The following is a 57,692-nucleotide window of genomic DNA, read 5'->3' on the forward strand; positions in this document are numbered from 1 at the left end:
CCATGCACAAGGCACAGCTTCTGAAATTGATCACGGATGATAACTGAAGCTTTCCTGCCACTCCGGTGACAACAGAGGATAGGAGTGTGGACATCTCGTGCCACATGTGCTTTCCATTACTGAGAAAACAACTGCTTAAGAAACACCACACAGTTATTCAAAAGGAGCTATGCGTGCTCCTTAAGCCATTTTAACCAAACCCCAGTCTTTCTGTCCCCCGTTTATTTGTTTTTGTTACGCCTGGAAACAACCTAAAGCTCAGGCATGACCTTCGATATGCTGTGGTAAATGAAGGCATCCTCCCCATACAGTAATCTGAGACCGGATTTGAGCATCAGGATGGCTTATTACATAATGATCCAGGGGAAGGAGAGAAGGAACAGCCCCACATCCCAGCCTCTTTCAACTTCCCAATGGAATAGTGACCAGCTCAACATTCCTCATACAAGAACATTAGACTTCAGTTTCGACGTGGAAGTTATTTTAATGAGGTTTTATTTAAGTAAACTCCTTCTGTTCTGGCAATAGTTGGATGGAAAGCTGCTGTACAAATGCCAAAGCCTCCCAGCCCAGCAGTGGAATAAAACATTAGTTGCGGAGCGTACATGACTGATTGTTTCCCGAGAACCTGGAGAACACTTCTACACCAGCTGGAATAAAACCATGCCAGCAGAGAAGCCAGGCACCTTGAAGCAGATGGATAGATAAGGATGAACAGAAACACCTGCTGCTGGAGCAAGCTTCCCTGGGCTTACCCTGCCACCCCAGACAGAGTACAGAGGGTCGACAGTCTGGGAAGGGATAAGATACACCTGAAGTGTTTATGGTGGACAGCCAATTAAAGAGATTCCTCTTCAATCAAAATTTAAGTCTAATAGAAGTTCAAGTAGAACATATTTGAGCAGGGGGTGGCAATCATTTGTTCTATTATTCCCTTTCTCTCAAAATGTTAAATGTGGAAGCAACTTTAAAGTGACTTTTAAGCAAGCATATGGAATTCTTTTAAGGACCCACTCACTCCTTTGAAGCCACAGCTGACAGCTCTACCCATACTTCTTTCTCTCAGCCATGCAAGGCTGCAAAAGAGCAGAGTTTGCTTCTTAGAACAATCTTAGAAGATGACTGCTAGTGCATTTCTTTCCCATATTAGTTAGAACCTCTCTAGATAAATCTATTCTTCCAAACATGTTCAGACTCTCAGCCCAGCTTACTGTATTAGTACAGAGAGGAGAAGGAGCCACGGAATGGGAGCTGTGCTTTTAAAACTAGAAACTGGATTCTCTTCAACCAGTTTAACTTCTGACCTTCTCAGCTGTTGGATCAAGTTATTGCAGCAGGCAGCAAGCCAGACAAGTAAAACATAAGGGCACACAAGTTGCTCTGCACTAACTCTCTGACTGTCGAGCTGCTTGCAGCAGCAAGGTGCAACACATCAGAATGGCAGCAGATTTTACTCTTTGAATAAAAGTTACTTCAGTCAGAGTAAGTAAAATTGAAAAGTCAAATGGATTTTTATTCCCACATCAGAGAGAACTAACTGGGGCAGAAAATTAGTAGCATCAACTTATAGAGAACAAGGCACCGAGCAAGGAAGACCGCACTGGACTCCCACACTTACATCACTGCTTTCTAGGTTTCTTCTGAGCCAAGGCTCAAACAGTTGTGGTGAATGACTGCATGGTGAGCTGCTAATCTCATTTTTACATATATTCTAGAAATCTGGGTAGAGCTGAAATTAAAGTTGTACAGATAAAATATTAAAATGTTTTGAAAAGTTTGATGTTACAGATAGAAACTGAAAGAATGGTGTATTTACTGGACCAGAGGACTTAGAAAATTGTGCTTTATCCCTTTAAACCCCAAACAGGCTGAGTGACCAGTGTCAACCCAGTTACTCTTTCTGTGCCAGTAACCTTTAATGCAAAAGTGAAATTACCTAGCTTCTGCAGCAAAAAGCATTGTACAAGAAGAGAGTAATCTAATAATCATTTGTTTCTGAAGTAAACTACATAGTCACCCAGCATTAATGTTTTCAGTATGAAACCCCAGCCCCAATGAAGCGAGAGCAAAAGTTTCCCCACTTTCTGCAGTGGATCACACATTTCACCCTATGTGTCTGCACATCTTTGAGTCTCAGGCAGGATTCATACTAATGAAGATATAAAATGAAAGAGCAAGTTTAGGAAAGGCACAGCAAACGAAAATTTTTTCGTTTGTCTGAAAACACAACTCTGCCTCCCCTGACTAAAGCATTGATGTCTATACATTTAGGACCAAGTGTATTAATCATGTAGATTTTATTACAAAGTTTTAACAAAACAAACAGAACACAAAACAGTACACAGGAATTTAACAGCTCTTTAGAAAAAGTATTTTAAAAAACTGTGAGAATCATGCTTGTCCCTGAACATAAAGTTCATAGTTTGCCTTTAACACAAATCTGAAGTAAGCATTACATTTCAAGTTGCCAAGTTCATTTGCTTGCAGAATGTCATTCACCTCCGGTAAATACTCACTTAGCTGAACTCCTACAACACAAAACCTTCTATTACAACACTGATAAAGGTACCCTGCATTAGCAGTTAAGATCATTTTTAAGTAAACACCTGTGCCTGCCTCAGGGTTAAATTACTCTTTTGGAACTGAGAAGATCTAATTCTGTTATACGTGTCAAGAAATAAAATAAGGCTTAAGTAACCTGTAAAACTGCGTTAAGAGCTTCTCAGTGAATTTATGATTCAGCCTAAAATCCTGAAACATAAAATCCAAGTCTTTACATAACACTTCACCAAAATAAAAAAATAAAGCAAAAAGAAACATCAGTCGTATAATAAATACATTTCAGCCTGGGGTGTGAAAATCTCACAAAGGAAAAGACACTGGCAGGATTGAGGGCACAAAATCAGAGCTGTTCTGGAACCTTCTCTCTTCTGGAAAAGGTTCATATGCAGTAGTATTTAAAACAGACTTTGACTCTAAATGGCTTCCCTCCTCTCCAGCTCTAACTTCCATGGCCATAACTCCCCATGGTCAGCTTTAACTGGGGGGAGTGGATCATTGTTTTTTTGCTTTTGGAGAGAGAAACCAAAAGCAAAAGCACATTTAAGCTAAAATAGATCAAGCTTTTTTGAGTGGCAGTCAATTAGTTACTAATCCTGCACCTTACAGAAGACACGCATTTAACTCCAGAAGGCATCCTTTACTGTAGTAAGAAATTGCTAAAAATCTGATGGCTGCCCTAGTATGCAAATAATTTGAGGGTAGTAAGATTGTAACCAAGAAATTTGCTCATCTCTTATCCCCTCAACATGTCACAGAGATCCAGTTAGCTCCATGGGAATGTAATTGTCTAGTGGAATGCATATAGAGGTCTGTATTACTCAGAACTTCTTAAGGCTACTTCTTACATATCAGTGTTCATCTTAAGCAGCTTTTGAAAGGAATAAACAATTTCAAGAAGTTCAATTTTATTTAAGTACACTTTACCTTCTTTCAATAGTTTTTGGAGTATTTTCACAAATATACTATCTTTAGACGCTTCAATTGGATCATCTTTACCATCTGAGCTGGACCATCTGCAAGTGAAAGAATAATTTGTGGAAAGAATTGCACAGATGAAACCAAATGAAAACAAGTAAGAACAAAATGCAGGAGAACTTCATAAAGTATCAAAGGTGATTAATCCATGTTCACACAGAAGTGTTGTGTGCTTGGCTATAGCTCGAGGTTTTTTCCATCTTGTGTTAATTATTATTTATTCCAAGAGCAAAACTGCAATAAAATTGCACTACTATAATGTAGTCTAGTTAGGAAGACAACAGAAACGCTTCCTGTCTTGTAAACTGTAAAAGAAAACATTATTTCTTTGATAAAATAAAATAACCCATAAAGGTAAGAATTGCCTGTTCTTAGTAATCATAAGAATTACCTGTTCTTAGTAATCGTATTTTACGATTGAGATGATGAAGGTATAGATTGTAGAATAAAGCAAGAGCATCAGTTTGCTAACACGTTTCACATGTGTTACCCTACACCAATGAAAAACACCGTACACCAATAAAAAAAGCAAACTGAGGAAAGAAAGGAAGAAAAAAACCCCTGTAAAATCTAACTTGCAGGTCTGTAACAGCATCACAGACACAAACCAAACACAGTTTGTCTCATTTGTGATTAAATATGAAGGTGGAGACTCATGAATGCAAGTCTTATCTCTGCTAAAATAGGTTTTTCTAAGAGAAAGATTATTTTAAATGACAATTTTTCACCCTTGCAGAACTTCATATGCAGCAGTTTTAAGTCAACATCAATCTATCTTGTTTTGCTGTGGTTCTGACCTTTCAGTTGCTTAAATTTCCTCTTCTATATGTGAAACTGCCAGATAAAACCAATTTTTGTATCACTCCCTAAACCAACACCAACCTCCTTGGGCCCACAGGACACTCTTCCAACAGATCCCAACCTGGCACCCAGAAGCTGTTACTGACAAAGCCTCTGCGCTTCACTGAAACCACAGGTTGACCCTGGATGTCACTTAAACTCACAAACATCTAGGATTTCATCTTCAATTCTACTGGGAAAAATGTGAGGGAAGGAGGGAGGAAAAGGGTCCGGGGGATTTCCTCCTCCTAGGCACAGAGGACAGCGAGGACCCTACCAGAACACCAGAAGCACATTCAGCAAGGCTCCCCATTCTACACAAGAACCTTACCACCATTTGTAGCTGTTAAGCTAGAAAACAGATGCCATCCTTAAAAGTACGTACTGTAACATCAAACTTTTGCACACAGCTGAAAGCTAACACTACTTCTTTTGAAATAGCCATCAACCTCTTTGTAAGCCTCTGAAAGCCTTGCTGGACTGGAAATGCAACTGGCACACACATTAAGTTTTCTAAACGCTATTCAAGTGATCTTGAAGTGATCTAAATGCAAAGTGATCTCAAATTGCATCTGGTTAGCTAGCAGAGTGGGAAAAGTCCTGTCAGCACTCTGTATGATGAGTGCTTTAAATATTATGTTCAGATCTCTGTTCTCAGCCCAGGCTGGACAGGTCATAAACCAGTTACTGGACTGGTGCCATGTAGGAGGTTCTGGATTCTTCTGTCTTGAAAATCACAGAAAGGGAAAAAAACACTTGGAATAGTATGAACCTGCTTCTGCATATTATTTGTGTCATATGGGACAATGACTTATTTCCTTCAGACTTTGGAATCTATCCTATGTATAAGTGTGAATCCAAATGCTGCTTATTTCCATTTTAGTCACAAATGGCACGGTACAGTTGGAACATGTTCTCTCCTCATCTTTTCCTCCTTAGGTCCTCCTGGAACATGGATGAGAGTTAGAAAAGCTGGATGACTTCCAAAAATTAGAAAAGAAAGGGAGGAAATGCCATTTGAGTTATTTAACTTGGGAACAAACAGCAGCACTGCTTGATGAGGCAGTTCTTCTGACCAGTTGGATTCAGCCTGTATTTGGTGGTGAAAACCCCTAAGAATGGCTCTTTTAAGTAATATTTACAGCTTCAATCTCTTACAGTCAAGAATGCAGCTTTAACTCAAAACGGTTATGAGCTTATCAATGTGGTACAATGGCCAAAAATAAGTGAAATAAAAGTTTGCAGGAGTGACCTCCGCTTGTGTTGCTCTTAACCAGCTTCTGTTTGAGATGCTTCAAAGGAAAAAAAAGTTTCAGCATCGGTCATTTTCTTTTACCTCAGCAAAGGGTTCAGGAATGAAAGGTGCACAGGTACATTTCTGTCTCAGGTGCTAAGAATGCACAGTAGGTTGCCAGGGAGCTAAGTGAACAAAGTAGTACAGGTTTTTTTTGCTGGGGTTTCACTTTACAAATAAAAAGCCACATTCTGATCAAATACTTCATACTTTACTAACCTTATACCATGAAATTCAATCTTTTCAGTGAGCTAGAGAATAGTATACCAAAATGCAATTCTGGAACAGCTATGTCACAAATACTCCCAGTAAATTATATTCATATTGGACTTACCCATCTCTTTGGAGAGCCTTACAGAGAATTTTAAGTTTTAGATCATTTACATCCACTTCCTCTCCCTTCAATTCACATAAGGAGAAAAGACAAGTTGAAAATTTTCATTATTTTCTTAAAAAAATAATTGTTCCATCACACAGATTATACCAATGCATTAGATTCTTCAATTGCTGAGCACTGTTTTTAACACATGCTATTTTAACTGATGACCTGATTGGACTGTTAAAACACCAAGGACTGCTTATTTCCATTTGAAAACATGGCTCAGACTTTCATCACCACAGGCCTGCTAAAGACCAACTACCTCAGTTCGGAAAAGGGCCTATTTTAAAGCACATGAACAAATACCAATTTGTAAAACGTGGTATTCTAGGCAAGTTTTATTTTAACGTGTGCTAAATGGTGACTGAAGTCAAGGCTCTTTTTTCAGCATGGCCAAGCTATCTAGCATGCATTAGTGTCCACATTAGGATGTGTGTTTTACAAACCTATTAGTAAATCTCTTCCAAGATACACAGCTGTCTTGGAAAGGACAGTCCCTTTGTTGCACAGAAACTTTCAGATAATTGGTGTCAAAGCCCCTTTAAAAATACAATGTCAGAAAAAAGACCATGCATTTTTTTCCACCCCTCAATGTCCAAAGCATCGCATCTACTTTAAATTCCTCTCAGAAGATGTAACAGAAACCACGAACATTTGAATTTAGAAGACTGAAAGCAAGAGGATGGGTCTTGACATTATGCTACACTTACTGCAAAAGAAAAGCAGGGAAAACTAGGGAACAGATAGCTTTTAGACTCTAAACCACCATCTCTAATTTGCGCCGACTGGTTCTCCACTAAGTTGTTAGAGACTCAAATATCTGAGCAAAAAATAATTTTGAAATCTCATGCTTTTGAAGTGACATTTATCTGGATAAAAACACCAACATTGTCTCAGTGTTTGTGAATTGTGTTGACAAGATTTCAGAGGAAAACTAATTTTAAAGAGAACCAAATGAGTTCACTCAAATTTATTTTACTGCAAAGTGTTATTATTTGGACTATTTATGTTGTAAAAATGAGGGAAATATTTATTACAAAAAAAAAGGTTACTGAATTTTCTTTTTAAACTAAAGAAAACTAATTCAGAGTATGTATTATGTACTACTCTAAGCAGTAATACTCTGTTCTCCATACATGAAATATAACATAATACTAAAGACAGGACAAGTAAACATACTCATACATAAAGCAAAAAAATCCCGAGTAGTCAGTAACAATAAAGAATTGTTATTCAAAAGAAAAAAAAATAAAATACAATTCAAAACTTAAAAATTTTAAAACAATTATAGATATTTATAATTATCAACCCAAAAGTTATTGCAGACCAACAAAATGGCACAATGGTGTTTACAAAGCACTACTACAGAGAGGATTTTAACTTGGAGCCCTACCCAGACTAGCGGGAACTGGGAAAATCAGAGAAGAGCTCTCATTTTCAGTTGGTAAGGAACACTTTCACCAAAATAACACAACTGTAGCTTTTTAGCAAAGGCTGTTGTTAATTCAGGTTTGATGTTCCTCAGAAGTTGATTTATTTATGCTTACTGGAAAATTGTTCCTGACAAGATACTACATCATACAAGGAGCTAGTGAGAAAGCAGATAGCAAATCTGTGGTTCAATGCTATAACATGTTAAAAAGCTGGTTACTATCCCACATTATCTCATGACAATTAGAGGAACTGCAATAGGGAAGATACAAGAACTAAACTCCTGCAAACAGATGATCTTAATCCTGTTTGGAGAAAATCCTTAGGGAAGCAAGGCTCTAAAGAAGAAACTCTAGACTATAAATGGGAAGTGAAGATGAGGAGTGTCATTTTTCTTAAATGATCTAAACCACATTTGGCATTAATTCTCCAGCGACTTAAAAACAAACTGAAAACACACATCAGGAGTTAATTTCAATTACTGTACACTAAGCTAATTTGTTAACTTGCTACAGATGCACTATCCTAGCTTAAATACCAATAAGAGAGACATGAGTCTCTGGGTGAGAAAACCTTCAAAAACTTTTCCTACCTCATCAATATATTCCAGCAGATCAAGTGCTTTCTTGAAGTCATATTCATTGGCCCTTCTGTTCTCATCACATATGTACATCTATGATGAGAGATTAATGCAGAGAATTATTTTTAGCCTACAAACTAATGTAACTGATATCATGGACAACTCGTTGTGGGAAGACCACCATGTATTTTTCACTTACATGACTTCCTCACAAAAATATGTTTTGATTCAATGACAAGTATTTTTGTAGTAAGGAATATACTTAATGTTTTAGAGCAGCATTCCACCTACATGACAATGGTCCGTAGACAAATGATATTGGATATTAAGGCTGCTAGGTTTCAAATTTAAATGCCATTTAAGGCTGTAACATTCCTGGATTATTGTAGCCAGAGCTCAGCTTCACAAATAAGCTCTCAGAATCATTTTGGTAACGAAGCTCAAAGCAGTACTTAAGCACATGGACTGCCTTTCACCTTTTAAAATTGAAAAGTTTGGTATCAATATTTGACACACAACACCCCCCACCCCCCAACTCTAAATTAGTGCTTCAAAGGAAAATGAACATTAACACTCTCTTTATTTACACTTTCTGAGTTTCATTCTCACATTGCAAGTAGCAAGTTTGAACACTAGTTTGACAATAACAGAGAATTCAGAGGGAAAACTGTCTTGGTGCCAGCACTTGCCAAGTCACTCGTGGCACTTCCTACTCTTCCCTAATCCCACAGGTACGCTCACTTAACAGGCAAGTAATGACTTCAGAATCTGCTACTAGCTCTGCTAAGAAAACTGAGAGAATGTAAACAAGCACGCTAGCAGCTTTTCGTTTTCCACAGGACTATGGGAAAGTGAGGAGCTGCAAAACTGACAACCAGCCAGAACCTGATTTGTTTTACAATGTATCATTGTTACTCACTGAATGTTTTTTGTGTGCATCACTGGATGGTAAAAACATTCTGTCAACAAGGCAGAAGCAGTAAGGCTTACTGGTGCCTGGCTACCACCAGAAAGGGGTGTGGAAAAGGAGTCAGAGCTATTACTGATCCCAGTACTGGAGCAGTTCATGTATTTGTTTCAGTGTGGGTTGGGTTTTTGCTTTTTTTTTTACAAAAAGAAAAAGAAAATATAAATACTTTGGGTGCCTCCTTGCAACAGGTGACCAAAAACCTCTTCCTGCTTCTAGCCCTTTCCTTTTCTAGATTGCAGCATCCCTGCCCACTCAAGTGGAATCCTTTGTTCCTTCTGCCTTCCAAGTTCTGCCCTACTGAGAATGAAACAGAAGGTAAAAATTGTCTCACACCCAGAAACTGGCTTAGACCAGTAAATCAGCTTCTGATCCTGACTTGAGTTGCTTTTTCTCCTAGCAGCACTCTAACGCACACATTCATCAAGAAGAAATCTGAACTAAACCCAGCATTCTGAAGTTTGCTGCTGGCAGAAACTAAGCAAAGATAAACCTATTAATACATCAGATCTTTAGGTACTTAGCAAGTCATATAAGGAGTAAAGACAGCTGTGATCTTCTCATTTGTTTTGTCACACAGAGGCAGAAAACATACTGGAACTTTACCTGTGTAATGAAGAAGATGAGATACTTACATCAATGAGCTGAGATGCAGACAACACTGGCATATTATTGAGGTTCAACTGCTTCTCTGCCAGTAATTGTTCAGGAAGTGTCTCCTGATGTAACAGAAAGCGTTCCTGTTCTGATATTTCTTGTAGTTGTTTAAAGAAATGAATGTTTCATGTTATTAAAATGTAATAACAAATTCTATGGCACAGTAATAACTGTCAAGTCATGATATTATTCAGGTCTGCAAGTGTTTGCTATGAAGCATTCTGTTTGGACATGGAAATACTTCCACTTCAATAAGGCCATCCTGGTGAATTAGTTCTTACTTTACACTCAGGTTCCCAGTAATACAGACTAGTAACTCTTCTTTTTTCCCAAAACCACAAAATGAATACATAGAATTGGAAGGAAGCTATTGCTCTATGCAGGAAAGTAAGTTGGTTGCACTTTTTAGGAGCTACCTTTTGGCTGAAGACCCATGCCATGGACCTGCTCCATTCTCATAGATCAGTCCATTTTTGAACGTTTTATTTTCCAACACGATCTGCTTGAGGGTTTGAGACTTATTAGGCTGAAGCAATCAAAAAAGAATAATTTCAGCTACACTGTGTGAACCCTGCCCTGCCCACCCCCTCCACTGCATGGTAGAAATGGGACAATAATTCTAAGGAGCATTTTATCTGTTTACATAGATAAACATGGCAGAAATAATTCTCTCTATCAACAGGAAACTGACATACAAAGAGTGTAAGATTTAAAAGCCATGTCATGTGTCACATGACAAACATGTAGTGGAGTACAGACCAGACCAAATTTTGAGGGTCCACTGGTCTATTCAAATAAAGCATTGACTTCCTCATTTTTCTACAGTTTTCCTATTTGAGGATTAGATTCTTCACATCAGCATAGGTGTGTGTTGGTTTGGGTTTTTTTTTCCCCCACAGTGGTGAGAAAGCCAATTTAAGCTTTAAGATTTCAAGCAATGTTTTATAATTTAAAAGGCAGATAATATGTTGTTATTATTACAAGCTACAAATAATTTGTTAAACCTATTTAGTTATCATCATTTTCCCTGGGCTTTTTCAACAGGATTTAAGAATTGTACATAACATACACGGATAAATATGAAGATAAGCAAAGAAAACTTGAGCAGTAACCTTGAGAAGTATTTCAAAGCTTCCCCCTGGTGGCCAGAACCAGCTTAACTGTTAGCACAGAATTTTCCAACCCCCAAACTCACAGCACCATGTGCTGCACACACAGTGTCAGGAAAAGGGTATTTTCCAATGTGACAGGAATGGCGAAGCCAGTGGAACCGTTACATTTGGTCATGAAGCAGAATAGGTATTCCTATTTTTCCCATTAACATCCTGTCAGTTAGAGCATCATGCAACACTGACACTGTAACTTTTCTAAATACAGAGAGTAAGACGCTGAGAAAGCACTTTATCACAAATGTATGTATTTGCAGGTACATTATCACAATACAATATCATTACTGATTTTCTTGTACAACCTGAGTCTCAGGGCTTGAGAAGAATTTAGAATTGAGAGCTATTCAATCAACAGGCTTTAAGAAATTAAAGCATTTTTACTTTGCATCTGAAAAACAAAATGCAGCTTCACGAAAACACGCTGTATGAAGGGTTCATCAGTTTAAGCCACTTCAGAACTGTATAATGTCTTCTCAAAATACTGAGCAGCTTCTTATCTATGCCAATATCTTGCGTATTATTAGAAAAAGTGGAAAGATACAAACTTCCCATGCTCACAGTCCTAACTCAGAGGTGAAAGTGAATACTTCAGGTTACTTCCTCACATTGTATTCTTTATCCTTCCTGCTATGAGCAAAATGATCAGCTATGACCACATTATTAGAGCCCTCAACCTAACAAATTAATAATCTGCAAAATTAATGTGATTCTAACTCAGTAACTCCATTAGTCAATTCTTCACTTTGCTCTGTTTTTATTTCTTACCATCTATCTTCTCTTGCAGTATGTCTTCTGAGAAGTCAGATGCCAGTGCAGCTAATTTGCTCAAGCCAAGAAGTGTTTTCTTCTTTGCAAAATACCGTGTCTCCGTATTTGCTAAAGTCTGCAATGTACTGTGAGCCTGAAATGAATAAAGAGGTTAGAAATCAGCTAATCAGTTTCATAAGTTAACATCAGAATGGTAACTGGTAAGCATTTAATCTGAACTGCAGTCTCACAGCTATTTATAATTTGTAATATATATATATATTATATATATATATTATATATTATATTTAATTATTTATTATATATATATAATATATAATATTTATATAATATTATAAATATTATATAATAAATATATATTAATAATTTATAATTTATATATAATAAATATATAAATAAATATAATTATTTAATTATATATTATATATATTATATATATATATTAATATATATATATATAATATATAATATTGTAATATATAACCCTTACTTTTAAAAGTCACACAACTTGCACATTAAAACTCTGCATTACTCTCTTCAGGAAGAGACACAGATCTCTATTCCAATTACAGCCAAACGGTCTTTCCAGTATTAATCAAGAAAAACTATCTTATGATCGAAGGATAAACTGCAACTTCACATATTATGCCTCTGGGATCTTATTCAAGGCTTAGCCAGAAAAGCCAGGCAAATATGCTTTGAGAGAACAATTTCACATGCAGACTGATTTCCTTGTTAATTCAGGAACCTGACAAAACAGAATTATACGTGTAACTGCTGCAGTAGACAAATTCTTGCCTGCGTATTTGGTTACCAGACAAAGGAAGAGAAACTTTCTGAGCATTTACCCAGAAAAACTATCCAAACCTAATTACTTGTGTATTTTAAAACCCTTGCCCATCTTCACAGTGCTTTGGTGTAACAGAGATAACCTCAGTCAACACAAATGGAATATTACAATATTCTCAGAGTGGTTTTGTTTGTGGGCTGGTTTGTTTTGGTATTTTTTTTTACCTCCCCCTTTGCTATTGTTTTAATAGCAAATACCAAATGCTGTTTACTATTAACTCCCCTCCCCCCCCCCCCGATTTGTAAACAATGCACGTAAGACATTAAAGTAATCAATACCTTTTTAACTTTTGTGATACCTCCAGGTTACTTTAAATAGTCTTGAAATACAAGTTTCAGGTTTTCCGTCACTGGATAACCTGGTAACGCTACTGATACTCACTGTAAACCCCCAATTCCATCCAAGTAGTGATCACACAGCCAAACAAAACTTCCCTTGCTAGAAGAATATGAGTTACCAACAAGGGATGAAAAGCAGCCCTTATCTCCATTACATGGTACAGTGGCTTATATGATATACTAGATGGTGCCAGGAGGGAGGCTTTGGTACTCCATTAATAATCTGTATCAGCTCTCCCCTAACTCATCTAGATAAGCTGTTTTTTGTTGATGAAGTCATTAACTACATAATTTTTCTACTTTAGTATGTACTTGACCTGTTTAATATGCAATATTGCAGCTTGATTTTGTTTAAGAAGCCCTACCTTTTGCAAATCCTGACTATTGATTTCATGTAACCAGCTCAGATGCTCATGAGCTTGCAAGAAACTGGCCAGCTGTCCATGCTGAGCAATAGGCTGAGATAACAGCTTCCCTCGCTTCCCTTTTTCCAGATACCAGCGAAACAGGAAATCTGAAAAATTCTGGAGATAACAGCAATATGAACACATTTTAAAAGTGACATTTAAACATCTTGCTCTTCTTGAGGCAAAATGCTTCATAAAAATACAGTTGGTAAGAACACGGCAAGAACTTGCTTAACAAAATAAGACACACACACAAATAGTGTTGATGAGAAATCTTTAGAGTCATGATAGAAATAGTGTTTAAAGAATTCATGAGCTACTCTGCAACAGATGCTGGTCCACAGAAGGATGCTGTGAGTAACTGAACAAAGTGCCAAATATAACTTCTTCATGTTAACCCACATGAATGAGAACATCAATCACAGTCCCAGTCTTGTATTTGTCACTTGTTCCTTTGCTGCTTTCAGAACTCTGCGCTTTCTATTTCCTTTCAGGTATTTCTGTTTACTTCTGCTGCCACTGTTCTTGAAACATTCCATCCTATCTCCAAGTGAACCTACAACCTTACTTCTCCATCAGTTAAAAGTGGTATCTTATAAAAAAGAACCAAGCTCCTTTATTTTATCCTCAAAAACTTCAATGTAAAATAACTAATCCAGATTTGAGGTTTGCTTAATCTTTACAGAGTAATTTTAGAATACTGCTAAATTTTAACTGCATTCTGCATTAAACAGTTTTAAAAATCAAGTTTGAGGAGGCCATCAGTCTGATAGTCTATCCATCAGACTTGATCTATGCACTTGCAACAGTCATTTCTCTTCAGAAAGTTTTATATTTTTCCTTTAAAATAAAGGACGTGAAGGTTAAAAAAGAAAGAAAAAAAAAAAAAAAGAGAATTTATCCCCGTCTTTGGCAGTAAATGAATGTTGAATCCTTACTATCCAAAACCTTTATAATAGTTTCTGCCCATTACTGGTATTTTTTCTTTTTTTTAGTTAAAACAACCTTTCTGTATGCTATTAGGAAACCTGTAGACACCGGGATTTCTCCTTTCACGGTGGCTGTGTGGAAAACAAACAAAGTGATCTCACCAAATTCCAAATGAGGAAACTTTTGTCCCAGTCCCACTCACTTCAAGCAGTCTCTACTGCCCTTTCCTTAAGCTTTCCAATCTTTCAGTACACTTACAAGATTTTAAACCAGATTTTAACATTGGAAAAGTTGTCCAGTAAGTACCTAGCAGGGCAATAAAAAGACCACAGCAATATCCCTACCTTCTTACTCAATTCTTAACTACCTTTCTATTAATACATTTAAAAATCTCATCCTCTCTTCTGGAAGTTATCCTTAAATTTACATTATATTCATTTAATAGAACAACCGTACACTGACTACAGCACCTCAGTGAACAAGTCACAGAATGCTAGAAAGACATCAAGAGTGAGAGAATGTATCTGAGGCACAGAAAAGGTCCCATGAAAAGCCACTGCCCATATAGCTAGCACCCATATTTCTCACGACATGTTTTGCAGTCTCAGGTTAATACACTCCACTGAGTTCCGAAGAGTGAATGTTGACTTCAGCTTTCCACATTTTACCCACGTGTATGTAAACATATATGCATTAAAAAGAATCATAACTTTTACAACATTTCAAGTGCAAGCTTACTATAAAAAGCTATATAAAGGAAATAAAAAAGAGTTACCTGATCTGCAAACTGATTCATGTACCGTTGTAATCTGGCCTGGTTGTCTGTCTGCTCACACATCTGCACCAGGATATCAAAGTCATGGTACTTCTCTGCTAAAGTAGCTGCCATCTGATATTGTCCCAGGGAAACTAACCAAGAAAAAGAAGTTATCAAACAAGCTCACATTTGACTGTAAGAGGATGACAAAGGGCAGAGACCAGAAAAATTAAAAACAAGTTTCAAATGTTCACATCAAGGACCTACTTACGCATTCCCAAAGAAATGCTCACCTACTGCATACACATCCTGTGCACATGTAAGCTCACATACCTATCACCTTGGCCTCCCAACACAAGAGGGAAGAAAGAATACTAAATGGATGGTATACATCCCCTTTTCTCTGAAAGTGACCATCATCTGCTATTTGTGCTGGGGGGCAGATTCAACCCATGACTTACTATCTGTAATAATAGTCACTTTTTATGTTGAGGACACCAGAACTGCACACAATACTCTAAGTGAGGTCTCAGGAGAGCAGAGTAGAGGGGCAGGATCACCTCCTTCAACCTGCTGGTCACGCTCCTTTTGATGCAGCCCAGGATACGGTTGGCTTTCTGGGCTGCGAGCGCACATTGAAGCCAGCTCGTGTTCACTTTCTCATTGATCAACACCCCCAAGTCCTTCTCCACAGGGCTGCTCTGAATCTCTTCTCTGCCCAACCTGTAGCTGTGCCTGGGATTGCTCCGACCCAGGTGGAGGACCTTGCACTTGGCATGGTTAAACTTCATCAGGTTGGCATCAGCCCACCTCACAAGCGTGTCAAGGTCCCTCTGGATGGCATCCCTTCCCTCCGGCGTATCAACCGAACCACACAGCTTGGTGTCATCGGCAAACTTGCTGAGGGTGCACTCAATCCCACTGTCCATGTCACCAACAAAGATGTTGAACAAGATCGGTCCCAACATCGATCCCTGAGGGACACCCCTCATTACTGGTCTCCAGTCGGACATCGAGCCATTGACCACAACTCTTTGTGTGCGGCCATCCAGCCAGTTCTTTATTCACCGAGTGGTCCACCCATCAAATTCATCTCCCCAATTTAGAGACAAGGACAGATTAAGAGATTTTTCTTAAGAATGTTAGGAGGCAGTGATTATTAGATTGTTCTATTTAAATAATTCAGTTTGAGTCTAAAAAAAAAAAAAAAACCAAAAACTTTATTAGGTTACTAGAATTGTATTTACTCCAATTTATTTCCAATTAAAAACGGGGCTTTTCTTCCAGTTACTCATTAAAGACTTGACCACATCTGACACACTAAACAACAGGTCTGATTCTTAAATAACCAAGATTCAGAATGTAACTTTTTCCTGATAAACACCACTGCATGTAAGTTTATGTCACCTTGCAACAATATAAACATTTAGAAATCCATTTAGAGGCTATTTTCAGCCAAGTGGTTCAAGATAAATTCCTGCCAGAAAACACCAAGTTAGCACAAGAAAAAAATTCCAGCAGCAATGTGTTTGATTAGAGGTATGGGCATGGATACAGTCCTGGAGGCAATTCTGTAATCTGTTTTTGTTTTGTAAGTATCTCTTTAAAACATAAAACCAGTCTTTTATAATCTGAAGGCAAGTGCATAGAAGAAACAGAATTCATATACAGATGCCATTTACTATATCAGATTTGCATAATGTTCTTATCAAACAGAACATATAATCCTTGTGTTGAGTAAAACAGACAGTACTTACGGAGGGGAGACAAGAGTTCTGTTCTTTTCTGCTTGTATTCCATTTCCAGATTGCTGTATCGCTCTTGATCAGCAGGGCGGTCCACGGATTTCAGCTGAGAAGCATACCCATCCAGGAAACAGTCCAGTAGTGCCACCAACTGCTCAGCCACAATGCTGCGGAGGTTACTGTCCACCTGGGGATACACCATCTGCAGAATGATTCCATGCTGACGGATTACTGCTGCACGAAGGCCACTAGATGCTTAGGGAAACAACACAGTGACCATTGAAACAATGATCCTATCACCAAAGGAGCCTATGCTGAAGTATAACAAAAACATTGCTATGTATAAATAAAAAAATAGAAAGAAGAAAGCTAATAAACATTTTAATCTTAAAAAATAAAAGCAATACTGTAGGACAAAACCAAAACGAGCACATACTCCCATCTTTACCTATTAAATTTGGCCAAAATATAGTAAACAAAAAGAGAGCAAAACCAAACCCACAGCCCCTGAACTACACAGATCTACACTGTCAACTGTCAATACCAGCTGGTTTTCAGAAGAATCACTTGCAAGATCTGTAAGCAAAGTAGAGAATACACACAAGGAAAAGGCAAGTTCTGTTAACCTGATTGAAATACTCGGATGTAATCATCAAGACAACATAACAAAATAGCTTGCATGGGTCATGCTTTTCAAAAGACTTATCTTGGGAGCACTGAACAAGTGTGTTTTGTACACAGAGGCCACAAGGAAGCTTAAGCACCAACTGGAAAGTGCTTGCTTCTGCAAACATTTGTTCTTATAGGTTTTTTTATTATTAAACCATCAAAACAAGACACTCTTAGAGAAGTAGAGAATCATCAGTCCTTTAAAACAGTTATAGATCACATTTTATGAATCATTTTAATATTATGTATCCCACAGGTGAGCTATTTCCCAAAATTTTTTTTTGTAGTCAAATTTGTATCATCAGTACCGGACAAAATAACCGTTCATTCCATTTCATTCTCCAAATGAAACCTTTGGCTTCTCCTATTCTTACTGACAACCTTGTAGCAGCTTTTAACAGCAGGTTTAATGTTCAGATTGAAATTCATGAAAAATACTTTTTGTTTAGGATAATAATAATAATTTCTCACCTGTCCATGGAACATATTCAGGTTCTCTTTCTGGAAGCTCTTCTGGTTTGTATAAAGAGGCTCTAGACTGACGATACTGACTAGCAGCTTGTAGCATGTCCTATTTAAAGGCAAGAAAATAAGTATTTGAAAGTCTACATACATATACACAGACTGTAAAAGCTACTGCATGCTGGCTTTTATAATTCTGAAACGTACTTTTAATATCCCTCTTCCTTCTACACCCTTTTCCCAGTTGTATAGAAGAGTACATACTGATTGAGCAAGAAACCTCAGTGCTCAAGCACAAGCTTTTCACTCTTTGCTACACACTCATGTTTTCACAACTTCCAACAATGCTGCAACGTCTCAAATTCTCTTTAGCAGTGACTGATGAGTAAAAAGAATGTCCCTAATTCTGCATGAGACCATCTTTTCCTTCTTAATGTATCTGGATATGTGCACATTCACTTTTGTTCTCATGTCAGCAACTCAGATGTGCTGCACTCAACTTGTTCCGTGCTTGTCAGTATTTAGCCTCCCCTCCTACAAATATCTTAGTTAATGCAGTTCTATACCTTAATGATGTTGTTCACATTGACAACTATCTGAGCCCATTCAATTGATTCCATAGGCATATCTCTCAGGATTTGTTCCTCTTCTTCTAGTAAGCATTCAAAGATGGAATCTATCTGGGACACCTTAAAGATAGAAAGAAAAATCACAATGAACACAAACACACCCATTACCAGCTGATGCCAGAAAATCAAATCATGAGTTGCACAGAAGAACAAGTAAGCATTAGTAGAAACCACAGCAATAGTCAGAAATATTAAGAGGTATCAACTACTCTAGTGAATAATAAAGTCATCAGCTTGTATTTCATACAATACTTTGAACACAAGAATTACCTTCTTCCTGGACTTAAATCCAGGAAAAAAAAATACCAAACCAACCCAATTTCTGAAGGCAACTCCATCAACTTTCATTAAGCACATTCCTCCATCTTCTTCTGAAACGCTTTTCAGTAGAATCTTTGTTAGATAAAGTATACTGGATAACAGATCAGCTTGAAAATAGCAGACTATTATTTCTATTTTTGATCCATTAGCAACTACTGTCCTCTACAGGAAAGTTTTCTAATAATAAATGTTTTGTGTATAGTTATTTTCAAGAAGGAAAAAAATAAAGACTGGGCACTTGACTGGCACATGGCCCAAACTTGGATTAACTAGCTCAGATTCACTAACATTAAAAAGGGCAAACATTATGAGACCGAACTGATATAATTCCATCCAGGACAGATCAAAGCATCTCTTCTGTCTGGAAAGCTTCATAATCTTCAGTTCATGCCTTAAAAATGATAATTTAGCAAACACCTTCTGACAGGCCAGGGAATTTCATTCGTCTCTTTCATTGCTCATCTATGTCAGTTAGTTGGAAATCCTAACAACTTTACTCCTGCAACATAAAATTTATCAGAATTCATGTTTCAGCTGCAGACATAAAAAAGCATATAAGTGAAGAAAATACTACTGCACCAAACCTATTTAAGGGGAAATTGTGTAATGTTGAATTGCTTTTTGAAAGGATAATTTCCAAAGTATACACTAAAGCATTGCAACTTTTACTACATGTGATACTATGCAACAATTCAGAAATAATAGGTTTCTTACCTCTCGAAAGAACACATCTGCAGGGGTAAGATTTGGTGGAATATCACACTCCCTTTTGTTTAATGCCATCAGTATAGCAGCATTCACTAGATCAGGCAGCCTGGAGTGGTGATTCTTCAGAACAATAGCTGCTGCTAATTTCTCTGCGTGCTCACAGAGCAACAACCGAGTTGCCATAGGCATGGCTCGCACTGGAAAACTGCTCAGATGTTCAAATACACCAACCTTTTAGTAAAAAATACAAAACACCACATGCACTTCAAACAGTGTTCTAGAAGAGCCACATTAAGACAAAATAATACTCTACTGTGTGTGCTCATACCGAAAGAACAGTACAGTTTTACCTGATGAAGAAACTCAATGAAGAAGGAATGTGCTTTTGTCTTATCCTCTAGCTGATGAAGAAGAATAAGAGATGTGTTGCTGAAACCAACTGCTTCTAAAAAAAGAGAAAAATCTTAGATCAGAGCACTTGGTATCTTCATTTCTGAGTACAAATTTTTTTTTCTTCTCATAGGTAAACACATTTCTATGCCACATAGAAACAGCAGCAGGAAGCATCATCCACCTGTGACTATTTACTACGTGAACTCAGACTAAGTCTCTGCTCAGTAACTGGCAACTGCTGCCTAGAGGTCCTGCAGACAGTTTCAAATTAACACTGTTCATATGAGACAGGGAAGCATGAACAAAAATGTTTCTTGCTGAAAACATTTCTGATTTAATCCTTTAAATATAACAAATATCAAAAATAAATTTCTCTAGTCCTCTTTTTGGCAATGCCCCAGAGGAACATGAGCTCATTCTATGCAGAATCCAAGCCCACCAGAAGGTATGCAGCCATGCTGACAAAGGGCTAAGCATGAGCAAATAAGATCTTTCTCTTAATGTATCTATTTACAGAAAATAATTCAGAACTATCCAAGGAATCATAGGAACACTAAACTGACACCACCTGTTCCTTGCACAAAGTACTCTTCTCAGAAATCTGTTTCCTTTGCTGCTTGTGTTTACTATATGAAGACAAGAACTAACCACAGTAGTCTGCAAGTTTATCTGTCAGTCTCATAAGATGCATTTTTTAGCCTTTCTGGAAATATACCTGTCGTGGTTTAAGCCCAAGCTGTAAATCAGAACCACGCAGTCTACTGCCCCCCCCACCTTTCTTCCCTCTGCTTCTGGAGGGACGGGGAGGAGAATCAAAAGAATGCAGCTCCCACAGGTTGAGATAAGAACAGTTTAGTAACTAAGGTATAACACAAATCACCACTGCCGCCACCAACAATAACAACGACAAGAGAAATAACAAGGGAAGAGAATACGATACCGCCCGCCGGAAAAGACAGTCCGACCGACCAGGGGACGTGCCCTTCCGGGTAGCTCCCAGTTCCATCCCCTGGCATGACGTGCTGTGGTATGGAACACCTCCTTGGCCAGTCTGGGTCAGGTGTCCTGTCCCCGCTTCCTCCCGGCCCCTCCTCCTCCCTGGCAGAGCATGAGACTCACAAAGTCCTTGGTCAGTCTAAACATCAGTGTTATCAGTTTTTTGTTCCCAAGCCAAAAGTCAAAAACACAGTGCTGCAACAGCTACTAAGAAGGAAAAAAAAAAACAAAACTGACTGCCACTGCTGAACCCAGGACAGTATCCACCCCTTGTTCCATACCATTCACGTCATGCTCAGATCCCACATTTTCCATATACCCTCACTCTCATCTCGGTGCACTGTTATCTTAGTGCACGGACCAATTCCTATAAAGCTACTGAGTCCATTCGGTTCATGATGTTGGGCTCCATCTCTTGGAACAGTCTTTCAGGGCAGAAGAAGCTGTATGCAGTGTTGGATCGTTGCCTGCTGATGCTGATCATTCCTTTACTGTAGAACTCGTCCGGTTCTATCAAAGTTCATTCTCTGTTGGGATGATGGTCGGAGGGAAGTCAGAGCCAGTCGCTGGTGCCCTGCAGACTTCTAGTTGATGGACTATAGCAGGCAACAGCGTACAATTGAGTTCATTGTCTGTTTTCCCCTAAAATCAAATCCCCTTGAGGTACGCATCGGACTTCCCCATCTTCCCGCATTACCCACCAAGTATATCCAGGTCCCTGAGCAAAAGCAATCCCACGAGTGGGTTTGCCTTTACCTGAAGCAGGAATAACCCAGACTGTCTTCCCCAGCAAATTCTTCATGTGCACCACAGGAACTTTGTCCCCCTCTACAATATGTAAAAGTTCTGACTGTGCTGGGCCAGCCCTGTTGGCAGATCCTCTGGTGTTGACCAACCAGGTGGCCTTCGGTAAGTGTGTATCCCAATGCTTGAAAGTTCCCCCACCCATTGCTCTCAGTGTAGTTTTTAACAGCCCATTGTACCGTTCGATTTTCCCAGAGGCTGGTGCATGGTAGGGGATGTGATATACCCACTCAATGCCATGCTCTTTGGCCCAAGTGTCTATAAGGTTATTCCGGAAATGAGTCCCATTGCCTGATTCAATTCTTTCTGGGGTGCCATGTCGCCACAAAATCTGGTTCTCAAGGCCCAGGATAGTGTTCCGGGCAGTGGCGTGGGGCACAGCGTATGTTTCCAGCCATCCGGTGGTTGCTTCCACCATGGTAAGCACATGGCGCTTGCCTTGGCGGGTTGGTGGGAGTGTGATATAATCAATTTGCCAGGCCTCCCCATATTTATACTTCAGCCATCGTCCTCCATACCAAAGAGGCTTTAACTGTTTGGCTTGTTTAATTGCAGCACATGTTTCACACTCGTGAATAACCCGGGCAATAGTGTCCATTGTTAAGTCCACCCCTCGATCACGGGCCCATCTGTATGTTGCATCTCTGCCCTGATGACCTGAAGTGTCATGGGCCCACCGGGCCAAAAATAATTCACCTTTATGTTGCCAATCTAAGTCCATCTGAGCCACTTCAATCTTAGCAGCTTTGTCCACTTGTTGGTTGTTCTGGTGTTCCTCAGTGGCCCGACTCTTGGGTACATGGGCGTCTACATGGCGTACCTTCACCACCAGGTTCTGCACCCGGGCAGCGATATCTTGCCACAGTGCAGCAGCCCAGATGGGTTTACCTCTGCGTTGCCAGTTGCTCTGCTTCCATTGCTGCAACCACCCCCACAGGGCATTTGCCACCATCCATGAGTCAGTATAGAGATAAAGTACTGGCCACTTTTCTCGTTCAGCAATGTCCAGGGCCAGCTGGATGGCTTTCACCTCGGCAAACTGACTCAATTCACCCTCTCCTTCAGCAGTTTCTGCAACTTGTCGTTGAGGATTCCATACGGCTGCCTTCCATCTCCGATGTTTTCCCACAATACGGCAGGACCCATCAGTAAACAAGGCATACTGCTTTTCACTTTCTGATAGTTTATTATATGGTGGGGCCTCTTCAGCACGCATCACCTCCTCCTCTGGTGACATTCCAAAATCTTTGCCCTCTGGCCAGTCCATGATGACTTCTAGAATACCTGGACGACTGGGATTTCCTATTCGAGCTCGTTGTGTAATTAGTGCAGCCCATTTACTCCATGTCGCATCGGTTGCATGATGTGTAGAGGAGACCCTGCCTTTGAACATCCAGCCCAGAACGGGCAACCTGGGTGCCAGGAGGAGCTGTGCTTCAGTGCCAATCACCTCCGAAGCAGCTCGAACCCCTTCATAGGCTGCCAGTATCTCTTTCTCAGTTGGGGTATAGCTGGCCTCAGATCCTTTGTATCCCCGACTCCAAAAGCCGAGGGGTCGACCTCGAGTCTCCCCTGGAGCTTTCTGCCAGAGGCTCCAGGTAGGACCATTCTCCCCAGCTGCGGTGTACAGTACATTTTTTACATCTGGCCCATTCCGGACTGGTCCAAGGGCTACTGCATGAACTATCTCACGTTTAATTTGCTCAAAGGCTTGTTGTTGCTCAGGGCCCCATTTAAAATCGTTCTTCTTCCGGGTTACATGATAGAGAGGGCTTACAATCGAACTGTAATTCGGGATGTGCATTCTCCAGAACCCCACAGCACCCAAGAAAGCTTGTGTTTCTTTCTTATTAGTTGGTGGAGACATTGCTATTATTTTGTTGATCACATCTGTAGGGATCTGGCGACGTCCATCTTGCCATTTTATTCCCAAAAATTGAATCTCCTGTGCAGGTCCCTTGACCTTACTCCGTTTTATGGCAAAACCAGCTTTCAGCAGGATTTGGATTATTTTCCTCCCTTTCTCAAAGACTTCTTCCGCTGTATCACCCCACACAATAATGTCATCAATGTACTGCAGGTGTTCTGGAGCTTGCCCCTGTTCCAGTGCATTCTGGATCAGTCCATGGCAGATGGTAGGGCTGTGTTTCCACCCCTGGGGCAGTCGGTTCCAAGTGTACTGGACGCCCCTCCAAGTAAAAGCAAACTGTGGCCTGCATTCTGCTGCCAAAGGAATTGAGAAGAATGCATTGGCAATATCAATCGTGGCATACCACTTGGCTGCCTTTGACTCCAGTTCATACTGAAGTTCTAGCATGTCCGGTACGGCAGCACTCAATGGTGGTGTGACTTCATTCAGGCCACGATAGTCTACTGTTAGTCTCCACTCTCCATTAGACTTTCGCACTGGCCATATGGGGCTATTAAAGGGTGAGCGGGTCCTGCTGATCACTCCCTGACTCTCCAGACTACGGATCAGTTTATGGATGGGAATCAGGGAGTCTCGGTTGGTGTGATACTGCCGCCGGTGCACTGTTGTGGTTGCGATTGGCACTTGTTGTTCTTCGACCTTCAGCAACCCCACAACAGAGGGATCCTCTGAGAGACCAGGCAAGGTGGACAGCTGCTCATTTTCCTCAGTCTCCAAAGCAGCAATACCAAAAGCCCATCGGTACCCTTTTGGGTCTTTGAAGTACCCTCTCCTGAGGTAATCTATGCCGAGGATGCATGGAGCCTCTGGACCAGTCACAATGGGGTGCTTTTGCCATTTCCTTCCAGTCAGGCTGATCTCAGCCTCCAGTACAGTTAACTCTTGAGATCAGACGTAATGGTTGTGGACAAAACACACTCTGTATGCGTGCCAACATGGTGACCCCCATCACAATCAGCAAACAGGTCTCAACAATATTAAAAGGCCACTCAAAAACTTCAAAACTCTCAAACGATGCTGTAAACGGTCTGGAAGGGGCACTGGGAGGGTAAAAGAATGTCTCCTTCATAGGTTGACCACCCAGGAAGGAGAAAAAAGATGTATAGTTGCTAAGCATTTGTATTATATACCTCCCAAAGTATAAAGGTGGTGACCACACTGGGAACATAAGCCAGATCAGTTTCATGATCAATTTTTCTATTGTATTACAAGTCATTACCATAAAATACAATGAGACAATAACCTTAGCCCAAGCCCCACACTTGAAAAACACTAACACAGCAAATACCGGCTCTAAGTAACCTACGGCATATTGAGACTGTGAGATCAAAAACAACAACTTTGAGAGCCAATAAATCAGCATTGTGACAAGTGACTATCAATCCAAAACACTGAATGCTTATCACAAATACGATTAGACACACTCCGGTCAGATCTGTCGTTATCTCAACCCTTCGAGCCCCACGTTGGGCGCCAAAATAGAACTGTCGTGGTTTAAGCCCAAGCTGTAAATCAGAACCACGCAGTCTACTGCCCCCCCCACCTTTCTTCCCTCTGCTTCTGGAGGGACGGGGAGGAGAATCAAAAGAATGCAGCTCCCACGGGTTGAGATAAGAACAGTTTAGTAACTAAGGTATAACACAAATCACCACTGCCGCCACCAACAATAACAACGACAAGAGAAATAACAAGGGAAGAGAATACGATACCGCCTGCCGGAAAAGACAGCCCGACCGACCAGGGGACGTGCCCTTCCGGGTAGCTCCCAGTTCCATCCCCTGGCATGACGTGCTGTGGTATGGAACACCTCCTTGGCCAGTCTGGGTCAGGTGTCCTGTCCCCGCTTCCTCCCGGCCCCTCCTCCTCCCTGGCAGAGCATGAGACTCACAAAGTCCTTGGTCAGTCTAAACATCAGTGTTATCAGGTTTTTGTTCCCAAGCCAAAAGTCAAAAACACAGTGCTGCAACAGCTACTAAGAAGGAAAAAAAAAAAAACAAAACTGACTGCCACTGCTGAACCCAGGACAATACCTAATGGTGGTAGACAGCAAGGGACACCTACACCTTCTGTGAAAAGCTTTAATCATGATTTCATGAGGAGTGATGAAGACTTTTGTTCCCACCAACAAAAACAAACAGACCCAAACCAAAACAAAACCTCAAAACATAACAAACACCACATTACGTTTACCTTCAGGTACAGATTCAGCCCATCTCGGATCAGAGGCAGGGTAATCATCTATTAAGTCCACACTGATCTGAGTCACTGCCCTATCCAGTTCAGTATCAGAATCCAGATCTGTGTTACTTGGAAAGAGCTCAGCTACCATGCTTTGTGCATTGATTATATCTTTCCTGAAATAAAAGAAACACAAAGTATGTGAAACAAAAACAGCAGATAGGATTACAGGAACAAGCATCACTCAATAGTATTTTCTGATATCCTTTTTGTGAAGTGCTTTAGATTATGAACATCAAGCATTGTCTGGGCTCTCTTTGAACTGAGGATAAAAGGTATTCTGATTCTATGAATAAAGGTACTCTGACTCTTTCCAAGCAAGCAGGCTGTACAATTTATACAATGAAAAAGTCCATGCGAGGAAGTGTTTCGCGTCACTTTTTATTTTACTGCCTCTATTATTACTATTTAAGAGAAAATATTAATCATATAGAACTAAGTCTAAGTGTCTCTGGTAGCTAAGTCATCAAGTTTCTACTGCTTGCTTTAAAATCTTCTCAAGAGTACATGCAATCACTCTCACAAATGGTAATAGAGTAAAAGCTCCCAGGAAAATACTTCAGAAAATATAATACGTTATTCTTACACTACCACATCAAATTATTAATTTCTTCTAGTTCCATAAATATGACCCATCTTTTAATCAAAAGAACATTAAATTTTCATACTGGTTCACACTGCTTTCCTTACTACCTCCTACTTTCTTCTGATGCTGTTTACAACTCCCTTGTTAGCATCCGCAGTGTTACCAACTTTCATATTTGTTATCTGTGCACTCAGACCTTGGCTTCCCAGTCACCTCAGGACTTCACTACAACCATTTTCAGCAGCAGTTCTGTTTACTGACATGTCCACTTCCAAATATATGTAGATTTTCTTCCCAAATTCTGTGCATGTTCAGAGATTTTTGTCTTGATATCCTTCATTATATGTGCCTAATCCCCTTCATAATCTTTTATCTCACATGCAGCTCTACTTCAAAAGCACTCCTACTTCCTGTTATCTTAAATCTGTTCTTTCCATTTTCTTAAGACTCCTTAAGGAGATTAGTCCTACGAGGCTTTGTGGGATGGTATTGGTTGGTTTTTTGATTGTTTTTTTTGTGTGTGGGTGTGTGGGTGTTAACAAATATACATTAAAAACAATCCCCTCTAAGTATAAATAGCCTATGTCTATTGCCCTGGGTTCTTCTTATCTCTCTTCTTCCTCCTCTGTTTATATTACTCATCTCGCATCAGACCTTTCCAAAGCACTGCATGCCTCCCAACGGTCAAGTTGCTTTAATCAGGATAGCCTGATGAACAGTATTTTCTTCCACTCCCACTCTCCCGTAACAGTCCACCTAAAAAAGATCTTGCCACAAAATCTGCCATGCTAGTTACCTTTATGACCACATAAAAAGTAATTAAAGATATTCAAAAGTATTACTGGAAACAGCTATGCAAATAAAAAGGAGTACGGAAAAAATGTTTTTAACAACAAAACACCGCTTACTACAAGAATAAGGAAGTCAAAATAACAAAATTTAAAGTTGTTTCACTGTCAATAATGTAACTATAGAATTTACATAGAATTTACTATAGAATTACTTTGCAGAGTAAGCAAAGTCACTGAGATTACAGAAGTCTGCTTCTTTCTAGCACATATCACTTTTTCACTAGCCCAAGACATAGCTAATATTTTCCTAATAAAGATGCGCATGTGTCATTGAAAGAGTTTTGATTATAACAATACAAGAGTATCTTTGCCAAGACAATCTCTTACTCAAACATTAGAGTACCTTCAAGAATAGCAAACAAAGCCTCAAAAATCAAGCGCAATTTGTACCTGCAATACTGTAGAAAAGCAGCTTTCAGCAATTTAGTCTTATCTTCTTGTGCTATAAATTCTAGCCTAGTGGTTATGTCAAATGCAGGACTCTGAAAATTAAAAGTAAAAACTTCAGCCAAAAGACAAATACCAATCTTCATTATGAAATGAAAACAATTTTTCTAAGTAGTAACAACATGGATTTAAAGTAAAAATGCCACCTAGAAGCAGTTGTGTTTAAGCCAAACATAAGCCCATAAGATAGATCTCAACTGGAAATCACAGTGGTGTGACCTCAAACATTCTAATAAACTTCACACCATCTGTAAAAAAAACAACAAAACACCTTATGCCAACTTCTTTCACCAGTCAAATTTTTTATGATCATTATTTTACCATTTAAACTCAACATTTTTGACAGAATTTAGAAGGTATTTGTGAGCACTATCACCCACAAAAGCAATCTAAGTACAGACAAATCTAACTAGAGATTAGTTCAGTAAGAAAAACAGTTCTATCTGAACATACTACACACAGAGGTCTTCCACTAAAATACTAGTTAATAACAACTCATTTTAAGGGTGGTTTAATTGGAATAAGGATTGAAACTCACTTATCACTTAGAAATATTCTCTAATTTGTATTCTAACAACTTTTCTGATCTTCCTTCCCATTCCAGGGACATCTTGTCAACAAATTCCACATACATTTTAAACTAAACATGTTTGATATAAATTAGAGCTTAATAAATGCACATTGCACAAAATATCAATATAAATACTTTTATATATTTTAATAACATTATATTAGAATAAATATGTACATCTCAAACAGGGCAGAAACAATATTCAGCCACTATCCTTCTCAGTTTAGCTCGCAAGATTTTCACAGCACGATGAGGAAAGTGTGTCTCTAACACAAAGGAACAGACACATACGACTGAAGAAACCATCCTGCTCAAGAAGAGAGAAGGAAGTCTTGAGTCTCTGCATAGCATTATATCAGGCCTAGAGACATACAGTAATAAACCTACATGAAAAAAAGATTTCATAGAAATCTCAACTTCAAAACAAAGGAAAACAAAAAAGTTACCCAAACTGCCAGATATTATATTATTTTCTGGGTTTTGAAAACTGCCGTCATTACAAGCATTTAAGTCTCTAATTAAAAAAAATTCCATAACTTTAATACTCAAAACAAGTCAGGATTTCCACAGGGAAAATTCAAACCTGCCCGAAAAACAATTGTGTGTCTACACTCAAGTTTTCAACCAGCAAAGCAACCAACCAATACCTCACTTCTTGGTCCAGCAACAGAACAGGACAGGGAATCTTCAAGGTCTTCTGGAAGCACAGAAATGTTTTCCCTGGACAAGATGGTGGTAAGTCCGCTTTTTTTGGCAAAGAAGATGGGGAGGCCAGTACAGGAACCTGCTCCTAAAATGCTATCTCCTAAGATTGGACATAAATGCCATTTTAAGAACATGTAACAGTTTCATAGACAATTACCCAATTTTGTCTTGAACCAACTGACAGTAACTGACAACTCCACCTGACTTAAGAGAAATTGTGGGCACTATTTGCTACTCATGCGGAGTAATGCATGTTTAAAGAAAACCGCAAGTTTAAAGAAAACAAACAAACAAACCAAACCAAAAAACCACACAAAAACAAACGAACAAAAAACTCCAAAACAAAGCAACCCCAACCCCACCAAACAAAGACAATAAAAAAACCCAAACCAAGATTCAAGTGGTTCAAACTCTACCAAACGACTGATGTGCACAAGCTACTTGAAAACACCTCTGAAGGTCAGGATGAGAGAGACATCTGACACAGGCACCTAGTATGTAGGCTGAGCATTGACACCACGTTAACTTCAAAACAAACCTCAAAAACCATTCATAGTGAATGTTGGAAGAAAAAAAAAAATGGGTCCAACCCCTCTTTCCCCAACCAGAACCTCCATCCTCCTTTCATACATCAGGAGTGGATATCTACTTCATTTTCATTTGAAACAATGTAGAGTAAGCAATAACAATACTGGATATCATACCAGTTTTCTTTGTACACTCATGAGAAACTCCCGTCTTGAAAAATTTAATGAAGAGAAAAAGGAGCACAAATACAACGCTGCTCTGAATGAAAACATTCTATTAGAAAGCATCAGCAAAATGTTACTATTCCCCCCACATTACCTTGTATGCCAAATATGATTTTCTCCTGTGGTAAAGAAATTCTTCCAGTTCCAGTGGAACAAGCAAACACTTCATTTTCCTTATAAAGGTAAGCAGCATGGCTAAAGTAATCTGGGACTACCAGACAGCACACCACTTCCTCTTCTGACTGAAAGCATTACATATGAACAGTATCACATATACAACCAAAACCCTAAACAAACATCTAACATTTTAAAGGCTCACATGAGTTGCCTGAATTTAATTTTTAACAAGATATGGATATAACTTTTATTACTCAAACGCCATTACAGACAGTGGGGAGAGGGGGAAGAGTGGAAGAAGTTTACCAAAGAAAGTTAATGCCCAAGTTTGTGCTCTTTCTGCTGGAAGCATAAATGAGGTACACTAAGGACAATCAATGCGTCCTCCCCTCCCAGCAAGTCAGCAGTCTAGCAAGGACCAAAATACAGGCCTTTGTCCTGCTACTGAGTCTTAACAAGAGTCTGAGATCTGTTCTCAATCAACTGCATGTGTATACCACAAAATTACTCTCTGGAAATGTTCACGGACAGAACAAAAATTAAAATAAATCAGTAATAATCTGATGTTTAGACTTCTATATTTTGAGGCTTTTTTATCTTATTCTCCAAAACGTAAAGCACAAACTTTACATACACTATTAAATATTAAAAGATGCTAGCACATATTTTCCTCAGAATACTATCAATACGTACTTCCAATAACCTTAAGACAGAGAATTTGGTTTTCCTTTAGACAAAAATCTGACAGCTGAGTTATTCTGAAACACTATGCTCTCAACTCAGTTTCTGGGCCTTCACCTGCATACCTGAAAGGATGGATTATACTGTGTGACCTCCACAACAACATCATCAGACATCTGGTAGCCTTTATCTTCTACTGTTATCAGAGTGTAGTAGACAAGACATGGACGATCTCCAGGATGCCATGCTGCAGCAAGTATCACCAGTCCATCACTATTCAACCACAGATATCATACCGTTGAGAGATGATCATTAAGTATTTTACTGCTCAAACTCTACCACTTACAGATATCTAAGTAGAACCGCAAGTATTTTTCAATACTGTATTTCTTTTTGAAAGAAAGACTATTTGTTCTTTCAAGCTGTTTTATTAACAGCTTGAAATAATATTCATACTGCAGTAGAAAATTGAATGAAGACATTTGTGATTTTATATAATTAAATACAAGAGATACTGAATTCTCTGCATTTGCTGGAACAAGTTACAATTGTTTACTTGCTCTGTTTGTATTATAAAGACAAAACAAATACCCAAACCTGATAAAATGACACTAAAAAAGTAAAAATAATTATTCTGTGGTAAATAATTTGTAATGCTAAAAGATATAATGGCAGCATGAAGTATACAGGATAACCTAATTAACCAATATGACGTGTTTATTTTCTCAACAGTGGCATTTCAGTAAAATTAAATTGCAATTACTGACAAAGTTTTTGCAAGAAAACAGAACACATTTATCACATTAACGTCAGAGTTACCAGATGCAAGTGTACTTCCTCACCGATTCTGTTGCAAATCCATGTATTGTATATTTACTCCTCCTTTTATATCTTCATAGTTACTTTCAGAACCCTGAAAAACAATACATCTGACTTATAACTATATAAAAATAAGCTATTAAAGAAACACACAAGCCCTTTCCAGGTGAGCTGGCTCTTACCCAAATTGCATCTGTAATATGTTCTTTCAGGATCCTGTTGATATCCCAGCTGAGAATATAACGTTCTGATGAATCATCTATCTCCCATTTGTTTAGATTTGAACTTGTTAGCATATAAAAGCTCGATCTCTCTTTATCCCAAAGAACGCTAGAAATCTGCATTTAAAAAATGAAAAAACCAGAAAGGTTAAAGCACAGCATTAATATTTGGATGCAACAAACTAGACCACTCTTAGTACACAAAAAAGAAAATCATCACTTCCTTGGGCAACCTGGACAAGTTACATTACAAGTTGAGAGTATTAGAAAATTTCCAAGAGAAGTCTTATCTTATAGATAAAAGAACACCTATAGTGTTCTATAAACACACTATAGGTGTTTTAGAAGTTGGAAGAAAGTATGTTTCTCATCCATGGAGTTCATTGGCAAAGCTCAACCCAACCACCAACCCTTGGTAACCCTAATGAGGAAAGTAAAATTACAAGTTACTGTTAGTTTCTTCAAGTATTAATGAGGCTATCACTAGAAAGAAGCAGGACTTTGAATCCTTGCATATTCCCCAGTAAGTATTACTTCTTTAAAGTCTCCTTTTATTTACATGTAAAGAACAAGTCAGCTTTCTCCTTTACTAAGTATATAGATTTATTTGGTTTCTTTCTTACAAATTTCAAATAAATTTAAGTAACAAATGAGTGGAGTCTTGTCTTTTCATCATACATGTTTATTGTTTTTTTCCTTTCTTAAACACCAAGGCTAGAAATTACAATAAAAATTAAAGCACATTGTTATATGAATGTTATTCAAGCTTACCACGGCATCATTTCCAGGAGACAATATACCCAGAAGAGAAGAAACCTTCCTACCAATTCCAGAAAACATGCCCTGACCCTGTGGTAGGGCATGCTGATGGATCTTGCCAGAACTATCTGGTATCAATCGAACTAGCTGGCCGCTGGAAGATGATAAAATAAAACTTCCTCCCTAACAAAGAGAAAAGGCAACTATATTAAAGGAAAAAAAAAAAAAAAAATCACAATAAAATTGTTTTAGGAATGTAAGATAGAATTCTTTATGTCAGCTTGTAAGGATAAACACTAAACGAGAATCAGACACAATGCATCCATAGTACTTAAGAGCTAGCAAAGAAAATAAAAAGAAAGTATTATTCTCATTAAAAGACCATTTACACAAATTTTCCCCATTATTCTCTATGCTTGAATCACTGCAGTATACAACTCAAAGTATTCTTTTAAATTTTAAACCACATTTTTGAATACATATGAAAAGATATTAAATCAATCTCTAGAGGTACTACTACACTAAACCTTCATTATGTGAAATTATGAGTTAAGTAATGTCACTTGCACGCATGCATTTAAGACCTAAAGTGCTATTAAGCATACTGTAACTTTTTTATATAGATATATATATGATACATATATCTCACCCTATCCTACAGGACACTAATCTAAATGAACTGTGTAACAAATCTTCCACCTGGTTATGTCAAAAAATTGTCAAACATCTGACTGGTACTCATCACTGGCAAAGACTCATTTTCTTAGCACTGTATGACATTTTTATCCATGAAGTTCCATTCCAGTTTAACAACAGAACTAGTATCTCATGTAATCCATGGAATCTAATGATGAAAAATACTGTTACATTTGCAGTAAGAAAATGCGAAAAGTCTTGTGTGTTCTGCAAAATAAGCACTAGACTGTAGGTGCTTTTATACTTTGTTCTGGAAGCAGACTTTTGCAAGGGCATCCCTTGCCTGTTCTAATGGGTGCATCCACCTTAGGACTTCAATTAGCATCAAGAGTCTGTTTCTGAAACTCGTATCACAGAGCAGTCTGAGTGCACCAGCTCTACACCCTTTGAACCAAAGTAAACTGAAAGGTGGGTTCTGACCACTGACAGATGCCCATTTCATGTAGCTAGGCCGCATCTAGATTAAAGTAACAGCCCTGCATCCAAAATGACCAGAGCAGAGAGTGACATTGCCTCAGCACCAACTTTTTTACTTTACAGATTCTCAATTACTCCCTAACTTGCTAACAAAGACATAGCTTTCAGTCCCCCTACCACTAAGGCATACAAAAACCCAGTTGCTTTCAATTCAAAACTGATCAGTTTCTGTGTTAGAGGGAATGAACAAAGCCTGTTAGATGTACAACAATTTTTAAAAAAAATGAATGTTAAGGGCCTGGAAGTTGCTGAATTGTTTACCTGCACAGGAAACGTTCACGGAACAAAATCAAAAAGAAATTAAAAAAACCAGCACCATTTTCATCATCACAGTACACAAAAATTATGTTAAAAGTTAAATCTGCATAGTGATAGGATGACTATTTAAGTATGGTTGTCATACCAGTAATAATGCAGCTTTAGAACACTGATTGATTAATAACAGGATACTGCTAAAAACAAAAAGTTTCTCTAGTTCTGAATTGACATTGATATCAGTGTTTCAACTACAGGTGTGATAAAACCTTGCTTTCCTCATTTTGATGTCCAAAACTTGGGCACAATTCTCTAATAGGGTAGATACATATTAGTGTTTCTTAACATCTTGAAACTCTTAAGAAATTCATCATGAAGATCATTGTCTTTGATTAGGTTTACAAACATTTATGCATGCTGATGCCTTAAAATAATTTTTATAATACATGATATGAACAGATGTTGAAAAAGTGATAAAAGGTAACTGAATTGATAATAAGTAGTTTTGAAGATAACATACTGTAACACTGAATTGAGAGTTTTTCCACTCACACTGAATTGAGAGTTTTCCCCCATTTAGGCAGATCAGCAGCAGAAAACAATTTCTAAGAACAATTCATAATATGCTTGTTCATTACTTTCTTACAGAAATCTCTCCAATTCTGATGAAGTAGTTCTTTGGTTTTGTGAAAGCAGAGTTTCTACCACTGTAAGTAACCACAGTAGTAATACTGACACACCTCACAGGCTGAGGTACCAAACCGTTCCTGTTAACTACAAATTAAAGTAGTATTTGAATATAAATCATACTGTACTGTACCTTTACTGCTGTTAGGAAGCTGCACAGAGAGCCTCCAAAGTCTGTAAAAGTCTCCGTATATGAACCTTCATGAGCAAGACTGGGCCAGTAGCGCACAGAACCTTCACTGGTAGCAACCATTATCGCCAGAGACTTGAAGAGAGAAAGTAATTAACAGAACATGCAAGATAATACTAATCAGACTGCAGCTTTAAGTAAAACGTGATTTTACATATCAAGATTGCAGGTAACAAACACACAAAAAAGTAATAAACCCACACGGATACACACTGACAAACCTAGAACTGAATCACAATATTATTCTGTAGCATAACTTAATATCTGCAGGAACTGCTGCTTATTTTGCTAACTATATTTTCAACTGGTTCTTGTTCCTGATAATTCAGGGTCTGCTACTGAAATGCAAACAAGACTCACAATTGCAAGACAGGAAAAAGCTTCTGGAGAATTCCAGGTGCCAAGAATTATAAGCAACCATGGCAGACTTGAAATGCAGACTGTAATATAACAAAGAAACTGCTCGAGTGTCATTAAAAGAAACATTAAATCATACTTTGGTTCTTCTCTTCGTAAGACTTAAGCTCACAGTATGCCTACATTGGGGCTTCTGACTCAGGAAATCAGATACCAAATTCAAAGCATGAAGCAAGAGACCATTTGAACTAGAGACTTAGAAATCACTGTATCTATTCTACTGGTTGTTAAGAAAAATCACAGAACAATAGAAGAATTGTAGGAGCTATTATTGAGCTCCTTGGAGTTTTCTAACTATATTCTAACAGTAATATTTCTACTTCACTTTATAAAATTATAACATCCATGCATAGCTCACAAGCTGAAGAAAAATTAAATAATTATAAAACTTGGTTTAGGTGTTTTACTTGCTCTTAAACTTCTTTGAGTATGATTAGGTCATAGAGCTAATCACAAGATACTAAGATTGCTTTTCATCATCTGGAAGTGTAACATAGTAAGTCAAAAGAAAACATCCCATTACGTAGTCTGTGCTGCTTCTCCCTTCCGAAGACAACTGCTTATCCAGTTTTATTACAGCACCAGACATATTAACTGAGAACTACACCCAAGCTGAAAATGAGAGCTTCTTTCCTTCATGAATGATAGAAACAGACACATTAATATACTTTCAGAAGACTTAACGGACCTTCAAACTTCAGCCTCTAGCACAGCTATGTTACAAAAAGTCACTTAGGAAAGCAACCAGTCAACACAGATCAAATCATCTATCCTTCCAGCGCCAACCTCCTTATAAAGGCCAGCCAAGGGAAGGTGCTGGTGGCTTCTTATCCATGTGTACTCACAATTAAACCACTGCTGAATTTTTCCAGCCAGTATGCATTTAAATTGAACTTGCTTTGGCTGATTGCCCTGGTGTTTATTGTTAGCACAATACTTTTCAGTTTACTGTATTTTTGTGTGTTACAAAAGCACAAGCAATCCTGAGGAAAATGATTACTTCATCTGATCCTATCACATATAAATAATGTAACTTGAAAAGACCGGGATTTTGTTTATTTGATTTTTATTGTTTTTTATTTTTATTTTATATTTATTGCAAACTATCAATCCAGACCTTTTGACTATATAGTAGGCATTATACACCACCAAATGCAGTTGTCAAATAAGTACTTGATAAAATAGGATATACTCAAAGTATTTTTAAACACTAAAATACAAAAGTTGATCACCTGCAGAGAAGGCATGTCACCTGAGGAACCAAGACAAGATATAGCTGCTAAACTAGAACTCCACTGGAAATCACTGGGTGGCAGCTGTAGTTCCTTGCACAGAGATAACTGTAAGAATGGAAGGGATGCCATAATAAATGAGACTGAAAAAAATTATTCCTCTTCTACAAATGTTTTAGAGTTTTTGACCCTTTAAAAAATTAATTTTCAACTAGCCCATACACTATGTAAAGAAACCAAAAGAATAGCACAAGACATTTTCAGCAGGGTTGTTACAGCCACCGAGCAGCTAAAACCCACCTACTTGTACACTTTCAATCACTCTTTTTCTTTAGTTATTTCTGAATGTTTCTTGCAACACTACAAAACTGAATTATTTCTTGACCATTCCTTAATATAATACGCTAACAAGGCAGCGAAACAAAATTAAACTAGAAATGCTTGAGAAAGGTCAGTAGGTACTAACAGAGTGGAGAGGGTAAACGCTCCTCCCTTTCCCCCTCCCTCCCCAAATTAAACAATCATAAAGATTTTAACCCCTTGAAGAATCTCTACAGGTACTAGAATGCATAGACCTGACAAGCCACTGTAGAGTGCAGAATCTATGTAATTAATGTATGTTGCACTAATTGAAAGATACTGATTTTACAACTATGGTTTTCCTCTGACTGTTCTTGCTACCCACTGAAATGATGTTGAAACATTGCCCAGAGGGGAAAAATAATAATAACACTGCCATAAGAAACCCAGATGAAATGTAAGTTCTGCACAGCTGAAACTGGTTTTTTGACAAGTTGAAAATCAGTCCCAGAATAATCTAAACCAATCTGTAACATATCAACCAGTTTTTAGCTATTAAAATATGCTTTATCAAGTCTATCTAACATGAGACACGCTTATTAAAATCCTAAGAATTAACCCTAGTGTTAAGGTGACAACTAAAAATTAAGCAAGCAATATAAAAATGTTAAGCTTCCTCAAAAGCTGGAGTTTCAGTTACTCCAGTTGTTAGTATGACTTCATGCCAACCCCACTGCTTCTGGGGGAAACCAAACTCCAATTTATAAAGAAACTCTTGCTTTAAAAAAGACCACAACAGATTAGTTGTTCGACTAGCACAAATACAGAAGTTTTTCCATCTTGATCTTTCAGTTACCTTAGCTACTGGAGACTGACCAATCTTCCAAACAATCAGCCTCTCTTTATGGACTAGCCAGGCCCATCCACTTTCATCCACTTGAACACTCAGCTGGTCATCAGCTACATGGAAAGTAATTTTTGTAAAGCATTCATATTTTAAAAACATAGCAGAGTAATCTTAAAAGCAATAAACTTTCATTCTTATATGAAAATAAGAAATATATTTTCTATTAGATTAAATTCCATGTTAGAATTTCCATGTTTTTGAACAAGGCAACAAATTACTACACAGTTTGAAAATCCATTTGACAATTGCCCAATTTTTGAAAGTGAAAAACAAGGCAATTCTAGCAGCTATTTCCATCAATTTACAGCAGATTATAATAGCTTTGTGAATCGGTCAGCAATTTTAAAGATTATTTCTAATATACACATTTTTGGTTCCTCTTATACATACTATGAAAAGAAAACTCAGCCACAAGGAAAAACTGCTTAGGAGACCAACTTCTTGAACTCTGGGAAATGTCTGTATCACTGGGGCTTTTAGAAGTGGTAACAAATGGGGGCTAAAAATGAATTTAAAAAAATAGAGCATCCACTCTAGGGCACATCAGAATCAAAACAAGCAAAAAGGTGCGGAAAAAAAAAAAGCAACCAAACAATTAGCAAAAGTTACTAAAAAACTACTACTGGCTTTCTTTATAACCTCGGATTTTACAGTACATTGGTTAAGACCCGAAGAATATTTACGTGCATCCATTCCCACATGGGTGTTATTACAATTAGAGCTACATAGTTAATAAAACTGGATTCAAACCTAGGCACAAACATTTCAGTTTCCACTGAAAAGTCAGCATTTAAATAGCATCAAAAACACATTAACACTTCTCTCACCTGTCAATTTTCATGAGAAAAATAACAGATAAAATCAGTTCTTACCATCAGCTTTCCTCAGGGCTTCCATAACCTTAACAGGCAGAGAGGATCCAAACCCCTTAACATCATAGTTAATAGTCTCACTTGCTGAAGGAAGCTGGATAACTCTGGTAGGAGTTGCTCTTAAAACAAAAAGTTACAGTTACTTTTTTATTGTTTCTTCATCAGTTTCAACAGACATTTACATCATTAGTATTTATTTAGAAATAGATGTGATGAAATGGGTTTATGTAAAATAAACATGCTGCCTCTGGGAGCACCATCTAAAGCAGTAATTTGGTGACCTCCTTACAAGTTGTGAGCTGTCATCAAATTCCCTTCTTTTTTAGGGAACTGATTTTTGAATATGCATTCCGCCACCAGCAACACGATAACTGTTCAACTTCTCTGCAGCTGGTGTAGTACTGTGTTTTCAACTTTAGTCGAAACAGTGCTGATAACACTGATGTTTTTAGTTGTTGCTAAGTAACGTTTACTCTTATCAAGGATTTTTCAGTCCTGTGCTTGGACAGTGAGTTGGGGCATGGGAAACCAGAAGGGAAGCAGAGCCAGGTCGCCAGACCCAAACAAGCCAAACGGGTATTCCATACCACAGCACGTCATGCCCAGTACAGAAAATGGGGGAAGTTATCCAGAAGGCCCAGATCACTACTCAGATCAGGCTGGGTATCGGCCAGCGGGTGGTGTGCAATTGTATTGTGCATCATTTGTGTTTATTGTTTGCTTTTCCTTTTCCCCTTTTTAGTTTTATATTCTCTCCCCTTGTTATTTCCCTTATCATTGTTATTATTGGTGGTAGCAGTAGTGGGTTTGTGTTATACCTTAGTTAATGGGCTGTTCTTAACTCAACCCGTGGGAGTTACATTCTTTCAATTCTCCTCCCCATTCCTAAGGGAGTGGGGTGAGGGGAAGAAGGGGGAGTGAGCGACTGGCTGTATGGTTCTGAGTTACCGGCTAGGCTTAAACCATGACAACCTTGTACAGGTAGCTGAAAGCAAGAGCTTTCAGGCAGATCCCTCTCATTAGGCTCATTTAGGAGCATGCCTTAATACAGTAACTGAGACACAAGACCAACAGAATCCAATTGCTACACGTGACCAGATAACATATTTTCCCTTCCTTTCACTCTGTAAAGTTGAACGATTTTATCTAACTAAAAGTCTCTGTGTCTGCATCTGGCTTCTGGTTGTGTTCATAAGACTCAAGGAAGAGATTCTGATGGCAAGCACTTGAACACTTGGTGATTATTTTTTTTCTAACGATGACATTTTCTTAATCACTAGTCTCATTTTCCAGTAGGTCTCTCAACCATTACCAGTATTTTAGCAAAGAGCGAGCCTGTTCAGATCCTCAGTAACAGCAACCCAGCCGTGTATGGCAGGCTGTTTCCCCACACAACGAGAGAGTCAGCCACCCATGAACAGCGAAGAACCTGACGGGAGCTGCAGTCAACCCACTCCGCACCGGAGCAGCAAGGGATACTGTGAGGCCGCGGCTCGTCCCTGTGGAAAGAGTGGCTGGGGAAGAGCCCGGGAGACACCCCTCTCCCCTCAGTGGGCCGGGAGGCGGCTGCACAGTGGGCAAGCCCTGACCTCAGAGCTTTCCCTTTTTTTCCTGAGGGGAACACACCCCAGTTTCGGCCGGCGGAACTCACCGAGCAGAGAGGGTGCCGCTCCTCCGCGCCACCGGGGAAAACAGCACCGGGGAGCTGGCTACCGCCACGGCGGGCAGGTTCTTCCTGCCGCCCGGGCGGGAGAGGGGGCTGGGGGCGGCGCTGCCGAGGTTCCTGCGGGCCGACCCACCGGGCGTCCGCGGGGAGGCGGGAGCCGAGGGGAACATGGCTATAGCGACGGCTGTGGGGAGAAGAGCGGCGCGAATCCGCGCTCCCGCCGGACGCACAGTGACTGCGTCCTTCCGGGGAGGGGCGCGGTCCCTGCCAGGGAGGGGCGGAAACCCCGGCCAGCTGTCCTCACACCCAGAGGACTCTCTTTGAGGTAAGCGGGCAGCTGGGTTTGGGAACCGTTTTTCACTGAATGCATGAAGTTTTTGTGCTAACCAACTCAAGCAGATACACTCAAAAACTGCTGTTGAAAGACCATTGCAAACAGCTCTTTGGCACTTTTGGAAACACAGGTTTTCCACTAACACGAGATGCCTAACCTTTAAAATAGCCTGTGCTTGTCCCCAGATTTCTAATAAAAGGCCCCTACAACCACACAAAATATTCCATGCAAACCTTGGTATGTTTTACATTTATGATAAGTTACATTTATTAGATTTTTTACATAAATTACATTATTTACCTTCATGATAAATACCCAGTCATGCACTACAACTATTCAATAGTAAAGAATTTTTTAGTTCCCCTTTTATAAAGGGGAACTAAATTTTCTCATGGTAAGAAAAAACTGCATTGGTTTGTATGAGAAAGGTCTTTAAGAAAGTACATATGTACCTTCTACTTGGGGAATATATACTATCAATTAAACTAATTAGTCAAGACAAAAGCTAAAACTACCCATCATTTTCAAAAAATACATTCTTTGATTAAAAAGATTTATGACTGCTAAGCTTTATATGTGGATTGTGGTTCAATATGACTGAACCTGAAATGAAAAGGAGATAAACCTGAACTGCTTCATCTGGCAATACTGAAGTATGACTACCTGACAGTTTCCACACTTTTGACTTCATTTCATAGAATCATAGAATAGTTAGGGTTGGAAAAGACTTTAAGATCATCTAGTTCCAACCCCCCTGCCATGGGCAGGGACACCTCACACTAAACCATGCCACCCAAGGCTTTGTCCAACCTGGCCTTAAACACCACCAGGGATGGAGCATTCACAACTTCCTTGGGCAACCCATTCCAGTGCCTCAACACCCACACAGTAAAGAACTTCTTCCTTATACCCAATCTAAACTTCCCCTGCTTAAGTTTGAACCCATTACCCCTTGTCCTGTCACTACAGTCCCTAATGAAGAATCCCTCCCCAGCATCCCTATGGCCCCCCTTCAGATACTGGAAGGCTGCTATGAGGTCTCCATGCAGCCTTCTCTTCTCCAGGCGGAACAGCCCCAACTTTCTCAGCCTGTCTTCATACGGGAGGTGCTCCAGTCCCCTGATCATCCTCGTGGCCCTCCTCTGGACTTGTTCCAACAGTTCCATGTCCTTTTCATGTTGAGGACACCAGAACTGCACACAATACTCCAAGTGAGGTCTCACGAGAGCAGAGTAGAGGGGCAGGATCACCTCCTTTGACCTGCTGGTCACGCTCCTCTTGATGCAGCCCAGGATACGGTTGGCTTTTTCGGCTGTGAGCACACACTGAAGCTGGCTCATGTTCATTTTCTCATCGACCAACACCCCCAAGTCCTTCTCTGCAGGGCTGCTCTGAATCTCTTCTCTGCCCAACCTGTAGCTGTGCCTGGGATTTCTCTCACCCAGGTGTAGGACGTTGCACTTGGCTTGGTTAAACTTCATCAGGTTGGCATTAGCCCACCCCACAAGCATGTCAAGGTCCCTCTGGATGGCATTCCTTCCCTCCAGCGTATCAACTGAACCACACAGCTTGGCATCATCAGCGAACTTGCTGGGGGCACACTCAATCCCACTGCCTATGTCACTGACAAAGATGTTGAACAAGACCGCTCCCAACACCGATACCTGAGGGACATCACTCATTACTGGTCTCCAACTGGACATTGAGCCATTGACTACAACTCTTTGTCTGGAGAGTGCTTCATCCAGAGTCCTCCTGATCAGGCAGTCTGTAACAAATCCCCACAGTAATGTCCACCATCACTATTCTCCCTTTGACCTTGACCCACAAACTCTCTGTTGACTGATCACCTGTCCCCAGACAGAGTTCCGTACTCTCCAGCCTATCACTGATGTAAATAGCAACTCCCCCTCCCCATCTGCCTGGCCTATCTTTTCTGCCTGTAACCTTCCATTCCAACACTCCAGTCACAGGAGCCACCCCACCATGTTTCTGTAATGCGAATGATACCACATCCTTGTAGCCATGCATAGATCTCTAATTCCTCTTGTTTATTCCCCATACTATGGGCATTTGTATAGAGGTATCTGAGCCGAGCTCCAGATGAAGCCGGCTCATTGGCTGGAGCAGCTGAAATATCTCTACATTGCTCCGAGCATTTATTGTAGGTGCTGGCAACTGACTGGGTGTGTTGGGATGGAATGATGCCCCCCTCCCCCAACACATCTAGTTTAAAGCATCCTTGTCCATTCTGGCAAGCCTCCTACCAAAGCAGCTCTTCCCCTTCTTTGTCAGACCAGCTCTACCACCCTCCAGTAGACCTGGCCTCCCAAATTGAGTCCCATGTTCTAAATAACCAAGCCCCTGACTATGGCACCACTGTTCTAACCATTTATTAACCTGCCAAATTCACCTGCCCTCTTCAGAGTCCTCTCCTTTGACCTGAAAGATTGACAAAAAGACAATCTGAGCTCCAGAGCCCCTAACCAGCTCTCCCAGGGCTCTGTAGCCCTTCTTAAATGTTCTCCAGGCTACTGCTGTCTATATCACTGGCACCCTATATATACACCTATATATACACCTTATCCTTGATGCCATCTTAAGGCATGTCAAGGATAAGAGGGTTATGAGGGGCAGTCAACATGGCTTTACCAAGGGGAAGTCATGCTTGACCAACCTCATAGCCTTTTATGAGGAAATAATGTTGTGGATGGATGATGGCAGAGCGGTGGATGTGGTCTACCTTGACTTCAGCAAAGCATTTGACACAGTCTCCCACAGCATCCTCATAGCTAAATTGAGGAAGTGTGGTCTGGATGATCAGGTAGTGAGGTGGACTGCGAACTGGCTGAAGGACAGAAGCCAGAGAGTTGTAGTCTATGGGGCGGAGTCCAGTTGGAGGCCTGTATCTAGTGGAGTGCCTCAAGGGTCAGTACTGGGACCAGTATTATTTAATATATTCATCAATGATTTAGATGAGGGAATTGAGTGTACTGTCAGCAAGTTTGCTGATGACACTAAGCTGGGAGGAGTGGCTGACACGCCAGAAGGCTGTGCTGCCATCCAGCGGGACCTGGACAGGCTGGAGAGTTGGGCAGGGAGAAACTTGATGAAATATAACAAGGGAAAGTGTAGAGTCCTGCATCTGGGCAGGAACAACCCCAGGTTCCAATATAGGTTGGGGAACGACCTGTTAGAGAGTAGTGTAGGGGAGAGGGACCTGGGGGTCCTAGTGGATGGCAGGATGACCATGAGCCTACACTGTGCCCTTGTGGCCAAGAAGGCCAATGGCATCCTGGGGTGTATTAGAAGGGGGGTGGTCAGTAGGTCGAGAGGGGTCCTCCTTCCCCTCTACTCGGCCCTGGTGAGACCGCATCTGGAATATTGTGTCCAGTTCTGGGCCCCTCAGTTCAAGAAGGACAGGGGCCTGCTGGGGAGAGTCCAGCGCAGGGCGACAAAGATGATTAAGGGAGTGGAGCATCTCCCTTATGAGGAAAGGCTGAGGGAGCTGGGTCTCTATAGTTTGGAGAAGAGGAGACTGCGGGGGGACCTTATTAGTGTATATAAATATATAAAGGGGGAGTGTCATGAGGATGGAGCCAGGCTCTTCTCAATGGCAAACAATGATAAGAAAAGGGGTAATGGGTATAAACTGGAACACAAGAGGTTCCACTTAAACTTGAGAAGAAACTTCTTCTCAGTGAGGGTGACAGAACATTGGAACAGGCTGCCCAGGGAGGTTGTGGAGTCTCCTTCTCTGGAGACATTCAAAACCTGCCTGGACACATTCCTGTGTAACCTTATCTAGGTGTTCCTGCTCTGGCAGGGGGATTGGACTAGATGATCTTTTGAGGTCCCTTCCAATCTCTAACATACTGTGATACTGTGATACCCACATGGGCCACAAGAAGTGGGTAACAGTCAGTGGGACTTACTAGACCAGAGAGACTCTCAGCAACATCCCTGATCCGTGCCCCTGGTAGACAACACACCTCCTCGAGACTGGGTCAGGCTGACAGATGGATGCTTCTGTGCCTTTCAAAATAGAGTCCCTTACTACTGTGACCTGCCGCTTCCTCCTGGCGGCACGAGGAGTGATCCTCTTTACTGGTGCATCAACAGGATGTTCATTTGGTACATTTGGTGTTTCCTCGTTAGCCCCCTGCAGAGCTGTGAAGTGGTTCTGGGTGGGGATGTCAGATTTTGGAGGAAGCCCCTTCCTTTAGTTGTCCTCTTCCTCCTTTCTTTTTTTTTCTTTTTTTTTCCTTTTTTTTTGTTGTTTTCCTTTATTGCTAGCTCCCTGGATTACTGCCCTCCTCCTTTTCTGTATGTGCTGTGGTGGACGCCTGTGGGCCCTGCACAGTCTGGGCCTGGAGCAAGCAGTCTAGCTCCTCTCAAGCTTCCCTGACATCTTTCAGCCTATTGGCAGCGTCCCGCAGCTCAGCCGCTGCTGCAGCAGGACCTCCAACAGGGCGCACCGAGCGCAGCCCTGCCCGTTGTGCACCTTCGCCTCAAGAGACCAGTGCCGGCACTTCCTGCACCCCGAGCTCTGCGCTGCAGCCTCCCCTCTCATCGGCTCTGTCTGGTGCCGCCGCTGGAGCAGCCAGAGAAAAGCTCCCAGACCGTGCGTTCCCCACCCCGCGCGCTCCCCACTCGTGCTGCCGACGCCAGCTTCCGCGCCCTGCGCTGTTCCCTCACTCCCCGGGCCGGGTTTTACCCGCTCAGGGCGGGGCCGTCCCTCCTGGCACCGCCCCTGTGAGTCCCTGCTCGCCTCAGCGGCGCTGCCGGCTCCTGGGCAGGGCTCGACGGGGGCTCGGCGTTCCCGCCGCTCAGAACTGAGGCTTCTACCCTCGGTGTTTCCCAGCGCTCCGGGGTTGAAGGCTCCTCTGGAGCTGTGCACCGCGGCAAATGACTCCCAGCAGAAACAGGGAGGTTATTCTTCCCCTGTACTCAGCACTGGTGAGGCCGCACCTTGAGTACTGTGTCCAGTTCTGGGCTCCTTCAAGTTTAAGAAGGACGTGGAAATGATTGAGCGCGTCCAAAGGAGGGCAACAAGGCTGGTGAGGGGCTTGGACCACAAGCCCAACGAGGAGCGATTGAGAGAGTTGGGGTTGTTTAGCCTGGAGAAAAGGAAACTCAGAGGTGACCTTATCACTCTCTACAATTTCCTGAAAGGAGGTTGTAGACAGGTGAGGGTTGGTCTCTTTCACCAGGCAGCAACTGACAGAACGAGAGGACATAGTCTCAAACTGCTCCAAGGAAGGTACAGGTTGGATATTAGGAAGAAATTTTTCACAGAAAGAATAATAAAATATTGGAACGGTCTGCCCAGGGTGGTGGTGGAGTCACCATCCCTGGATGCGTTTAAAAAGAGATTGGATGTGGCACTTGGTGACATGGTTTAGTCGAGGTGTAGGGCATGGGTTGGACTCGATGATCTTGAAGGTCCCTTCCAACCTGGTAATTCTGATTCTGATTCTTTTGCTTTGATTTACAGTAAAAGCAAAACATGAACATTTAGTGGAGTATCAGTATACCATTACACTAATATAGTGTCCTTCTGTATAGCCTTCTTCATTACACTCCATGCAGCAATGCTAACTCATCATGTTATTTTTTTATCAAATCAAACAAAACAGAAAATGCACACACAAACAAGCAAATGGGGAAAAACTGAGTAAAATGCAAGCTGCTATCCACATTTCCCAATATCCATGAACAGTGACACTCAAATTATTTTAAAAACACAAAACTCCTCTTCACATCTCATTTCTAAAATATGTAAGATGATGCATCATGATGCAGCATGAGCAGTCAGTTTGTGCCGTGTGACTCGTGCACATACACTTTAATACACTTCCTCAGGGAATTACTTCGCTTCCTTTTGCTGTCCCAGCCCCATGTTAAAAGCTCCATCTTCAGGTGGAGGATACAACTCAACTTTTAAATCTCATTTTCAACACAAATAGTTTATGCTGATATTGGTTAGAGACTAAACCAGTTCTTCACCTGGGACTCATGTGGTATTTGTTTTTCACATGAAAAGATGAATGTCCAGCAGGCAATTCTGACAATACTAGTGGGGTCCTGAACTAACAGAAGGGAAATAGTGGGCTTATAGCTTCCTGGAAGCTATTGGGAGAACTGGCTACCCTGGATTTGGAGAACTGAAGTTCTTAATGATTTTTTTGCGTCGGTCTTCACTGGCAAAGGCTCTGACCGCACCACCCAAGTCTTGGAACGCAGACGCAGGGACTGTGAGAATGAAGACCCTAGGCCCACTGTAGGAGAGGATCTGGTTCGAGACCATCTTAAAAACCTAAATGCGGATGACTTTCTGGCAAAGAATGGCCACATAACCAGATCAGCAAGTGCCTACGTGGAGTTCGACATGAACCAAGGGACTACTAAAGGTGAAGGAGGATGGGAGTGAGGCACTGGGAGTAAGAATCCCAGCAAGATAAGAAGGAGCTGGAATTTACTGAGTTGCTAAATTGAGGACTGTTGGAAAATTTTGAAGGTCAGGTTCTCACACCTGTGCTTAACCAATTATATGGTAGTTGTTAAGGGCCTCACAGATATGTATCCAATCACAATGGGCCAAGTTAGTGTAAACAACTTTAAGCAATAGTATATAAAGAGTTAGTTTTCTATAATAAATGGCTTTGTCTGATCACATTGATCTCCGACTGAATCCTTTCCGCGACAAATGGCGCCTGAACAGGCTTTCTCACATTGAAAATGAAGAACGCGTTGCTGCTGGGAAGTCGATCTGGCAGGATCGGGATTCATCCGGCAGGATCGGGATCCGGCAGGACCGGAACGCTACGGAGCCTTTGAGCCCAGGAGGCAGACGCCTCGGAACGCTACAGAGCCTTTGAGCCCGGGAGGCAGATGCCTCGGAACAGATCAGAGCCTGTGAGCCCAGGAGACACTACAGTGGAATTCAGATGAGCAGCCGAGTGTTCGGAAAAGGATTAAAATGGGGACTCAATTGAGTAAAGAAGAAGCAGCAATATTTAAGCTCTTCCAGCATATCCTCTTTACGAGAGGGATAGAGTATGATGACTCTATGTTAAAAAAGTTGTTGCTCTGGAGGAAAGAGAAAGACTTAATTCAGGGTATTTGCGAAGCCTTTGAGCTTGGGACTTGGGAAAAGATCGGGGCATGCTTGTGGGACGAAATTACCCTTGGGTCTAAAGAAGCAAAATCTCTAGCTACCCTGTGGCGGTTACTAAAAGAAACTATATCCATGATGAAGGTTGAGCAACAAGTAGTAAAATCTGCTTTTGTGGCTTTTTCTGACTCGCCTTCACAAAACCGTGGGGAACTGGCTGCTGTGGGTCCGACACCTGATGCCGTAGCTAAGGGGGAACTGCCTGCCACTTCAAGCGCAAAACCTCTGGTTCAAAAGCTTATGCGCCCTAGGGTGCAAATGTTTGAGGATCCAGCGCATCCTCCCTATCCTGTGCCGACAACGCCTTCACCAGCGGCAGCAATAACTAGTGATTGGGATTTTGAAAAGGATGATGTACCGTCAAAACGCCCTGACTTGAATCCTTTTCGTGCCGCTACCACCCCTGAGCCCAGCCCCCAAATTCCCCCACCCGCCCCTTACGTCGATGCCGGCCGGCTCGCCCACCCCTCAAGCCACCATCACAGCCCCTGCCCCGCCTTACAACCGCTTTTACGCCGCCCCCCCACCGCCTGATGCAGAAGAATGGGAACCTCCAGAGGAGGACAGTGAGACTCCGAATTTATACCCACCCGTACCATGTACACCATCGTTAGTGTTGCCCCAACCGGGACCAAAAAGTGAGCAGGATTGGGGGCACTGGACTAAGCTTATAGATAAAAATTTACAGGAGCTATGAGACCAATTGGAGCAAATTGGAGCAAAGAGAGAGGGGCGCGAATCAGAAAAGTTAAACAAGGTTAATCCTTTTGTTACAGCCTTGCCACCGACCTTGAACCCCCTCTGGAAGCTAACCCTAGTGCCTTGAGATGGCGAGGTCTTATTCAAGACGCAATCATAGACGGCACTGTTCTGCCGATTGACATTCTCGCTCCGTTTCCAGTTATTATGAATGCTCAGGGACAAACGCAATGGACTGCTATGGACTGGAAAATCATAAAGGAACTTAAGGGAGCAATTTCTCAATATGGGTTGTCTTCTCCGTATACACAACAAATGTTAACTGCCTTGTTTTCTAGTATGGTCTTAACTCCCAATGATTGTCTTAAGGTAGCTTCAGTCCTGTTAACTCCTTCGCAGCTACTACATTTTAAAAGTGGGTTTGAGGAGCATGCTGAAAGAGCCGCTGATGACAATTTGGGTCGCAATCCTAATGATCCCTTACATGGTGTTACATATGAAATGTTAATAGGGAAGGGACAATTTCACCCTGATGCAGTACAGACTCATATGAGAACTGAGGTGTTACAGCCAGCACAGCAATTGGCCTTAGCTGCTTTGAAAGCTGTGCCAGAAGCAGGAAAACCTAATCCCTCCTATATGTCGATAAAACAGGGAATTACTGAGCCATATATGCAATTTATTGATAGATTGACGGCAGCTATTGAAAAGAATATTGATTTGGCACCTAATGCTAAAGAATCTGTGCTTATGTCCTTGGCCATGGAAAATGCTAACCCAGCTTGTAATTGTATTTTACAGGTTTTACCGAAATCTGCTGGCTTGCAGGAAATGGTGGACGCTTGTTCTAAGGTGGGCACGGCTGAGGAAAAGGCAGAATACATGGCTACTGCCTTTGCCGCTGCTGTCAAACCTCTGTTATGCAAGGTCGAGGTGATCGAGGGGGTATGAAGGGCGTGAGATGTTGTAATTGTGGGCAAATGGGACATCATATAAAACAATGTACAATAAAGAAAACTAACCCAGCAGGTGGTGCTTCAGGTTTTACAGGTGGTTGTACTAGATGTGACAAACATGGACATAAAGTAACTGAATGTCATTCAAAGTAAAAGAAAGATGGAACTCCGCTGGGAAACTTGAATGTGAGCACGATGCCACCCCGCGCGATGCCACAAAATCAGAGTGTTTGGACTGCGTCCCCTCCGCTACAGCAGGGAGTGCCAGAGTGGACGTGGCAACAGCAATAGATTTTACCGTAACTCATACCTCTCCAAACTGGCAAAAGTAGGTATCACAGTATCACAGTATCACAGTATGTTAGAGATTGGAAGGGACCTCAAAAGATCATCTAGTCCAATCCCCCTGCCAGAGCAGGAACACCTAGATAAGATTACACAGGAATGTGTCCAGGCGGGTTTTGAATGTCTCCAGAGAAGGAGACTCCACAACCTCCCTGGGCAGCCTGTTCCAGTGTTCTGTCACCCTCACTGAGAAGAAGTTTCTTCTCAAGTTTAAGTGGAACCTCTTGTGTTCCAGTTTATACCCATTACCCCTTGTCTTATCATAGTTTGCCATTGAGAAGAGCCTGGCTCCATCCTCATGACACTGCCCCTTTATATATTTATATACACTAATAAGGTCCCCCCGCAGTCTCCTCTTCTCCAAACTATAGAGACCCAGCTCCCTCAGCCTTTCCTCATAAGGGAGATGCTCCACTCCCTTAATCATCTTTGTCACCCTGCGCTGGACTCTCTCCAGCAGGTCCCTGTCCTTCTTGAACTGAGGGGCCCAGAACTGGACACAATATTCCAGATGCTGTCTCACCAGGGCCGAGTAGAGGGGAAGGAGGACCTCTCTCGACCTACTGACCACCCCCCTTCTAATACACCCCAGGATGCCATTGGCCTTCTTGGCCACAAGGGCACAGTGTTGGCTCATGGTCATCCTGCTGTCCACTAGGACCCCCAGGTCCCTCTCCCCTACACTACTCTCTAACAGGTCGTTCCCCAACCTATACTGGAACCTGGGGTTGTTCCTGCCCAGATGCAGGACTCTACACTTTCCCTTGTTATATTTCATCAAGTTTCTCCCTGCCCAACTCTCCAGCCTGTCCAGGTCCCGCTGGATGGCAGCACAGCCTTCTGGCGTGTCAGCCACTCCTCCCAGCTTAGTGTCATCAGCAAACTTGCTGACAGTACACTCAATTCCCTCATCTAAATCATTGATGAATATATTAAATAATACTGGTCCCAATACTGACCCCTGAGGCACTCCACTAGATACAGGCCTCCAACTGGACTCCGCCCCATAGACTACAACTCTCTGGCTTCTGTCCTTCAGCCAGTTCGCAGTCCATCTCACTACCTGATCATCCAGGCCACACTTCCTCAATTTAGCTATGAGGATGCTGTGGGAGACTGTGTCAAATGCTTTGCTGAAGTCAAGGTAGACCACATCCACCGCTCTGCCATCATCCATCCACAATGTTATTTCCTCATAAAAGGCTAGGAGGTTGGTCAAGCATGACTTCCCCTTGGTAAAGCCATGTTGACTGCCCCTCGTAACCCTCTTATCCTTGATATGCCTTAAGATGGCACCAAGGATAAGGTGTTCCATCACTTTCCCAGGGATGGAGGTGAGGCTGACCGGTCTATAGTTACCCGGGTCCTCCTTCTTGCCCTTTTTGAAGACTGGAGTGACATTTGCTTTCCTCCAGTCCTCAGGCACCTCTCCCGTTTCCCAAGACTTGGTAAAGATGATGGAGAGTGGTCTAGCAATGACTTCTGCCAGTTCCCTCAGCACCCGCGGGTGCATCCCATCTGGACCCATGGATTTATGGATGTCCAGATTGCTCAACTGGTCCCTAACCCATTCCTCATGGACTAAGGCAAACCGCTCCAGTGACCTGACTTCATCTGAGGTCTCAGGAGTACAGGGTTCTTCAGGACTGCCTCCGGCAGAGTAGACTGACACAAAGAAGGCATTCAATAACTCTGCCATCTCAGTATCTTCTGTCACCAGGGCACCCATCCCATTCACCAGTGGGCCAACCTTGCCTCTGGTGTTAGTTTTATCAGCTATGTATTTGAAAAAGCTCTTTCTGTTGTCCTTGACCCCTCTGGCCAGATTTAATTCTAAGGAGGCCTTAGCCATCCTAGCTGCCTTCCTACATCCTCTAGCAGCAGCCTTATATTCCTCCCAAGTGGCCAGCCCCTCCTTCCATGACCTATAAACTCTGCTCTTCCACTTGAGCATACCCAGCAGTTCCTTATTCAGCCACGCAGGTCTCCTGGCACTCTTCCTTGACTTCCTACGTGTCGGGATGCTCAGCTCTTGAGCTTGGAATAAGCAATTCTTGAATGTCAACCAACTATCTTGGGCCCCTTTACCTTCAAGCAGCCTTGCCCATGGGACTTCCCCTAGCAATTGCTTGAAAAGGCCAAAGTTTGCCCTGCTGAAGTCCAGGGTTGCAATTCTACTTGCTATTGTACTGGTCCTACCACACAAGATCCTGAATTCCACCATCTCGTGGTCGCTGCAACCAAGGCAGCCCTCAACCCTTACTGCTTCGACCAGACCCTCTTTGTTAGTGAGGATGAGATCCAGCAGCGCTCCTCTCCTGGTTGGCTGATCCACCATTTGCATGAGGAAGTTATCATCCATACACTGGAGGAACCTCCTGGACTGTGGCTGGGTTGCTGAGTAGTCCTTCCAGCAAACATCAGGGAAATTAAAATCCCCCACGACGACCACGTCCTGTGACTGTGAGGCTGCTCTCAGCTGCTTGTAGAAGGCCTCATCAACTTCCTCACCCTGATCTGGTGGCCTGTAACAGACACCCACAACAGTATCGCCCCTGCCAGCCTGCCCCTTAATTCTCACCCACAGACTCTCAACTCGCTCATCCCCTTTTCCTGGACAGAGCTCAGTACATTGCAGCTGCTCTCGCACATAAAGAGCAACCCCACCACCCCGCCTGGCTGGCCTGTCTTTCCTGAAAAGGTTTAGTGATTGCACCTGAAAAGGTACAGCGTAATGCCCCATGGAGATACCTGGGGTGGATTATTTCCAGAACTGAAGTTAGGCCCCTGAAGATTAAGATTACTACGAAGATAAGAACCTTGTCAGACGTGCAGAAATTGATAGGCGACATTCAGTGGATCTGTTCCTTATGTGGAATTACTAATGACGATTGGCAGAACTAATGCCTCTTTTGAAGAGCAAACCACAGACAGAGGAAAAGAGAACTCTGTCAAAAATCCAGCATGAGGCCCTAGCCCATATTATGGCTAAAATATCTACTTCTTATGCTTCCCAATGGAACCCAGATTTATCTATAACTTTGTTTGTTGTAAACAATCAGTATCATCCATTTAGTCTGTTGGCACAATGGAATCAGCAGAAAAAGGATCCCTTGTGTATATTGGAATGGATCTTCTTAACTTATCTTTTGTGCAAAACTGTTACTACACGGTTGGAAGTCTTTGCCCTTTTAATTAAGCGAGGTCGTGAACGTTGTCAAGAAATTCTAGGTAGTGATCCGTAGCAAATTTGTTTACCCCTTACCAAAATATGGTTGGAGTGGGCACAGCAGTCTAGCACTGTTTTTCAAGCTGTCTTAGATTTTGTTGGCCAAGTTAGCATACATTTTCTGCCACATAAATTGTTTACCATGCTAAAAAACAACCAATATGAAGATGTTACCTTTTACTCCAAAAGACCTGTTTCAGGTATAACTGTTTTTCCAGATGCTAGCAGAAATAATCACATAGGCGGATACATTTGGAAAACAGAAGATGGTTGGAAGAAACAGAAAATACCTGGCCACTCTACAGATTCCTTACAAACGTTAGAACTAAGTGCTATTGTTGCGGTATTTCAACGATGGCCTGATACTCCGCTTAACATTGTCTGTGATTCTTTGTATGTTGTAGGAATTGTTCAACATCTAGAGAGGGCAATTTTACAGGAAGTTATTAATCGCAGGTTATGGACCTTGTTGAAAACTCTGTTACATCTTGTAAATAATCGTAACTGTAAATATTCTATTATGCATATCCGACAGATAATGCACTTAGCTGTACTTCTTTAACGCTGTCTAAAAATTTAAATAATTGGGGCATTGCTTATATCACTGGTATTCCTCATTCTTCTACAGGTCAGGCTATTATTGAACGTACGCATCAGACCTTGAAACAATTGTTAGAAAAACAAAAAATGGGGGAAGAAGGGCTTAACCCAGCAGCAAGAATACAGAAAGCTGTGTATGTTATGAACTTTTTGTGATTGGTAGGAGACTCTAGTGACCCTCCTGCTGTAATACATGGTCAAACATTAGGGTCAGGTTATGTGAATAAGACTCAGGGTATACTGATCCAGTGTAAGGATCTGGAAACTGGTACCTGGAAGGGTCCTGTGGAAGTAAAACTAACTCGTTGAGGATGTATGTGTGTACTCACAGACTCTGGTCCACGGTGGGTACCAGCTTGGTGAGTGAAACCTTGGAAGGAGCCAGCGTTGCCAAAAAAAGCCAGAACGCCCTCACTGCTGGCGAATGAATCGGCTGGATGACGAGGCACAAGCCAGGTTTCACGCCTAGAATTTTTGAAGGAGAGTTTGAGCTGCAGAGACGGGTATTGGAGCAGAAGAAGTAGATACGCGTTATTCAATTTGAATGTTCGAAGCCCTTAATGGTGCCATACATATGGCAGATTCCTCCTGAGCATTGGGAGGGGACTAAGCAAAGGTGTGCTAAGTAATTTGCTTGGAAGCACAAAAACAGATGTAGTCATGAGTGTAAATAGACTATTCTTTCTTTCAATATTCATGCTTATGTTTCAGATAGCTAATACTGCTTTTAAGGCTAATGCTTATGTAGATCTGTTAGAAAAGGTAGTTAATTATACGCAAGTGAAAAACTGTTGGATGTGTGGAAATGTACAGCAATTTAATGCACCATTATTAGGAGTCCCTTTAAGTAATTGGACAAGTCTTAACCCTTACAGCCTTTTGAACACGTCCTATCAGTGCAGACAAGCCAGCGTACCCATGGGAGTAGCAACATTTATGTCATTAGGAAATTGGTCAGCTGTAAAGTTGTTAATTCCCCGGGAAAATATGAACATATTGGGTGGACCGTGGTGGACTGTGGACTTGGGACCCTATATACAACTCATTTGATAGTCTCTCTGTGATGCTCATGTACTAGAAGTTGGCAAATATAAGTATGTCCATGTTTCTATCAACCCTTGGAGACCTTAATAGATATTGCTGACCACTTCTTCCAATGTAGGCTGGCCACCTGCATCGCAATGAGTGCGCATTTTGGTCAGTATAGAAGCCCAAGGCTCATGCGATGTGGGGGAGGCAGAGCCTCTGCTGGGACGCCCGCTAAAGTTGAGCCTGCCACCTCGCACTGCGATGATGCTTCTTGGAGCTGGTTTCTTGATTGTCTTCATGGGGCCCTTATGCCACGTTCTGTATGAGGGACCGTGTAGCAGGAGTACTGATTGTCTGGGTTTTGTGTTTCAAATATTGTAATTGTATGGAGTTTGCTTGTGGGATCCCATGTGTGTGTGTGTGTGTGTGTGTTGAGGGCGGGCAGTGTTCTGTGTATTTTGTTGCCGTGTTTTTTTCAATGTATTCAGTGCATGGTTATGAATGCTACAAAGCGCGTTTGGCTTGTGTAAAAAGAAAAAGGGGGAGATGTGGATGACTTTCTGGCAAAGAACGGCCACATAACCAGATCAGCAAGTGCCTACGTGGAGTTCAACATGAACCAAGGGACTACTAAAGGTGAAGGAGGATGGGAGTGAGGCACTGGGAGTAAGAATCCCAGCAAGATAAGAAGGAGCTGGAATTTACTGAGTTGCTAAATTGAGGACTGTTGGAAAATTTTGAAGGTCAGGTTCTCACATCTGTGCTTAACCAATTATATGGTAGTTGTTAAGGGCCTCACAGATATGTATCCAATCACAATGGGCCAAGTTAGTGTAAACAACTTTAAGCAATAGTATATAAAGAGTTAGTTTTCTATAATAAATGGCTTTGTCTGATCACATTGATCTCCAACTGAGTCCTTTCCGCGACACCTAAATGTACACAAGTGCATGGGACCTGATGAAATCCATCCACAGGTCCTGAAGGAGCTGGCAAATGAAGTTGCTAAGCCACTGTCCATCATATTTGAAAAATCATGGCAGTCAGGTGAAGTTCCGATGACTGGAAAAAGGGAAATATAACCCCCATTTTCAGGAAAGGGAAAATGGATGACCCAGGGAATTACAGACCAGTCAGTCTCACCTCCGTGCCTGGCAAAATCTTGGAGCAGATTCTCCTGGAAGGCATGCTAAGGCACAGGAAAAACAGGGAGGTGCTTGGTGACAGCCAGCATGGCTTCACTAAGGGGAAATCCTGCCTGACCAATTTGGTGGCCTTCTATGATGGGGCTAAGGAACTGATGGACAGGGGTAGAGCAGTTGACGTCATCTACCTGGACTTGTGCAAAGCGTTCAGCACTGTCCCGCATGACATCCTCATCTCTAAATTGGAGAGACATCAATTTGATGGGTGGATCACTCAGTGGATAAAGAACTGGCTGGATGGCCGCACGCAAAGAGTTGTGGTCAATGGCTCAATGTCTGGCTGGAGACCGGTAACGAGTGGTGTCCCTCAGGGATCGGTGTTGGGACCGGTCTTGTTCAACATCTTTGTCGGTGACATGGACAGTGGGATTGAGTGCGCCCTCAGCAAGTTTGCCGATGACACCAAGCTGGGTGGTTCAGCTGATACGCCGGAGGGAAGGGATGCCATCCAGAGGGACCTCGACATGCTTGTGAGGCGGGCTGATGCCAACCTGATGAAGTTTAACCATGCCAAGTGCAAGGTCCTACACCTGGGTCGGAGCAATCCTAGGCACAGCTACAGGTTGGGCAGAGAAGAGATTCAGAGCAGCCCTGCAGAGAAGGACTTGGGGGTGTTGGTTGATGAGAAAATGAACATGAGCCGGCTTCAGTGTGCGCTCGCAGCCCAAAAAGCCAACCGTATACAGGGCTGCATCAATAGGAGCGTGACCAGCAGGTCGAAGGAGGTGATCCTGCCCCTCTACTCTGCTCTCCTGAGACCTCACTTGGAGTATTGTGTGCAGTTCTGGTGTCCTCAACATAAAAAGGACATGGAACTGTTGGAACAAGTCCAGAGGAGGGCCACGAGGATGATCAGGGGACTGGAGCACCTCCCGTATGAAGACAGGCTGAGAAAGTTGGGGCTGTTCAGCCTGGAGAAGAGAAGGTTGCGTGGAGACCTCATAGCAGCCTTCCAGTATCTGAAGGGGGGCTATAGGGATGCTGGGGAGGGACTCTTCATTAGGGACTGTAGTGACAGGACAAGGGGTAATGGGTTAAAACTTAAACAGGGGAAGTTTAGATTGGATATAAGGAAGGAATTCTTTACTGTGTGGGTGTTGAGGCACTGGAATGGGTTGCCCAAGGAAGTTGTGAATGCTCCATCCCTGGTGGTGTTCAAGGCCAGGCTGGACAAAGCCTTGGGTGGCATGGTTTAGTGTGAGGTGTCCCTGCCCATGGCAGGGGGGTTGGAACTAGATGATCTTAAAGTCTTTTCCAATTCTAACTATTCTATGATTCTATATTAGAGCCACAACTTCAAAATATACTGGATTGATACTGCTTCTACTTCTGCTTTTGTTGACTGATGAATTGAAACAGAGTGTAGAAAACTCTGCTTCGATAGACTAGCCACAAATAACTGCCTATCTATTCAGAAAGATTAGTTTGAAAGTATAGCAACCAGCTCTATTATGAATTCTCATTAATTGGTGGAGTATGTCTTGGGGGACTATGGAGATGTTTAAACAAAGATGTGTATAAAAGATCACTACCATTTTCTTCTTCATAGGTTAAGAAATGTAATGTCTTGCTCATCAGAATACAGAGGTCCCTAATAGGTCAGAGTACAAATCTATTGGATCATGGCATCACGAGTTTAAAACCCCTTAAGCAACCGGACAGAATTCTCCTCATTCAAAACAGCTGAAAATGTGCTGAAACAGCGGCAATACACCAACAGTTCCCACCTTAGACAGGAAGTTCTTCAACTCTAGTAGCAAACATGATGCAATACTTGATTTTTGTTTTCTTTCTCACACCTTTTTTCTCACTAAGCTAGCTACTGCTCAAAATGAAACCATATCCAGAGTTGACTAGCGCTGCTGTGGAAGCATACAGCGTGCCATGTGCACACACCACATACATTATACACGTGTAAACCACAAATCTAAAGCTGTCCATCAAAGCTTTCTACTTGCAGATGACTACAAACTTTGTTTCCTCACCTTGCTGAGGTCTGTGTTTTGTTCCAAGGAGTATTGAGTGGCTCTAAACTGAACAAAGTCTGTTATCCAGTGTACCTGTTATGACAGACACTCACCTTGCTGTAGACTAGAGCTTTTCTGTAGCTT

The 57,692-nt window shown here is 41.3% G+C and overlaps 1 protein-coding gene across 1 annotated transcript; it reads right to left on the minus strand.

Moving 5' to 3' along the window:
- Positions 1–2,288: 2,288 nt before the first annotated feature.
- On the minus strand, positions 2,289–40,215 carry NUP133 (nucleoporin 133). The gene is made up of 26 exons (XM_080615585.1): positions 39,993–40,215; positions 38,342–38,460; positions 37,419–37,522; positions 36,263–36,370; positions 34,557–34,688; positions 32,321–32,491; positions 31,511–31,666; positions 31,352–31,422; positions 30,635–30,782; positions 29,806–29,953; positions 28,902–29,059; positions 27,627–27,718; positions 25,752–25,915; positions 19,789–19,883; positions 19,445–19,669; positions 18,347–18,469; positions 17,790–17,889; positions 16,662–16,904; positions 14,923–15,056; positions 13,176–13,334; positions 11,620–11,755; positions 9,664–9,782; positions 8,074–8,154; positions 6,006–6,070; positions 3,487–3,575; positions 2,289–2,528 (listed from the first exon to the last, which is right to left on the minus strand). Exons 1-26 carry the CDS (start codon positions 40,175–40,177, stop codon positions 2,392–2,394), a joined length of 3,462 nt encoding a protein of 1,153 aa, XP_080471711.1. The 5' UTR covers positions 40,178–40,215; the 3' UTR covers positions 2,289–2,391.
- Positions 40,216–57,692: the final 17,477 nt, after the last annotated feature.

This window comes from Psittacula echo (genome assembly GCF_963264785.1).
Source record: "Psittacula echo genome assembly, chromosome: 4".
In the NCBI taxonomy this organism is placed as follows: domain Eukaryota; kingdom Metazoa; phylum Chordata; class Aves; order Psittaciformes; family Psittacidae; genus Psittacula; species Psittacula echo.

Excerpts from the sequence above, each read along its gene's own strand:
- NUP133 (XM_080615585.1), bottom strand. The coding sequence starts at position 40,177 with ATGTTCCCCTCGGCTCCCGCCTCCCCGCGGACGCCCGGTGGGTCGGCC. Across the intron at positions 36,371-37,418 it reads GTCAGTCTCCAGTAGCTAAG|TTATCTCTGTGCAAGGAACT; the intron begins GTAACTGAAAGA and ends CCATTCTTACAG. Across the intron at positions 29,060-29,805 it reads AATCATATTTGGCATACAAG|GAGATAGCATTTTAGGAGCA; the intron begins GTAATGTGGGGG and ends GTCCAATCTTAG.